Raw genomic sequence first — 72,089 nt, forward strand, 5'->3', positions numbered from 1 at the left:
TGAACATAAACAATAACAATAAACAAGACAAAAAATACGGAAGCGGGAAAAATAAATATCTGTCATATTGCCATATTGGTTCTGTTTTTGTTTATTAACATGAGAAAGAAAGAGATTAACCGTCCTTTCTACAGCTAAGAAGTGGTAGTTTGAGGAGGATTTTTATTCTACAAGGGTGGGGATAAAATTCGACTGGAAACGACCATTCTATTCATCGTGATACCAAATTTACGCTTGCAGGCGATAATCGACGGTTGCTAGGCAACGTGACGTCAGCATTCTACCATTCTACCGATCGTGATCCCACCGCAGAGGCCACTGACATAGCCACCTTTACTTTACAAGCCATGAAGAGAAAAAGGCAACGTCGCAATTGATGACGTCCGTAGTCTGACTTTCGGACTACCGCTTTCGAAACTACGATTTTAAAGTACAAATTCTGGTAAAATTTATAGTATTTTTTGAGTCAAACAAGAAAATATTATTAATTGGAAGTTTGTACAAAATAAAATTAAAAGTAATTCCTTGTAAGTAACGTTTATTATACAAAAAAAAACCAATAACAAGAATATAAACGGGATTCATTTTTTTTCGATTCCTAAGAAAACTAATAAGTATTTTTCTTCTTCTTCTTCTTTTTTGTTTTTGGTTTCGCTGCAAGGCGATTACCAGCACGATTTATTAGCGATCTTGACGTAGTCTGGTTCTAAGCCATACCAAAATCGCTGACTATGTTCTTGTAAGGAAGCTTTTGATGAGGTGTGATGATTATAATTAAATGAGATTAATTGGGTCATGTTAAGTATGATTAAAAATTAAAACATAAATTAAATGACAAATAGCAACATAATATAACACGGATACATATAAACAGTTGAGCCTTGCAATTTGTAAGCTTATTTTGTTAATTGCTAGAAAACGCATTGCAGTTTATAAGCTTATTTGGTTAATTGCAAGAAAACGCATAATTACATTGACTGATTCTTCCGTTAAGGAACTTAGAATATTGTATATAGAGAGCGGTGTTTTGAAGTTCATGGAAATAAATTTTGTGTATATATCAAAATTAGGAATCACATTAATCGGGCATTCAAAAAAGATGTGGTTTAGATCCTCGAGACGACCACATTCACAAAAAGGATTATCTTTTATATTCATTTTATACAGATGTTGTTTTGTTAAACAATGGCCTGTGCGCATTCTAATGATGGTGGTAGTGTGTCTTCTATTTCTATATGGAAAATTTGAATACCAAGGTTTTGTAGGAAAGAAGTCTTGAATTGTTTTGTATTGCGAAGTCTTCTTCTGGACTAAAGATTTCCATTTTTCTTGGTACTCTTTTGTAATTTTTCCTCTGATGACTGATAGGGCATCCTGGGAATTCAGTTGTACTTCCATGGGTACATTCAGGTCTCTTCCTATTTTTGCCAGTATATCAGCCTGGGTGATACCAAATATATTAGAGTGTCCAGGTATCCAGGAAAGGAGAATTTTGGTACCATTCTCATTGGCTGAAGATATAAGTTTCTTTGTTTTTAGGGCCCTTATATCTGCTGAAGCAGATATATTACATGTTTTAATATTGGTTATTGCATTGAGCGAATCAGAAAATATTATAGCTTTCTTTAGATGTTTTGTAGTTGCGACTTCCACCGCTTGATGTATTGCTATACTCTCTGCTTTGCTTATGCTTAGAGCTCCAGGAAGTCTTGAGGAGAAATTATATTCAATACTCGGGATGCATATCCCAAAACCTACCCTTTCTTTGTTTTTTGAGGCATCAGTATATATAAAGGTATGGTCTTTTCCATATTGTTCAGTAGTCATAAGGAATTTTTCTTTAATCATCGGGTCATATTTTTTGATATTACAATTTAGAATTGGAAGTGGATTCATTAGTGTATCATAGTCTAATTCATAGCATGGAAAATTTGGGCTTTTGTATATTTTTTTAAAATATGGAAAAAAATATTCTAATGCCGAAACCAAGTATGGTACATTATGCCTTGTATAAAAATTAGGTTTGTTTATAAGTCTTTTACGTATTTCAATTAGGAGTAATATTATGGGATGATTCTCAATAATGATGATTTTACTTAAAAATTTAGAGGCTAACAATAATCTTCTATGTTCTAGGTCCATTTGGGCAGACTCTGCCAAGATTGCCAAATTTGGTGTAGACTTCATGCACCCCAAACATATCTTAAGTCCCTCAAAAAATACTGCATTGAGTTTGTTGTTGCATTTTTGTGATATTGGGTTGAATAGGAAGGAACCATAATCGAGATGAGATCTGATCAAGGCATTAAAAACCATTAGGAGTGTTCGTGGGTCAGCTCCCCACCAGACTCTACATATTGCACGTAGGATGTTAATATTTTTCTTTGCCTTGAGTATAATATTGTCAACATGTAAGTCCCATGATAGATGCTTATGAAAAATTATGCCTAGAAATTTCACTTCATTTTTTAGAGGAATGGCTGTGTTGTTGATTTTGATTTCTGTTAGATTATCTCTTCGCCTACCCTTTGTGAACCATACAGCTTCACATTTGTCTTTGGATAAGGACAAGTCATGTTCTGCAAGCCAGTGTAATGTGTTTTCCAATTCTTTGTTTATTTTACTTACCATGCTTTGGATATCATATCCCTTAATATACAAAACCAAGTCGTCTGCATATCCACATATTTTAACTTCATTATTGCTAATACAAAACAATTCTGCTATATAAATATTAAACAAAATGGTACTTAAGGGAGAACCTTGAGGTAGCCCCTTAGTTGCCATGAAAGGTCCCAAAAAGTCACCATCATTAGATCTTGAATATAAAAGTCTGTTCTGTAAAATTTTGAACACAATATTATTTATTGCAGATGGAATATTTCGAAGTTTTAGTTTACTATAAAGTTTGTATATATTGACATTATCATATGCTGCTTTGATATCAAGAAAGATGGCCAAAACCGATTGGGAGGATTCAAAGGCTTCCACAATTGTGGAATGAAGGAGGGTCAAGTTGTCAGCAGTGCCTCTTCCTTTTCTAAAACCTGTCTGATGGTTGGTGAATGAACAGTTATGTTCTAAGGACCAATCTAGGCGATTCTTGATTAATATTTCTAATGTTTTAAGCACACAAGAGGATAAAACTATTGGTCTGAAACTACTGGCCAAGAGTGGATTTTTGTGTGGCTTTAAGATATTTATAACATTATGGTTTTTCCAATCTTCAGGAAGGTTGTCACCATTTAGACAATTATTGTAGATATTCAACAGAAAATGTTTAGCTTGTAGTGGTAGATGTTTTATCATAAGGTAAGGAATGTCGTCCATACCTGGTGCCGAATTTTTTTTATTATTTACAGCATTGTTAAGTTCCCAGATTGTAAAAGGGGAAACTTGCTCGTTTATATCGTCAAGCTCAAAATTTGGATCAATAAAAACTGTAGACATGTTCTGTAGAATTTCTGTTTTAATGTTATCTGCTGGGTTATGAAATGTCTGGCCGTAATTTTTGTTATTTGAGAATTTTTTAACTTTATTCCAGACATAGGTAGTGTTAGATTCCTTATTTAATGATTCACAGAAGTTTATGAATTTATTTCTTTTTTTAATTCTGAGGTTTCGTTTAGTTTGGGCGATTATACTTTTAGCGTTTATATAGTTCTCTAAGGAAACAGATTGTTTAAAGTTTTGAATTGCCTGTTTGCGGCTTTTAATCCAAAGTGAACATTCTTCATCCCACCACGGATTTGAAGGTTTACCCTGTGTTCTACAGTTTTTATAGGGAATTGAGTTATCTGCTACTTGATTAACTACCTCCAAAAACTCATTGTAATTAGAGTTTACCGGTAAATCAAGCATTCCTGTTATCATCCCAGTGTGGAATGTATACCAGTCTGCTCTTTTAATATTTCTCATTTTGTATGTTTGTGTATAGATGCTATCATTTTTGTTAAACTCACAGTTGTTTATTATGACAAAGGTGGGGAAATGGTTGCTATTTCCACAATCTTGTATGACACCCCAAGTAGAACATAGAGCCATATTATTACTTGCTATGGCTAGATCTACAGCGCTACGATTATTATTAGGAGGTTGAAACAATGTTGCTGACCCATCATTTAGGATAATTAATTCTTTATCAAAAATAAAATCATAAATATTTTTTCCTCCCTTATTGGTAGGACATTTATCCCATAGGGGATGGTGAGAGTTTAGATCACCTAGTATAATTAAGTTTTCTGTAGGTATGTTTTCTATTGTTGAGCTCAAGAAAGGAAGAGTTATGGCATTATTTGTATTGGAGTAAATGTTTATTATGTATAAGTTACCAATTTTTGTTGTTATGTATTGGATTTGGTCTGAGTTGTATTTCTGAATTGTAGAAAAAATAATAGATTTCTTGATACAAGTAGCTACTCCACCATATCCGTCATCTCTGTCCTGTCTGACAACATTATAATACTTCAAAGAAAAATTAAAATCTTGTTTAAGCCAAGTTTCATTAATAGCAATTATGTCAGGGTCTTCTTTGAAAATTAAGTTCGTTATGTTTTCCCTGTTTGATTTAATACTTCTAATATTCCACTGAATAATTTTTAATTTCTTTTTTGAATTCATGATTATGTGATTTGATATATGTTTAATTAATTAAAATCAGAATCAGATTTATCCTCTTGGTCCATATAGGACTCTACGTTTAATCGGGAAAATAAATGGTTTTTAAGTAAATTTAAGTTTTCTGATGATGTATTACTAATAAAATTTAGGCATGAGTTTAAAAAGTCATTTGAAGAAAAGGTATCAATATTTTGAAAGTTTTGCGATGCACTGGATTGCCAGGCTTGATTGGAGTTTTGTGATAAATTAGCTGAGGTTCTTGATTTGAAAGGTTCTGAACGAGAAAATGAGCTAGTGGGGGAAGAGGTTGGCTTTTCTGGTCTTAATTGCTGTGTATATATACTCTTTTCATTTGGTTGCTTATCTTGACGTTTTTGCACGACTCTCCGTTTGTTGTCGGAATTCAGAACCACCTGTTGAAAGGAACGTTTTACTGTAGATGATCTAAAATTGTTTGTTCTTCGTTGCGATGGTTCTATGGTGTTAGAATTATTTGTACTGGTACTTGGAGTATTTTCTAATGGCCTGCTGTTATTTTTAAAATTTGGAAAATCTCTCGGGTTATAAATAAATTTATTATTTGAGATGTATGATTTTGGAATAGCTTCACTTGCCTCAAAAAATGTCAAATTTTCATACGCCATCAGTTCTTTAATATTCTTTTGTCTTGTATATTCTGGGCAGCTCTTGTCAATAGATTTGTGAGAGTCCTTGCAGTAAAAACATTTTGTCATGCATACGTCTTCATGTTTGTTTTCCCCGCAATTAAAACATCTTTCTTTCCCTTTACAGTTTGTTTTTGTGTGGCCAAATCTAAGACAGTTATAGCACTGTGTCACTGGGGCAATATATGTGTCCACTAGTCTTGGTATGCCATAAAAAAACACAGTTTTGGGCATAAGAACGCCTCGAAATGTAAATAGTGTCGTACCTGTGGGTTCATAAGAAGTTACTCCATCTTTAATTACTCTTCTATTTAATCTTTTTATATGTAAAATTTCAATGTCATTTCCTGTATCGCAACACCGAAGAAGTTCTTTTTCATCAATATCTGTATCAATCTGTCTGACGATACCTTTGCAGGTTACGAAGTTAAAAGGTATATATATCTTGTATCCCTGATTTAGAAGTTGAGTGTTCTTAAGTAGCATGTTAGCCGAGTGAAAATTAGCAAATTCAACTGAAACTCTATTGAGCCCTTTACTATCTATTTTTTTAACGTCATTAAGTTTGAGGTTGAATATATCTCGAGCTATTTTAATTGTATTGAATGTGCCAATTTTTATATTCGGTATATTTGTAGATTCAAGATATACTACAAAAGGTCCATGATCTTTTTCGGAGTATGTATTAACCTTTTTTTCTTCCTGAGAATTATTGTCGGAAGTCTGATTTTGATTTTTTTCGGAATTATTAGTCATTGCAATTTTAGCCGGAGAAGAAGTATCAGGATAAGGGGGGACTGAGCCCCCCTTTTCCTCACTCATTGTAAGAAAAAACCAGTCAATGAAGTATTAATAACTAGAAAGCAAAAAGAAATAAAAAGAGCAAGCAAAATAGCATAAAAGAAAGCCGCTTGAAAAAAAAAATATAAGCAAAAATGCTCAACTTACCTATATGCAAACACTTAAGCAACAACACCGGCGGTTGTTAGCTAGGTTAAGACCCTAAACTAGTGGCAAACTTTAACTGTTGCAAAACAGAAACTGTTCACACCTCGCAAGCGTAATGTCTAGTTTAGAAATATTAAATTTTTGGAAAATATTTCTTAAATTTAAAATACGCGGTCTGACGTTTTGTATTTTATTTGACAATAATATAAGTATTTTTCAAAAATTTAAACGCAGAGTGAAAGATTACGTTAGGACCAAGGACCCAAAGTCCCTGAAAACTTCTATGTTTATTTTAATAAGTTACAGGGGTGAAAAACTAAGAAAATTTAGTGGGATTTTTAGTTTCAAATATGTCATCAAAAAAAAAAAAAAAAAAAAACTTTGTATTCATTCTAAGGGACTTTTGGCCCTCGGTAATAAAGTAATCTTTTATTCTGCGTTTAAATTTTTCAAAAATACTTATTAGTTTTCTCAGAATTCGAAAAAAAAAAAAAAAAATGATTAAATTTAAAATACAGGCGTCAAAATTTTTCATTTTGTTCCTTTCCCCTTAAAGTTTGTCGCACTTATTTAGAAACACCCTGAATTGATAAAGAACAAATCTAGTTATTAAACATAAGCGAATTAATAAAAAAAAACAGAATGTTGAGAAAACCGGAGTCTTTAGTTGGGTTTTAATTTCAGTATTTTATAAATGCCCGGTACACCATAAAAATTTAACTGTTTAGCAACAATATTATTACAGCGGTATTGTTAAAAAATTAGGCTATAACATATTATAAAAATCACTTAAATTTGCCAACAGGTTTAGGAAATGTGAGACATTAAAAATGACAAAATTTTTAAGTGGACGGATTTCTATATGCACGCAAGTTTATATAAAAATATATTATATTGAACTAAAATCATCTTAATAACATACCTTTTAATGTTCTTTATAATTTGGAGCAGGAAATATTGCAAAATATTTCAGTTTCTCTGTAAATACAGTGAAAAATATTTAAATACAAATGACAACTGTCAGAATTAATCGGTCTACCAATAGATGTTGCCAAGTTTCAACTTCATGGCTTGTTAAGTAAAGGTGGCTATGCCACTGGGTTTCGTGTTTCGTTTAGAGGTTAGTGAATGTCAATGTCAAAATGTCAAGTTTGTTTGTGAATTTGTGATTGTTGCAAAAACATAATTTTTTAGAAACAAATTCAAACTCAAATTCGGATAAGTTTTGTCCTTATGAAGGATAGATTTGAAGTAACTAAACGTTTGCTTGTAGTGGCTTTGTTTTTGCTTTTTATTTGGACGTGTCAGCAGCTTTTTGGAGAGTAATTTTTAGTTCTTATATATAAAGTTGTTTTAGTTGTTTTTTTTTTTATATTAAAACACCTTCAAACCATCATGTCTAAACAAAAAGTATCATATTTCTTTAATCCCGATGTAGGGAATTTTCATTATGGGACAGGTCATCCCATGAAACCTCATAGACTATCTGTTATCCACAGTTTAATAATGAATTATGGTCTTCATAAACGAATGCAAATTTATAGGCCTTATAAAGCTAGTGCACATGATATGTGTAGGTTTCATTCTGATGAATACATAGGTAAGACGTACAATTTGTTAAAATAACTAATTTTTATCAGTTTTGTTTTATTAGATTTCCTACAGAAGGTAACGCCACAAAATATTCAAGCATTCACCAAACATCTTAGCCATTATAACGTAGGAGATGATTGTCCTGTCTTTTATGGGTTATTTGATTTTTGTTCAATGTACACTGGGGCTTCTTTGGAAGGAGCTATGAAGTTAAATAACAATGAGTGTGATATTGCAATAAATTGGTCAGGTAAGTGTAAATAAAACATACTATGCAAACTCTCTCTCACTTCAGCCCTGACCCTCTGAGCAGGGCTGTCTTTCACCTATTACAGGACTTAAATAGAAAAATAATTTATTTTTATTCCTTTACAGTAACATCAGATCATAATGCATATAACTCAATACACTGCACTATTTAATACTCCTTTTCATAGGACTCAGTCTGCTCGTCATTTTCCCTTGTCAAGAATGCTCAGCTTTTGCAATGACATGCTACTGGATCCATTTTGTCCAAGCATTAATATCTTCAAAAGTCAACTTGGGAGTTTAATGATTTAAATATGTGATATTTTTCATCTGTGATTACCTACTTTACAAATTTTATTGTTTAATTGTCTTTTATATATTGATTTTTTGATGTTTTTTGTACATGATCTTTACTTTTACTATTTTTTTGTATTCTTTTACAACTGGTTCTACGGTTGAAATAAATAAATAGATATTATGTATTATGAATAGATAATTAAAATAATTAGCACAAAGTAATTAGCATCCATGATTAGTCCTCATGAGTACCTATCTTAGGCTCTTTAAAGAGGCACCCTTCTAGATTTGAGTTGAGAAAAATCGTTAATCACATCTTCAAAATCTATGTTCTCGAGCATATCACATTCTATCAACATTAGCGACAAACTGTTTAATCTTTCTTAAAGCATTGTAATTCTTAATTCGGTAAAGGAGAGGTCCTCACTGCAGTTTGTTAGCATCATGCTTAAAAAGATTCTCAGTGCCATTCCTACATTAGGAATGACATCTTCAATTTTGTTTTCCTTTAAAACAGTCTGTAAACTGTCATTTAGGTATTTATTTTATTCATTTGTCTTGTGTAAATTGTATGTAATTATTATTGAGTTCTGAAACTGTTAATATATGACTTATTTAATGATTGTAATTATTGTAATTGGTATAACCGTAAATAAACTATTTATTTATTTATTTAAAAGATGATATAGGTATCCAGCATGCCCAGGGCCTACCTGGCCTGTTTAGCAAAATAAATAATATATTTTCAGTTCCAGAATACAATTAGTTCCTTCATTTTTACTTTCATTAATTTTCAAGTATTCTGTTAAATCCAGATATTCCATTTCTAATTCTTTCTTGTTTACGTCTTCATAATAGACTTTAGCAAATTCTTTGCAACTCTGTCTCAATTCTTCGGAATTCAGAGTTTTCAAGTGTAAAATAATCTAAAGTGTTGACTAATGTTTTTATACGAACTTAATCGCTGTTTTAGATGAACGCCCAGGTTATCAATTAGGGGGATAAAGGTTTCGGTTCTGATTTTTTTTTCCATTCAGTTGGACTGATGGTGCAGCGTTATCAAAAAATGTCTGGCGTGAGCTTCTACGTCTGGTTCTTTGAGATAGGTCTTTATAGTCAGATTCCAGGTATTTTTGATGAATGTCATGAATATCAAAACTTCTATAATTGTGTGACATTAAATCGTTCAATGAGTTCAACTGAAGTGTCCCTCTTTGCAAGAGTAACGATTCTAATGCAATCAGATTATGACAAATTTTGATTTTCTTGCTACTGATGGTCTTTTTTTTTTATTAAAAATACTAAATAAACTTGAAAAACTCTTGAAGATTTAGCAAAACATATTCAAACTATTCATACCAAAACAAATTTTAACTGAAATGGAGAACTGCTAACGTGTCTTCAATTTACAGTAAAATCTGCCATATCCGGATCAATGTGGCAACAGACCGATCTGGATATGAAAAAATCCGGATATCAAGACCACTTCTTTTATAGTCTCTGAAACATTTTCTCCTTCATACATTCTATTTTATTTATTTATTTATTAGCGGGTCTTACCCACTTTTAGCACAATTTACAGTTTAAAAACCTCAATAGAATTAGTCAAGTAATAAAATCCTAACATAAAAACAGTTTAAATTTAGTCTAAAAAGTGCACAGAAAAATAAAGTTAAAGTTAAAATAATAAAACAATACAACATTGATATATGAAACCGACAGGTACAAAATCATTAGTTAGTTACACGTTATTACAATATTGCTACACCTTCACATTGAAAAATTTATATCACAATTTGCTTTAACAGGCTCACAAATTTACTAAAGCTTTCATTAAAAAAATTCAAACTATCAGCATAACAGTTAGCCATTCGTGACACTCTAGCTAGGTATATAAGAATTAAGGCCAACATTGGTTCTCCTAAATGGCTGATGAAATACGTTAACTGATCTGGTGTTTCTAGTTGGAACTGCTAACAACATTGTGGAAATCAGTGAAGGACAGTCAATCATGCTTAGTGATGTTAGAAGAGAATATTCTCAAGAGAATATTCTCGGCCAGAGAATTCTCTCGAGAATATTCTTGGCAAAAATTCCATATTTTCAAAAACAGAAACAAAAATAAAAACTAGATACGGGTCAAATTATTATAATTTAAAAAATATGTAGGTATATTGTCTTTGCCAATCCCATGAAACACTATTAAGGATGTTTACAGTGTCGATATTTATTGTTTTGGTGCAATATTAACGTGCAAATATTTAGAATGGTGTTCATTTAAACAGAGAAGAACAAGTTGAGGAAACTGAGTTTGTAGATAATTTAGCAACTTTAAAATATGGTCATGAGTCGGCTGAAATAATGGCAGATTTGGCACTTTATTGGTCGAAGGAGGGATTTTTTGGAAAACCATAAGTTGTAAAATCAATTGAAAAACTAGACTTAATCATATGGTGAAAAGGTACATGTTTCGGAACAAAATGAACTAAAATAGTAGTTGATATATTAAGCATGCCTTCATCCAGTGCAGCAACTGAAAGAAGTTTCAGTACTTATGGTTTTTTTATCCACTCCTCTAAAATAAACCGACTCACTGCTAAACGGGCTCGAAAGGTAACTTTTATTGCTCACAATTTAAAATTGTTAGACGTAGACCAATCCATTACTGAGCTGGCCACTCGTGAAAAACAAAATCCCACAACTCATCAGTACATTGAAATACAGATTGTAGATGACTAGGATGAGCTAATGATAGAAATAGATTCTGAATCTGAGGTCTCATCTTTTATCATACCACATCGATTATTTGCTGTTAAGAAGAAAATTTCATTTTTTATCAAGATTTCAGTAGATGCGGACGGCAGAACCGTCCAGATACGGGGAGGTCTGGATATGACAGGTCCGGGTGTGTTGTACTGTACAAAACAAAAGATAATAAGAACAGTATATATCGTATATAATAATTATTTATCAGCTAACATAATTTTAAAATTATGCGTTAATTTTGGTGGGCAGTGTATAAATAAATAATACTTAAATCAACAATTGCAATTACAATAATTGTTGATTTAAATCTGTATTTAAATAATTATTGTGGTACCATCTCGTGTCTTTTATATCTACTAAGATAGTAAGGAATTAAGTTGTTGCAACTTATGTAAAGAATATTTATTTTGCAGGGGGATTACACCATGCCAAAAAGTTTGAAGCATCTGGATTTTGTTATGTTAATGATATTGTTATAGCTATTTTAGAATTGCTCAAGCATCATCCTAGGGTTTTGTATATAGACATTGATGTTCATCATGGAGATGGTGTTCAGGAAGCATTTTACCTAACAGATAGGGTTATGACAGTGAGTTTTCATAAATATGGAAATTATTTCTTCCCCGGTAAGTATTTATGTATATGTTTTTTATTTATACATAATAAGAAGTATTTGATACAATATTTGTATCTTTTGTTAAAGCATTGCTATTACTACTGTCTGAGTGGACATAGAACAATATTGTATAAAACTTTGTATCTATTTGAAAGCTGTGATCTTTTTATTCGTTGTGAGTTTGGCCGGTAGCGCTCTCTCGCGGTTTAAAACTTAATTTTTTTCTGGTAAAGTTGGTGTAAGGAACATATTACAAAACGAGAACAATAGATATTTATCTAGAAAAAGACAAAATTATGAACTGAAATATTATTGTAAACTGATTACTGAATGAATACACAGAATTAATAGTAAAAGTAATTATGCTTTTTTATTTTATTCAGTATGATTATAATATTTAATATATAAGTTCCTGCGACTGGATGGCTGCTTACGCTAGAGGCCATTGAGAAAAAGAAGACGTTTATCTGAAATTTAAAGGTTACCTCTGTTTTCATTCGCTGTGAGTTTCGCTGGTAGCGCTCTCTCGCGGTTTGAAACTTGTACTTTTCTGCTCAAATTGTTCAAGTTAAATGCACAAAACTACCACTAACAGCGCTGTCAAAAACTATTTAATCCCCTCTACTCATTGGCTCACAGCGAATAGTAGACACTAAATTATGTCATTGATATATGGAAATTGCCATAGCTCTCTGGAAATAGGGAACTTACACATTTTTTTCTTATTACATAATAATGTTCAGTTTTGTATAAAAATGAGATTTCCAAAATTTCACGCTTCAAAACCTCATAATAACTTAGAAGTACAAATTTAAAGTCTTCGGTATTTTAAAGTAGTTTGAACGGCCCGTGACGTCACCTAGTTTTACATTAGTTATATATATATACAAGCTGTACGCTCCCGAGGAAGCTGAAGCTGTTTTCACTTGAAGATCCTTTTTGTGGGGGATCATCCCATTCTGACTTTGGTTTTACAATTGCTGGTGTGACTTCGCTGTTTCCACTACCTTTCTCCATTCTTCTCTCTCTGTCTGATTTTGCTTCCTATATTTCTAATTTCCATACTTCTTAAGTCTTCTTCCACTTGTTGTCTCCATCTGAGTTTAGGCCTGCCTCTGGTTCTTGTACCTGGTGGTATCCATTCGGTTATAACTCTTAACGGATTGTTCTTCTCTCTTCTCATTATGTGTCCATACCATCTAATTCTCTGTGCTTTTGTTGCTCTTACTATGTTCTCTTGACCCATCCATTCTTGTATTTCGTGGTTCATCCATTGCCTTGCATCCTCTTCGTTTTCCCTCTTTGGTCCCAGAATTTTTCTCATAATTTTTCTCTCAAAAAGTTTCAGCTGCTCTTCTTCTCTTGCTGTTAATGTGAATGTCTCCAAAGCATATAGCACTATTGGTCTTATGGTCGTTTTGTAGATTTTCATTTTTGTATTTCGGCTTATCTTCTTATCTTTGAAAATTTTTTTATTTCTGTAGAATGCTTTGTTTTCTGCTTGAATTCTTCTTTTCATATCTACACTTTCATTTCTTCTGTTGACTAATACTCCCAAATATTTGAATGTTTCAACCTCTTCGAACCTGTGTGCGTCTATTGTCATTTCTGTCAGTTGCGTCTTCTTTTTTTTACTTACATTCATGTATTTTGTTTTATTTTCATTTATTTCCAGTCCTCTTAGTTTGGATTCGTTTTCTATTTCTTGAAAGGTTTTCTTTAATGCCTTTTTATCTGTTGCTACTATGGTTATATCGTCCGCATATCCAATTATTTGTACTGTATTTTTATTTATAGTTCCTGCGTTTGACAACTTTTTTATTATCTTATCTAATGATAGAATAAATAGTACAGTTGAGAGCGCATCTCCTTGTCTTACTCCATTTTTAATTTTTATTATTTCTGTTCTCTCTCTTCCGGTGTCTATTGTTGCTTGGGAATCTCGCATTGTCATTTCTATCATTCTTATAATTTTATTTGGTATTTTGCTCTCTTGTAAGTCTTGGATCATTTTTCTTCTACTTAGTTTGTCAAAAGCCTGTTTAAAGTCTAGAAAAAGTATATGTGCTTCTCCGTCGTACTCGTATGTTTTCTCTATCGCTTGTTTTAGTGTATGGATAGCATCTATCGTGGATCTTCCTTTTCTGAAACCGTACTGGTAGTCTCCTATGCTTTGTTCTGTGTATATTGTTAGTCTGTCTCTAATTATACCAGTCAGTACTTTATATGTTACATTCATTAAATTAATTGCTCGGTAGTTTTTACATATCCTGTGGTCTCCTTGTTTTGGGATTGTCACAATAATTCCTTTCTTCCATTCTTCGGGCATTGTTTCCTTATTCCATATATTCTGTATTAGTTCATAAATCTTTCTGTATAGTGCTTCACCCCCGTATTTTATAAGTTCTGCACATATTCCGTCGTCTCCCGCTGTTTTCCCGTTTTTCAGTTTGCATATTGTATCTTTTACTTCTGTATAGGTCAATTCTTCTTCTTCACCTTGTTCCGGGTTCATTATTGTTTCTCTTTCTTCTACTACATCCGTTTCTTGATACATTTCTTCGAAATACTTCTGCCATGTTTCTGCTTCTATGGCTACATTAGCTGTCCGTTTTCTACTACCTAGCTTTAAGTATTGGTACAGTGGTTTTGAATTGTGTCTCTTATTTTCTGTTTCGATCTTGTTCATAATTTCGTCTACTTTTTTATTTTTCTTTGATTTAAACAATTTCTTTGTCTTTTTCCTTTGATCTTGGTATTTTTCTCGCTCCTCTTCTTTACCTGTGCTTAGCCATTTCAATCTTGTTTTATTCTTTTCGTCCACTGCTAGTTTGCACTCTTCGTCAAACCAATTGTTTCTTCTTTCTTTTTGCATTTTTCCAACTACTTTCTCTGCTGCAGTGTTTATTCCTTGTTTGATTTTTTTCCACTGCTCCTCCATTTCTTGTTCCTCCTTGAACTGCATCTCTACATTTACTTCTTTTACAAATCTTCTTTTTGCTCCTTTATCTTTCAATTTATCTACGTCCCATCTTCCCTGTGCTTTTCGTCTTTCATTCTTTGTTGTTTTTATTTTACATTTTGCAATCACTAGCATATATGGTCCGAATCGATGTTTGCCCCTCTGTGAGATCTCACGTCATTTATCGACTGTTTGTGTGACTTTTTAATAAGTACATGGTCTATTTGATTCCCCTCCAGACTGCCTGGTCTCATCCATGTTATCTTGTGTATGTTTTTGTGTTTATATCTCGTGCTACTTATGTCCATGTTTAATGCCGCTGCTAAATTACATAATCTTTCTCCATTATTGTTTGTTGTGCTATGTAATGAGTTTTCCCCTGCAACCTCCCTAAAGCATTTTTCTTTACCTATTTGTGCGTTGAAATCGCCTATAATAATTAATATATCTTCTCCCGGGATTTTTTCGGCATTTTCTTCTAGTGTTTCATAGAACTGTTGTTTTATTAAGTCATCACTGTTTTCTGTGGGTGCATAGACATTTATTATGGACAACTTGTTCGGTTTGCTGTTTACTCTTATGTATGATAATCTTTGACTTATGGGTTTAAATTCCATAACTTTATGCCTCATTTCTCCTAACACAATAAAATCAGTTCCTCCATATCCTTGTTTTTCTTCTCCAGCATACCATACTGTATAATTTTCTTTTTCGATTTTTCCATGTCCCCCCCACCTGGTTTCTTGAATTCCTGCAATATCTATATTGTATTGTTTCAACTGTGTCGCTAGCTCTTCCATTTTTCCCTCTTCTAGCAGTGTCCTGACGTTCCATGTTCCAATTTTTTTTGTCATTTTTTTAATTCTCTTCCTTTTTTTTGTATTTTTCTTATTATTTTGAATATACCGTGACTCATTTACCTCTTCGTTTGCATTGTCTGTTTCCTTTTCATCAATCCATTCTCTTTTGTCTAGTTTTTTGGGACATTTTCAATTTCTATAAGTTTATTTTCTCTTGCATTCCATTTTAGCACTTTGTCATTTATTTCTAATTTCTGGTATCTGATTTTTACTTTTGCTCCTTTGCTTCTCTGTTGTTTTGCTATGTCTCTGATTTCTTTTTGTATCTTTGCTTCCTTGAACGTCAGCGCTGCATCCATGTATATTTCTCTACAGTCTCTTGTGTATTTGAGTTTACCTTTTTCTTGCAGTATTTTCTGTTTGTCTTCCCAGCTCTTCGTTTCTATTATACATTTCTTGTATCCTATCTTAAACGCACTTTTAACTTCTATTTTCAGTTGCAGCTCTGTTTCCATCATTTTTTGTATGTTTTCTCTTAGTCTAACTTCATCTTCCAGATCTACCTGAATTCCTATTATGATTAATTTATTGCGTATTTTTTCTTTATCGATCTTCTCTAATCTATTCTCCATGAGTGTTAACGCTTTTTTGAGTTCTTCGTTTTCTTTCTCCCATTTTTGTTCTTTTTTTTCTACTTCTCTTTTTAAATTTTCTGTTTCTGCTTTGTTTTGCTTAAGCTTCTGCTTAATATCTTCCAGTTCGTTTTTCATATCCTTGATTTCATCTTTAATCTCTGTTTTGCTTTCCAGGATATCTTCTTTAATTTCTTGCCTCATCTGGCTCAGCAATATCTTAATCTCCTCCATGTCCGTTAATATTGTACTTACTTTTTTTATGCGCGTGTCTGGAGCTTTTTTGCTTTTATGTTGCTCTTCTTTGTCTTCTTCAATCGAGCTGTCGTGCTCCGGTTTGTGTCTTTTTCCTTCTTTTTTATTTTCTTCGTTGTTCATCTATTTGTCTTGTTGTTTGTTTTCTAGACTGAAAATCTTTATCAATATAATGCGAGAAAAATATATTTTTAGTTCACTTGAAGCTTATAATATACACAAAAAATAGGAAAATGTAACCTGTGTCTAATAGTAATTATTATTATTATTATCTTCTTATTTTTAATTACGTTTTGGTAAGGTCTCAGATATTTTGCACACGCCGGCAACGTCGCAGAATATTTGGCCGTACTTCTGTTTGCTAATTTATTTATGGCTTTCAGTAATTAAATATTCATTAATGTTTAATTATACACGTTTTTGTTATATTCAATGTTTGTTGTATTTGTAACTTAAAAAAATATTGTTCTGTATAATATTATTGCATATCTCCTCTCTTACGTGCATCAAATTAACAGAAAGATGACTTACAGTTGAAATGTTGAATTCACCACACACTTTGTGAAAATTTCACCAAAAACCAATGTTTACTTCCGTACTAAAACAACTTTTTTCACCAGAGAGCAAATCAACTTGTGTTCACACCAACTTTTAACACTCGACATTAGTTATTATTATGGTTATATTTCGCTGTGTCTAGGTAAACGCTAACGTGTACGCAAATAAAAAAGTTAGGTACATACACGCGAATTAAACTTCATCAAGCCAGTGACGTCATTATTTAACGTACGCAGTGACTGTATGTTTTGGTAAATACATGCTATTTTGATATGTTTAGTGTTTGTTTGATAGAAAAATATTTGTTAAGGGAAGGGAAGCAGAACTATTCACATGTTTCAAACTTAATTGTAATAAATCAATGTATATAATAAAAGTATATATTTAGGTTAGCAAAATAAATATATGTATTTAGTTGACATGACACATACAAAATATTGCTAAAATAATTTTTATATGTAAGTTAATTATTATAATCAACTATTCTAAATGGGAAATGAGCTACAATTTAACTAAAAAAAGATTTTATTAACGTTTCGACATCCAAATCGGATGTCATTGTCAAAATACAAAAATTAGTCAGATTAAATAAATTATTAGAAAAAATTTTTTACTAAGCAAGAACATTTTTGTTTAGTTTAATAATATTTTGTATTTTGACAACGACGTCCGATTTAGACGTTGAAACGTTAATAACATCATTTTTTTTAGTTAAATTGTGGCTTAGTTTCCATTTAGAATAGTTGATTACAAAAATGCCACAAGGAAATAGCTTCATAACAAGTTAATTATTATTGTGAAAGCTTTAGGTCTTCCTTTTATTTTAATTTTGGACGGTAATACTAAATATTGTATATACTAAATTGTAACATATTGTACTATCTTGTAATACTAAATACTGTATTTCACTTATAACTAAAAAAATATATATTAATTTATAGTCTCTTAACTTTTTCATACTGTTTTAAAATGTTGTTAAACTCATTAAAACAACTAAATAATTGTCCACACTGCATAGTTAATTTAAAAACAAACACTAAACAAATAAAAAATAAGAAATCTCTTTACTAATCAATATTTAAATTAAAGTATAAACACAACGCAATTAAACAAATTCCAACACTCTGACACTAACTTTTTTATTTGCGTACACGTTAGCGTGTACCTAGACAGCGTTATATTTAGGTATATTCTTCTTTTCCTTCTTTAGTTTATTGGCCTCCACATACTTGGGTATTTGGCCAGCTCGTCGTAGGGTAATAAAGGAAAAATATTTATATTCTAATGACATTTATCGTATGTCGTTGTAATAATTACCAGTTTGTTGAGATTGGAGTTTGATACAGTTTTTGAAGGAAAGAAAAGAAGGTTTATTATTAAAAATAAAACCATTTTGTAAAAGTAAAAATTTTCTATGAATAGTTCAAACGAACAAAAACACTTTTAATGTCACATAACTGTATTTTTTACTGACGTTTATAATGTCGTAATTAATTTTGTTTACTTTTTAATGTAAAATGTAAATGCAAAACCATATGACGTCACGACGCGTTTTTTGCTGGCTGGAATAATTTGAATTTTTAATCGTCTTTAGGGGAAAAACGAAAGACAAACAAAACTTTCTTATCATTGATACATGTTTTAAATTATGTTCTGTTCTGATTTATAACATTTTTTTCCAATTTTAAATTTTATGCAAGTTCCCTATAGGGCTTTTCATCGATGGTCATTTGTTTCGAGCTTCTGTCATGTGTCACATAATATTAATATATCTACGTCATACGTTTTTGGTTTGTATCATTGGTATATGCCAATAACGTATGACGTAGATATATGAATATTATGTGACACATGATAGAGGCTCGAAACAAATGACTGTGAATGAAAAGCCCTATTGCCATAGCTCAATGTAATTATCATATAATCATTTTGGTGGAAACTTGGTTAACTTGTGATTATAGCGATGCAGAATTATCACTTATTGGTTATAATGTGTTTAGAAATGATCGCAATCCTGCTTCTACAGGAAAACTAGGGGTGGAGGTGTGTTGATTGTTGTTAAAAATGACATAAGTGCGCAGAAAGTGATAATCCCTGATTGTGAAGTAGAACAAATTTTTGTATCACTGAAAATTAATAATAAGTGCATAGTTATGGGTGGAGTTTATATCCCTCCTGTATCCGACCTAAATGTATACATGTTACATTGCAGTTCAGTTGAATATGTTATGGAGAAGTGTGGAAACTTGGTACTGTGTGGTGATTATAATTTACCAAATGCTTCCTGGAGTAATGACAACTTTGGATTAAATGTTGAATGTCCTGATGACTCTCCTGCTGTGTATTTGGCAAATTCTTTTGGTTATTTTAACATGTTTCAAATAAACACTTTACCTAACAGTCGTAATGTCTTTCTAGATTTAGTATTTACAAATTTAAACAATGTTGATGTAGTTATTCCACTTGATTCGCTATTTGATAATAGTATCCATCATTCGCCTACAGTTGTAGAATTAACTGGTTTTGAAAAGCCTTATCAACTGAACTACGAGGAATTTTATTATGATTTTAAAAATGCAAATTATGTCGGATTAAATGATTACTTCGAAAGTATTAATTGGGACTTACTTTTTTCAGATGATGTGAATTACAGCTTAGCAGTATTTTATGATTTTATGTATACAGGTTTTGACTTATTTGTTCCGATCAAAAAATTTAAAACAAGTTCGTTTCCGATTTGGTTTAATGGTAAATTAAGGAAGTTGATATATTTAAAAAAGAAAATACATAAGCACAAATACATAAGTACAAATTATTTGGTAGAAGGGATGATTATTTAAGATTTTCTCAGTTAAGAAATGAATGTAAACAAGTCTCCTCTCAATGTTATAGTAACTATTTGAATAATATTAAGAATGGGATTTTATCTAATCCTCGACATTTTTGAAAGTATATCAATAATAAACGTAAAAGTTATAATCTGCCATCTAATATGTTCTACAGTGATAGTACAGGTGATAATGCTCAAGACGTAGTTAATTTATTTAGTAATTTTTTCCCAACTACATATTCTAATTCTAAAGTTAATCAGATCCCAATTTTTAACTATCAGCAGAGTGTAAATGTGAATAATTATAGTATTGAGCTCTCAGATATAATTGATAGTGTTTTAATGATGCCTTGGAAATTATTGCTTGGACCAGATTATTTACCAACTTATGTTCTCAAGCATTGCATTTTTACTCTCGTAAAACATATCTGCTACTTATTTAATTCCTCATTGAGTAATGGCATCTTTCCTGATTTTTGGAAAACTAGTTATTTAACACCAATTTTTAAGTCTGGTAATAAAAATGATGTTGAAAATTATCGAGCGGTTTGTAACCAATCTGTATTACCCAAACTTTTTGAGTGTCTTGTAAATAACTTTTTGACATGGAATTCTAAAGATATAATTGATGTTAGACAACATGGCTTTTGTAAAGGTAAGTCTACACGCACGAACTTAATATTGTATACTAATTTCATTGCTAATCCAGTTGAACAGAAGGGTCAGGTTGACGCTATCTACACAGACTTCTCTAAAGCCTTCGATAGAGTTAACCGTGATCTGCTTATTGCTAAATTAAAAGGCTATGGATTTGGAGGTAAAGTAATTGAGTGGATAGGTAGTTATATATCTGGCAGATGTCAGTATGTTAAATATGGAAATTGCTTATCTCAACAAGTATCTGTAACCTCAGGAGTTCCTCAGGGGTCTCATATTGGGCCTCTCTTATTTAATATATTTGTTAATGATATATCCTCAGTGATTAAAAGTAGTAAATTTCTAATGTTTGCTGGTGACCTTAAAATATTTCGAATAGTAAATAACCTAGTTGACGCCTCTTTGTTACAGAATGATATTAAAAGTTTAGCTAGTTGGTGTGAGGTAAACATGCTATACTTAAATATAAAAAAATGTTTTAAAATTACTTTTGGAAGATCAAGAGAGTTTGTAAATTATGATTATTGTATAAATAATGTACCATTAGAGGCACGCCATAATATTATTAAGGATTTAGGTATAAATTTTGATTCTAAATTAACTTTTAAATATCGCATTAACGAAACTTCAGCTAAAGCTTTAAAAATGTTGGGTTTATTCTAAGAAACTGTAATCAGTTTTCAGTACAAACTTTAAAAATGTTATACTTTAGTTTAGTCCGATCAGTTTTGGAGTATGGTTCTCTCATTTGGTCTCCTTCATATAACAGTGACATCTACAGTATAGAGAGAGTTCAGAATAAATTCTTGAGGGTTTGTGCTTACAAGATTGGTTTTATTAGACAGCAATACAGTAGAACGTCGATAATCCGGACGTCAAAAATCCGGACCGTCAATACTCCGGATTTGTATCTAGCAAAAATATCTGATTCTTTTAAAATAAATTAAGAACTTGCTGCGAAAAACGAATCTCTACCGCAGTTCAAAAATATTTTACACATTTTTTAAAAGCCCAAATAGTGTCTGATGTTTTTACTGTACACATGCTGCTATTATAAATTAATTACAATACAGTGTTTAAACATAAAAAATGTTTTGATTAATTTCACCTCTAGACACTTTACTGTACAAGAGAAAACATAAAATTTTAAAACGTTTGTTGTACTTTAATGTGTATACTGGCCTTTTTTGAGGTAATTTCGATAATCCGGATAATTTGATAATCCGGATGAGGTCCGGTCCCAATTAATCCGGATTACTGACGTTCTACTGTACACATATGATGATATACTGTCAATACTAAATATCTCACCACTACATCATAGAAGGTGTCAAGCGGATTTGTTTCCTTTTTAAGATTATAAATGGATATGTTCAAGATTCAGAGTTACTAAGTTTAATAAGTTTTAATGTTAATACTAGAAGAACTCGTAACACTGAGATTTTCAACATTCCATTCCACACTACAAATTATGGTCAAAATGAACCCATTACAAGAATTTTACGAACTGCCAATGAGCACAGCAATAGTTTAGAGTTATTTAGAATATCTATAGCAACATTTAAGAAATCAGTTGAGAGCTTTTGAGCATTATTTAATAACTTAAGCTACTACTTTTATTGAATGTTGTTTAATTTTAATTTTTGGTTTGTTTTTTTAACGCAACCTATTGAACCTATGCTTTGTAAAGGTTGATGTCGTATTTTTGTAACAATGGTATATTCGTAAAATAAATAAATAAAAAATGATATAATTATTAAGCGACTATTACAATTTCTTATTCATTTTTAGGAACAGGAGACATGTATGAAATAGGAGCAGAAAGCGGAAGATATTACTCTGTTAATGTACCTTTAAAAGAAGGAATTGATGATGCCAGTTATTGGCAGGTATTTAAGCCAGTCGTGTCTGCTGTTATGGATTTCTATCAACCGTCCGCAATAGTATTACAATGTGGAGCTGATTCTTTAGCTATGGATAGGTATAATTAATATAATTACTTGTAGTCTAAGATCCGAATCTATGTAGGTCGACATTCACCCATCTGCTTTCAGGATGAAACATTTTTTTATTAAATTTCGTACATAGACAAATATGACTTACATGGGTTGTCTATCAAAATCTTGTCATAGGTATCCTTAAAGAGGAGGCTTAGGGTGTGGAATCAACATTTCAAACACATTTTTGTGAATTTTTTTTGCAAGTATGGTAGAATTATTTCATTTTTAAATTAAAACCTTCCGCAACTAACATAGGTTTTCTGAACATTAAAGCTAACATCGAGTCTCAGAGACCGACATAAAAAAATGTTTCCATTGACACACTTTCAAGTGTAGGATTGTGTTTACTCCTTGAATGAGTAAAATTAAACATAAATGATACCTATTTTTAAATTATTAAACCTCTTTAACATTAGCAAAGTACCAAAGAAAATAAAACAATCACATAACATCTGATTTGTCAAAAACAACCTCAATATTTCCATTGCTGTTTTCTTGTACCTAGGTTCACTTTTTACTCCTGGCAATTGGGTTACTAAATTATCAGCACTTGTTTTCACGGTCTTTCGTTAATCTAAATATTTTTTTCATCGAGTAGATCATGAGTCCAACATGGGTCTCTGAGACAAGATTTGCCGATAATTGCATAATTAGTTGACACTGAAGACTCAAACTTCAATACTAAAAACAGGCAGCTTCTGATGGCGGCGAAGATTCATAACGAACGATTTGGATATAATCGTAAAAACTGTAAGTGGTCCGTCTCACAGACCCAATGTTAGTCGCGGAAGGTTAAATAAGAATATTCAGTACAATTCGTAGAATATCCAGAAAAAATTCAATGAAAAATATTGAGAAATAAGCCAACAGTGGCAAATTTTTAAAGGCACCTCAAAAAACAGTGGATTTTGCGATGGACATCAGAACTCATCATTGGATCATGTAAAACAAATAATTCAAAAAGGTTTTATTAGCTTATGAGCTTCTCAAGGTAACGCTGTCGAGTTTTTTAGTCTTATCGATTTTTGACTTTTCGCTATCACTCAGAAGTCACAACAACGATTTTTTTTGCAAAAAAGTGTGAAAATCAACATATTTCTTATTGTTAAACAAAAAATATCTCGACAGCGTTACCTCACAAAATGTCTAAAGAAAATATATACAAAATTCCAGGTGGATAGGTCAAGTAGTTTTTGAGTTACCTACAATGTCTACAGTCTACAGCCTTTGAAAAAAGCAGTTTTGAGAAAAACGCGTTTAAAGTTTTGTAAACATTTATTTTCAATTTCTTTTTTGTTTTTCAAATCGTAAAATGATGCACACCGGAATATGTTTTTGAATCGAGGAGTAATTTACAAAAGAGAATGGAAACAGATGTTGACCATTGCTCACAACATTCAAGCACACTGGCGCGAACCTGCTGCAAAGTGAGTTGAAGTTGAAGGTAGGGATATTCAACATGCTTTATTTTCGGTAATTTTTTCAATGAATTTGAAATTTTCAGAGAGTGTTCTTACGGTTATGTACTTTCATATAAAATAATAAAAGAAATCGAAAATTTTTAAATTTTCAAAGCCCCCTTAATTAAAGAAAATACTTTGTTTAGTAAGTTTCACCCATTTGTTTACTAATCAAATTTTATTGAAACTAAAAGTTTGAAACACATCAAATAGGCCTATGATGTATTGCCTACGTGTTCACGTTCATGGCTATCGGGCAAGCAGTGTAAACAGTTAAGCAAATGTAGGTGATTGCACCCATCTGTTTACCGATCAAAATATATATCAAAATAAAGATTGTTTTCAGTTTTCATTGTTTCAGTTTCAGTTTTCATTGTTTTCAGTCTGGTGGGATGTAGAGTAACATTATGTTGTTTTATATGCCATTAGATTGAAAACTTAGTCTTTTGCTAGCAGGGACTGCACGCTGGGGTTTGTTTTGGTTGGATCAGGGAGAGCAGCATATATGCCTCCTGATGAGAGACTAATAAGTTTCGAAACCGGTAGGGGTGCTTGCAGCACTCTCTGATTGGACTGGAATATGATGCGACTGTATTTTCGTTTTGCAACGAAATTGAAAATGGTTATTCATTTTTGATTTACATGTTTACTCTGATTGGAGTACGAATGGAACCATTCTCGTTGGAACTTTACCGCGCTGAGCAGATGGGACGTGAATTATAAATTGTAAAATTCCCTCATCTTCCTTAGTCTCAGCATCCGTTATGGCTTGCAAATTGTAGAAGCCTCGGAGGTGTAACCAGAGAAGGTTCCCATTGTTTTCAGTCTGGTAGGATGTAGAGTAACATTGTTTTATATGCCATTAGATTGAAAACTTAGTATTTTGCTAGCAGTTGCCCCTAGGGCATCTATGCCATTTTGTTCGTTGCAATCCGTGGCTGCACGCCGGGGTTTGTTTTGGTTGGATCAGAGAGAGCAGCATATGTGCCTCCTGATGAGAGACTAATAAGTTACGAAACCGGTAGAGGTGCTTGCTGCAGTCTCTGATTGGACTAGAATATGGTGCGGCTGTATTTTCGTTTTGCAACGAAATTGAAAATGGTTATTCATTTTTGATTTACATGTTTACTCTGATTGGAGTACGAAGGGAACCATTCTCGTTGGAACTTTACCGCGCTGAGCAGATGGGACGTGAATTATAAATTGTACAATTGCCTCATCTTCCTTAGTCTCAGCATCCGTTATGGCTTGCAAATTGTAGAAGCCTCGGAAGTATAACCAGAGAAGGTTCCCATTGTTTTCAGTCTGGTGGGATGTAGAGTAACATTATGTTGTTTTATATGCCATTAGATTGAAAACTTAGTCTTTTGCTGGCAGTTGCCGCTAGGGCATCTATGCCATTTCGTTCGTTGCAATCCGTGACTGCACGCCGGGGTTTGTTTTGGTTGAATCAGAGAGAGCAGCATATGTGCCTCCTGATGAGAGACTAATAAGTTTCGAAACCGGTAGAGGTGCTTGCTGCACTCTCTGATTGGACTAGAATATGGTGCGGCTGCACTTTCGTTTTGCAACGAAATTGAAAATGGTTATTCATTTTTGATAAAGATTATTATTGAAGACTCTTAAATGATATTAAATAATTAAATTTTAATATCAAAGGCGTTGGTATAGTGTTGAATATCCCTATCTTCAACTTGCTTTGCAGTAGGTTCGCGCTTGAGCGTAGTGAGAAATTTGCCACACGACATATTTTTCCTAAAAGTTTTTTTTTGAATATTCTATGAATTGTACCGAATAGGCTTATTTAATTAAAAATAAAATAATTCTATCATACTTTCAAAAAATATTCACAAAAATGTGCTTCAATCATTCCTCCCCTCCATAAACCAAATGGTGAATGGACTCGTTCCAACAAACAAAAAGCGGACGTCTTTGCTGAACATCTTACGAGTGTATTTCAAACCGAGCCACCAGACCCTGATGAAGAAGTGCAAGAACTAATTAGCGCAGCATGTCAAATGTCCCAATCAAAAGTTTTACTCCTATAGAAGTCAAGAAAGAAATAAACAAACTCAACTCACGAAAGGCTCCAGGTTATGACTTAATCTCGGCACAAGTACTAAAACAACTTCCTCGTAAGGCCATTATTATGCTAACAGTAATATTTAATAGCATGCTAAGTTTATCATACTTTCCAAAAATATGGAAATTTGCAGAAATCATAATGATCCTTAAGCCAGGCAAAGCGCCCAATGAAGTAACATCGACCCATCAGCCTACTCCCAATCGTTAGCAAAGTTTTTGAAAGATTGCTGCTACAAAGAATATACGCAGATCATGAATTCCTTCTGGAAGTAGAACATCAGTTTGGTTTTCGGGAAAACCACTCTACTACACAACAAGTCCATCGAATATTAAATGAAATATCAAAAACTCTCGAAGAAAAGAAATACTGCAACGCTGTATTCCTAGATATCTCACAAGCGTTTGACAAAGTTTGGCACAGAGGTCTGCTTTACAAAGTAAAATTAGCACTATCTAGTAACTATTTCCTCCTAATCAAATCCTACTTATCAAATAGATATTTCAGTAAAATTCAAAGACCAACAATCCAACATCTGTCCTATTAACTCCGGAGTTCCGCAAAGTAGTGTTCTCGGGCCGCTGCTTTTTTCACTCTATATAGCCGATATACCAGAGTCTCATAATACTACGATCGCTTCCCTTGTTGATGACGTAGCAATACTCGCTGTAAATGAAGATCACATACAAGCCTCACAAGACCTGCAACACCATTTGGACATACTCAGTGAGTGGTACACAAAATGGCGAACAAAAGTAAATAAAACAAAATCATCTCAAATAATGTTTACAAACCGTCACAACACATGCCCACCTGTAAGAATGGAAAATGTACGAATACCAACAGTAACAGACGCTAAATACCTTGGCCTCCATCTTGACCAACGTCTTACTTGGAAAAAACATATACAGACGAAAAGAAGACAACTAGACTTGAAATTTCGGCAAATGTATTGGCTCCTTGGACGCAGATCAAAACTCAACATCCAAAACAAAATTCTTCTGTACAAAACAATACTCAAACCTATTTGGTACTACGGACTACACCTCTGGGGCTGTGCAAAGTCAACATCACTCAATATCATCCAAATATTTCAGTCTAAAGTTCTAAGATCAATAGTGGATGCACCATGGTATGTAACTAATCAAACACTTCACGAAGACTTAAATATACCTTTCATCAGAGAAGAAATCCATCGAGCATCTGAATCACAGAACGAGCGTACTATTCACCATGACATGAGTTAGTAAGGGAATTATTCCATAATGGCCCTGCCACAAGGAGACTAGATCGAACCTGGCCTCAGGACCTATTTTAAAACTTAAACATAAATACTCGTAGAATAAGATGAGACATCATTGGAAGTCTCTTCTTCATGCCCAAAAACATGGAACAAATTTACTTAATACTCTTTTATTGATGTAGATTGTAAATACATAAACATAATTACATAAAAAAAACAAAAATGTGCTTGAAATGTTGATTTCGAACCTTACGCCCCCTTAAGGATAGCTATGACAAGATTTTGATAGGCAACCCATGCAAGTCATATTTTTCTATGTACGAATTGTAATAAAAAAAAATGTTTCATCGGGAAAGCAGATGGGTGAAGGTCGACATAGATTCGGATCCCATACTTTAATGTGATATCACAAAGAAAATCGGCACAAAATGATAAACTGTGTCATATATTTATCTATGTTTTAGATTAGGTTGTTTTTCTTTAAGTACAAAGGGCCATGGGGAATGTGTCAAATTTGTTAAAAATTTGAATGTGCCCACTTTGGTTGTGGGGGGAGGAGGTTATACATTAAGAAACGTAGCTCGTTGCTGGACTTACGAAACATCGTTATTGGTTGACGAACAAATATCAAATGAATTACCTTTTACTGAATATTTGGAATTTTTCGCTCCTGATTTTACATTGCATCCCGAAGTAGTGACCAGGCAAGATAATGCAAATAGCAAGCATTATTTAGAAGCAATTACAAAGTAAGCAATTTTGATTTTATTTATCAAACTTATTCGCTCCGTGCATGACTGACGCGACACCTAGCGTCGTCACCTGGCATTTTTGGAGACAACAATTTGAAGTTAAGCATATGATAAATACATATTGTGAAGTTGAAAATTATTAATAATAAGTCTTTAAACGATATTTTTCCAATTTATGTATATAAAATGGATGTAGTATTAAGAATTGGGTTTCTAAAAATTCATTACAATTTATCTTTTCAACCCCAAAGGGAATAAAAGGGAAACAGCTGTCCTCGTTTTTAAACTACGAGAAGTAATTCAATTTTACCGCGCTATAATGCTTGTTTGTAATTGGTCCAACCGCTAAATTACTCCACTAAATTTACTTTGTTCCAACTGCTAAATTACTCCACTAAATTATAAAATTTTGATATTATTAACATTTACGAAATTTTGACACTATTGACTTTTAAATTTCTTAGGTACTACTACTACTATCGGTTTACAGCGTTCTCCGACGCCTTCCGACTCCTAACCGCCATTCTTCTCTGTTTAACCATAGACCTGGAGGGATTTCTCTTTCCTCTAGTTCTTTTTCAATTCCCTCCCTCCAGCTTCTTCTCGGCCTTCCTCTTTTCTTCTCCCTTGTGGTGTCCGTGCCAAAATCTGTTTAGGGATCCTGTCATCTGGCATTCTCTGTACATGGCCGTACCATACCAGTTGTTTTGTTTTTATGTCATCAATTATTGTATGTGTTACTTTCATCATTTCTCGTATTCTCTCGTTCGGTATCCGATCTCTTCTTGATTTGCCTGCTGCTCTTCTCCAGAAGTCCATTTCTGTTACTAGTAACATTTTCTGCGCTCTTTGTTTCAGTGGCCAAACTTCACTGCCATATGTGATTATACTTTTAAGTATGCTATTGTATATGAGCTGTTTGTTCGCTTTAGATATTGTCTGGTCCCACAGAATGCCGTTCATCATGGATATGGCTTTTCTACCCTGCATGTTTCTGTCTTTTATAGCAGCATCGAGTGTTCCATCTTGAGTTATCTTCATGCCCAGGTACTTGTATTCATCGCAGTGTTTAATTTCTACCCCATCGTCTAATGTAATGGACTGCTTTGTTCCTCCAATACACATGGCTTCAGTTTTCTTAATGTTGACTTCGAGACCCCATTTGTTATATTCTTCTATTAGCTTCCGCGTCATGTAATTTAAGTCGTCATGATCTTGAGCAATCAGAATTTGATCATCAGCGAAACATAAAGTGTATAGTGTTGTGTCGTCATTGAGAGGTATTCCCATGCCATTACATTTTCTTTTCCACAGCTTGAGTGCTTGTTCCAGATAAATTTTAAAAAGGGTAGGCGAAATACAACAACCCTGCTTCAATCCTTTCGTGACCTTAAATCCCTCAGACATCCTTGATCCAGTTTTAATTTTTGCAGTCGTTCCATTATACAGACTTTGGACTGCTTTGATAAGACCATGTTTAATGTTGGTTTGATGTAGGGTTGACCGACCATAGTTTGCTGAGGGGCACACTGTCATATGCTTTTTGTAAGTCTACGTATACCAGGTGAACTTCTTTATTGACGGCTGTTTTTCTCAATAACTTGCGTAATAGAGTACAGGTGGTCTACTGTGGACCACCCAGCTCTAAAGCCAGCTTGCTCCTCTGCTTCGTAATCTCTATAGTCATTTTCTATTTTGTTCTTAATAAGTTTCCCATACATCGTACTTATTGTGCTCTTTACCGCAATTCCTCTGTAATTTTCACATTGATCCTTGCTGCCCTTTTTGTGGATTGTTGACATGATAGATAATTTCCATTCTTTTGGTAATTCGGCACCGTTTAAGCAATCTTGCAAAAGTTTTCTTAGTAACTCTCTGTACTTCTTCTACCTCCTATGTAGTGTTGATTTTTTGGCAGTTCTTTTCCCATGATTCGTTCTTTTTTTGAGTTATCTTCTTTCTTATTTTGGCTTGGGCTTCTTTGTAAATTATTTTATCGTTGTCTGTTTTTGTTGATAGGAACGTTGGGTATTTCCGACGTTTATCTGTAATTTCCTTTTCTACTTCTTCATCCCACCAGTACGGTTTTATTCCTTTATGGCTTTCGTCACATTTCCCCAGTGCTTCTTCTGCTGCCAAATGAATGGACTTTTTGATGTGTTCGTAGTGTTCTTCGGTATTTTCAAAACTACCACTTTCTAATTTTTCATATAAACGTTTTTTATACAATAGCTTTACACTCTCATGGTTTAGACTGTATAGATTGTACCGTACTTGTTTTATTAACTGATTTGACTCGATGTGCTCTTTTTCTTTTTCATATCTGTTTGGGAATACCGCTTTAACTTTTAGCAGATGATGATCGGTGCCACATGATGGCCCTCTGGCTGATCGCACATCTTGTATTTTAATTGTAGTTCTCTGTCTTACAACGCTATAATCTATTATAGATTTCAGATTTCTGGTCTGTTGTATCCAGGTGTACTTATGATTATCACGGTGTGGATAAAATCCATTTAATATTTTTAAGTTATTTTGTGTGCATGTTGATATTAATTTGGTTCCATTATCGTTTCTGGTATTTTCACCGTGTGCTCCTACCACTTTGTTGTTAAATTTCCGTCCAACTCTGCTATTGAAGTCTCCTAGAAGTATGATCTCTCTAGATGTTCCTACTTTTATAATTTCATCGTTCAGTTGTTCGAAGAATGCATCTTTATTGTTGATCAATGCGTCCTCATTAATGCCATATACTCCTAGTATGGCTATTCTGCTTCCTTTTATCGTGATGTTCATTTTTATAAACCTCTGATTAATTGCTTCCCAAGAGGTAATATATCTTCTTACTTAAAGTTTTGCGAATAACAATAGCAACTACTTGTTGTGCTCTTTGTAATGTGCTCTTTGTTGTGCTCTTTTTTAAAATTTTTGTGCTCTTTGGTCTTTAGTTACTCCACTATAGAACATGTCATAGTGACCCCGCTTTTCGGAACCACTACGCTTCTTTTTAGTTTCCGTAAGCACCGCGATATCTATCTCTGCATTTTTGAGTTCTGACATGACTTCTGTTGTTTTTCGGGAGATACCTTGCACATTCCATGTACAAAAATTCATTAACCGTTTTCTTTGCAGTTTTCGTCTACTGTGTTTCCAATCTTGTGCTCCGAGGCTTTGGTTAGGCTTTTTAACATTGTACGTGTTTTCTAAGTACCGAGGAGTTAGCTCGGTGCCTTAACCCCCAACCTGGAGGGCCAGGGATTTTACATCGGAGTATCCTTCTCCTATGCGAGTTGCTTCCACTACAGCTAGAGAGTCCCACCTACCCTGATCTTATACTATCCCTAAAATCAAGGGTTGCCAGCTCCGCCACACCAAAAAGTAGTCTTCGTCGCCTTGGATGCCGTTCTGGACTTCATCCGTAACCCTGGACAAGGGACCCTTAGCAGGTGCTAGCTTCTCGGGTCAAGAAGCTCCTGGAATCTGCGGACGGCAGGGATTGATTCACTTTCCCTGATAGGACTATCCAATAGAATCCAAAGGACTCTAAAGGAGTTCCTACCCGCTACCAAATTTCTTAGGTTAATTATATAAATTCTTTGTGATTTATGAGTTATTTTTTTAATGTTCAGATTTTTAATCTGCATTTATATAAAAAAACTGTTGTTTTTAAAACTCCTTAGCAAATTGTTATTAGTCTTATAAGTTGTCGGATACAGATTACTGGATTACCGTCTACATTGTCAAACAAAAAAGAAGATGAATCAGGTGATTTTTATAGTGACATTATTTGGTGTGAATCTGTCTTTTGAATTTGTTCATCCTATTTTAAAATTTTCTCTAGTTTATTTGTCATTATTGGAGATCTATAGAAATTATGCTTACTGTTTTGTGCATTATTAGCTTATTTAAATACTTACGCAACATTTATTTACCATTTTTGATAAAATCGCCAAAATTGTCATATTTCGCCGCTACGGACGTTGACATCGTTTTGTGTATCCCCACCATGGTAATGCACGGAGCGAATAGTGGCTATTGGTTAACCAATAAATCTAAACAACAATTAAATAAACCAAGAACAATCTAAACAAACTAAAAAAAAAAAAAATCGAAAACATTGCTGAAAGATAATGGACCTTGATCAACAATAATTGTATTTTTAGGTTGCAGTTATTTTTTTGTTAAAATTTAAATGTATGTAATATGTTGATTGATGGAGTAGATTTTCATAATAACATTCAATTTACTTATGCATTAGAAGAAAACGAAAGATTACTTTTCTATATTTAAGTTACCAACTGATAACTACTAACGGCCGGTTTCACAAAGTAAAGTTAACTTGTGGTTAAGAGATAACCAGAGGTTCCCCCATTATAATATATTGGAGTTACCTCTGGTTATCTCTTAACTTTACTTTGTGAAACCGGCCGTAACTGGTTTAAGAAAGATGTTTGGTCCGGAAGATAGCTAAATTTTAATACCAACGCACTCATAACAAACACGTGTTGTATTCAGTCTTACTGACTCATGACTGAGCAATTAAGCTATTATTTGATTTGATTCTTTTGATCTATCTCTGTATCGAAGATTTTTTGATATACAGGGTAGGGTGTAACAAAAAAGACAAATAAATTAAATCACATATTCTGGGACCAAAAATACTTTGATTAAACCTAACTTACCTTTGTACAAATATACACATAAAAAAGTTACAGCCCTTTGAAGTTACAAAATGAAAATCTATTTTTTTTTTCAATATATCGAAAACTATTAGAAATTTTGTGTTGAAAATGGACATGTGGCATTCTTATGACAAGAACATCTTAAAAAAATTATAGTGAAATTTGTGCACCCCATTAACTATTTTATGGAGATTTTGTTCCCTTAAATCCCCCGGCCTAACTGTTGTGTACGTTCCAATTAAATTATTATTGTGGTACCATTAGTTAAACACAATGTTTTTAAAACTTTTTTGCCAGTATTTTTTCGATAAGCGAGTTTTTATCGAGATGCGACTTCTTTTTTAATATGTTTACATAAAAATTTTATAGGGGTTTTATTGAGATGTGGCTTCTTTTTTAATATGTTTCAAAATATACCTAAAAATATAAATTATAAATAAATTTTCATATTATTACCAGGTCTCTATAATCGTACTTTTTACAATGTACCGTCTAATACAATTTTGCCAAGAGCAGAACTTGATTATTACAAACACATTTTTCAAGCTAAAAAACAGACGACTCTATACATGGCGATTGCCCGCAGATACATCGGAGAAAGTAGTTAGGAACCAGATAGACTATATTATGATAAATGAACGATACCGTAATGCTGTTAAAGCTGTGAAAGCATATTCCGGAGCAGACGTGGCCTCAGACCATAACCCACTTATCGCCAGGATTACATTCACACTTAAAAACATTAAAAGACAACAAAGAACTCCTATAATAGACACAAGCAAGCTTAAACAACAAAATATAAAAGAATGCCTCCAACATGAACTGCATATGAACTGTAGCAAACTGAACATAGACACCAATGATGTTGACGAGCACTGGGATCGACTAAAACATTGCCTACTAGAACCGTGCAAAGAAATACTGAAGACTTCTACAAAAAGAAATGAAGAATGGGTGAACGACGAGATACTCAATATGATGGAACAACGGAGACAACATAAGAACAAAGATACCAATAAATACAGGGAGATTAACCACCAGATAAGAAGGATGATAAAGCAGGCAAAAGAAAAACACTTTGAAGAGAAATGCAAAGAGATCGAGGACCTTCAAAAAAGATACGATCTATTTAATCTACACAAGAAAGTAAAAGAAATGGCAGGGCTAAGAAAACAAAATCTCACTGGTGCACTTCTGGATAGACACGGGAATAATATAACACAGACGGATGAGAAAATACAACGCTGGGCAGAATACATAGATGAACTGTTCGATGATGAAAGAGGATACCTGGAAAACATAGAACTTACTTCAGAAGAAATAGGTCCAGATATCACAAAAGAAGAAATAGCACACGCGTTAAAAACAATGAAGAACGGAAAAAGCCCTGGGCCTGACATGCTTCCTACCGAATTAATAAAAATTATAGATGAACAGCACATTGATGTTCTAGTTATACTTTTAAACCAAATTTATAGCTCAGGCGTATTACCCAAAGAATGGTTAACGTCGATTTTAGTTTGTCTCCCAAAAAAGAAAAACGCAAGAGAATGCGCCGATTACCGCACCATCAGCTTGATGTCCCATGTGCTGAAGTTGCTACTGAAAGTCATCCATAACCGAATATATCATAAACTGGACATAGATATTAATGATACACAATTTGGGTTTGGCAAAGGCCTAGGAACGCGTGAAGCTCTTTTCTCACTTAATATCCTAATACAAAACTGCCTAGACGTCAATCAAGATATATATGTCTGTTTTATTGACTATAATAAAGCTTTCGATAAAGTACGACATGAACAATTAATGAATGTCCTGAAACTAAAGAAGATAGACTACAATGACCTCAGGATCATATCTAATTTATACTATAAGCACCGAGCAAAAGTACGTGTTAACGAACAGTTGTCAGAGGTAATTGAAATTAGACGTGGGGTGAGACAGGGATGCGTATTGTCGCCAGTTCTCTTTAATGCCTACTCGGAAGAGATCCTAAAACAAGCTCTTGAGGGCGAAACAGCTGGAATAAAGGTGAACGGAGTTCCCATTAACAACATTAGATATGCGGATGACACTGTCGTCTTAGCCGAAAATATTGAAGATCTTCAGAGTCACGTATAGATAGGGTCATTATACAAATAAAAATATATACTTAAATAGTTTTAAATCGCACAACAAATAATTGCTAATTCAACATTAACAGCATAAATATAATTTATTGTCCTTTAACCATCCAGACGACTAAAAATTTACTAACAAATCGATTCAAATTACAAAATTTTAATACCGAAATATAATACCTACATACTTAAATCTTGTCCGAACCTGAATGAGCTGCCGACGACGTTAGTCCAGAGAAATAAGATTTTTCTCGTGACACATCCCCCTCCAGGCCGAAACCAAAATTTTTGAGTAGTATATTAATAACCTTTATGTTTCCTGCAGCCGATTTTGATGATATACATTGTTATAAACAAATGAAGATCAAAAAACGGTAAATTTTCGCTTTTTTTGTGTATAAACAGAAAGTTAAGCATTTTAAACAAATTTGAGACTAAGAAACTCATAAATCGTCTAAAAAATTTCAATATGGCGTTCGCTGAATATGTTTATCCTTATTGGTTGCTTAGAAAATTGCAAAATAAATCATAAATTTTCAGTTTATATAAATATTCATAACTTATGTAAAAATTAACTTAGAACCTTCTTATTACACGAATTGCCGAGACTTCTGGTGCTTAAATTATATTTTAAATTTCAAAGTAATTGGTCAAATAGTTAAAAGTTATTTAATTTGTTTATCCCAAATTCATTTTTTTTGCAACACTACAAGTCAGAAAATTATGAGGTTACAGTAAGACTTCTGACAGTTTATGGAAGAAGAACATTTATACTATTGACATAATTAAAATAAAATGACAAAAAGTAATTTTAAACAGTGTAAAATTATTTTGCAAAAACACGTCGATTTTTTGCTTACTTATAAACAATTAGAATAACTTTTTAACCTTTACCCGTAGAAAAATTATTTTTTAATATTTGGAAAGAGTGAATTTTTATACTTATTTAGAAAGAAAAACAATTGTCCTAGGACAATTAGGGACGAAGTTAGCCGCCCCTTTTTTTTAAATCGCATGTTTTTGCAAAATAATTTTGCAGTATTTAGAATTATTTTTTGTCATTTTTTTTTAATTAAATTAATAGTATAAATTTTCTTCTTTCACAAACTATCCAAAGTATTAGTGTAACTTCATCATTTTCTGACTTATAGCGTTGCAAAAAAAATAATTTGGAATAAACAAATTAAATACCTTTTAAACTATTTGACCAATTGTTTTGAGATTTAGGGTATGATTTAAGCACCAGAAGTCTCAGCATTCCGTGTAATAAGAACGTTATAAGTTAATTTTTACATAAGTTATGAATATTTATAAATACTCACAATTTATGATTTATTTTGCAATTTTCTAAGCAACCAATAAGGATAGACATATTCAGCGAACGCCATATTTATTGAAGTTTTTTATACGATTTATGAGTTTCTTACTCTCAAATTTGTTTAAAATGCTTAACTTTTTGGTAATAGACGAAAAAAGCGAAAATATACCGTTTTTTTGATCTTCATTTGTTTAGAACTATGTATATCATCAAAATCGGCTGCAGGAAACATATGGTTATTATTATAGATGTCCATGCTACTCAAAAAATTTGGTTTCGGCCTGGAAAGGGTTGTGTCACCAACAGGATATTTTTTTTCTTATTTCTCTGAACTACGTCGGCAGTAACGAAATAAAGATGGACATTTCGGTTAGTTTTTAAATATTCTGGAAGAACTGTTACTGGCATATGCATAAAATATTCATTAATTTTATAAATCTGATAATTTTTTCACTTTACACATTTACTTACTATATATTCAGTGATAATAATAATTTATTTACGATGCAATAAACACTAATAGTTGAGAAAAGAAAAAAATTAATAAAGTGTCATAATTATACTGTTACTTATCGGAACGAGTAGACTCATTTGGAACATCTTTAACAATTATCTGTTAAATTTATCGTTGTTTATATGCCCTGCATCGCTTATTGAATTATACTGTAATATTTTGTTTAGGTACACAATTGACAACTTAAAAATGTGTCAAAATTCTCCTAGTGTGCAAATGCATGACGTTCCTGGTCCGGCGATAACCGAGGACGAAAAAATAAAGGAAGAAGAGGATCCCGATGTTAGAATAAGTCAACAATTGGAAGATAAAATCGTAGAACCGAAAAACGAATTTTATGATGGTGATAAAGATAATGATAGAGAACAATGATTTTAGAACTTAACTTAGCTGTAAGAATTTTTATTAGATTTTTGTACAAAACGTAGTTTTAATTTTTTTACTTTTTACGATTTGTCCGGTTGTATACGAGTGGCGTACTATCGAAGGCATCTAGAATATATTATTATATATTATTGTGTATTATTATTGTGTTTACTCCACACCGGAGGGCAATAAGTCCGAAGGAAAAAAATCGAACAAGATCAAAAACACTTGAGACAAATTAGGAAGGCCTGTGTGTATCAGTGGACACTACAGGCTGTGTGATGATGGTCAGAAATAGTATAGAATTGAAAAGAAAACAGCTATAACTTGTATATCATGGGTCTTGACCGTCTTCAAGATGTTCCTTGATTCCAACTTCATGTGTACTTTGTGTTTTCACTTAGTTATATTCAGAGTCTTCAGGTAGTGTGCCATATATCTGAGTCTGGATTAGAGATGCGCGATGTTCATCGTAAAATTGATTTTAAATGAAAACACAATACAGACAAACAATAAATAGAATTATATAAAATAAAATTTCACAAAATGTTTAATACGTCAGAAATATTCAAACTGAAATAACTTTTTCCACCTACCTCTACCGAAAGTATATTTTTCCGGACCTGATTTTAGGGAGCAAAGTTGTACTTTTCCTCCCTAGGGAGAAAAAGTAAAAGTGACGTCATGGTATTTCATTCATGAAATATAACTTATTGACGCCCTGTACAATATCTATTTTCTGTTACGTAAGTATCTATACATTTTAACTTTTATTTATAAAACACCCTGTGTTTTGCAGGATGGTAAAAAACAGTAAATTGTTATTTTGATTTAACAATGTTTACATTAATAATTTGACTTATATTTGACAGTTGACACTTATATTGTACCTACTTGTTAGTTTTAGTTCTAATAAATTTTGTTGGTTAGTTATATAAATAAATTAACTAAAAATGAAAAAATTACTTGTTATTTGAGGAAGGTGGAAAAACCATATGTATAACATGGGAGTAAAGTGCCTTTCCCCCCGCTACGCGTCGGGCAGTAAACTTCATTCTCGGGAGGAAAAGTAGCACTTTCCTCCTTTGTTATACAAATAGCTATTGCTATGGTTGAGACAGCTTGCCCACTAAGTAAAATAATACATGTAATTTGAGATTTTTTTTATAAAAGCATGTTAATTATTAGGAGTTTTCTAGGACATTGTGGGTAAATTAGTAAACATGATGCGAAAAAATTACATTTTGTATTTTTTTTTAAATTTCTAGTAAGTATATCTAAAAGAAACTGTTCCAAAAGAAAGAACGGGAACAAATAAGTTTCCAAAACCGTAGCTAGGTAATTAATTGCCCTTAATAATGCTCTACAAATAGTTGCAATATTTACTTTTCTCAAGATATGTGCAAAAAAGAAAATCCAGTGAAGACGGATTTATTCGATATACCCCTAAATACGCAGTATATAATATAAGGTATTTAGTATCGATCAAGAAAAAATCCTGGCTGATTACATTATTAAATGCTCGCAGATGTTTTATGAATTACCTCTTAGTGATTGCAGAAAACTGGCCTACGAATTGGTATTCACAAACAATTTGAAGAAGCCTTTGCAATGGTCCCTTAATAAAATTGCAGGAGAGGAATGGATGAGAAATTTTATAAGAAGAAACCAAAATATTACTTTGAGAACTCCCAAAGGATGTGGTCTACCACGGGCTATATGCTTTAATAAGTGCAACGTACACAGGATTGCTGGTGCTCTACCTGGTACTTTAGGACTTGCGTCTCCGTCTGGGTGGATGAATGCTGAGCTATTTTTGAAAGTAATGGAACGCTTCATTCTACCCACCTCCAGTTCAAAGCAAAATCTGAAATATAAGACGTCTTTTGATTTGGTTTTACGGCGAATTATTTTCTATTAGTTTTACTCCTAACTCACGGTGTTCATGAGAAAATCTAAATAAAAATTGATCGAGTACCCTATTTTTTTTGCTTTTATGCTTGCAGTATCTCTTAAAGACAAGAAATACGTCAAAATTAAAATCGGCTACGGGCACTTTTTTGCGCATGCGTAAAAGAAGATTTTTTCTATTTATTTTTCTTTTTTTATTTTTATTTATCTCTAATCGGATTTTCATATATTTTATGTGTGAGTATTCGCGGTGTGCAAGTACTTGGAAAGGGAAACGAGAAACGACCGTGCGCGAGTCGCGGAGAAATATTGCAACTATCTTAAATAATTCATATTGTCAATTGAAATTGTCAAATTGACGTATATTTCATACCTTCTGTCATTGACTTAGAAAAATTATATATTGCTCCACAATATTGATATGATATGCAATTATTATATAAAGGTAAATTTAATTAATTGTATTTTGCTTGCAATACTGCATTTTAATAACGGATTTTATTTACTACATACAATTGTTTACGTTTGCTAAACATAACCTGCATCTTATTTTTTTCTTCTTATTATTTTTTTGGACTATGGTCTTGACAATTATCCAGCAACCAGGACTAATATAATTGGCCAATATAATTAAAAGTGCGAATAAAAGTACAGAGCGTAGAAATAGAGGTCGCTTTGCCGAACTTGCACGGTCCCAATATATTATATAAGTATATATATAAGTATATGATATGTATGTATACACACTCACACATACACACAGACGGATATACACATACACACAAATATACCGGGCGTTGAATCGTCAAACGTGCCATAGGAAACCCAATGGGAAATTCTAAAATGTTGAATATCTGCTTCTCTAATTATTTTGCATAAAAAAGTTTTAAGAAACTATTTGTAGAGGACTACAATCTGTATTAAAAACAAATGTTTAAATTGTTCCATGAATTAAACACATTTTAATTGCATTTCCAAAATTTTGCAAAAATGTAAAACAATGGACGGCCGGAGTGATGACGTAGAAGTGTCAATTTTTATTGACATATGTCATGTCAGATCTTTCCAAACAAACGTTGTTTAGTGTGGCAAATTTGTATTTTTTATTATTTTTTCAGTTTTTACAGAGAATATTTCCGTTTTTTGCAATATGTAAGTATTGTTATAGTTACTACAACAATTTTACAAGGTTGTGTAAATAAAAAATGATGTTTTATATAAATAGCAATAAAATTTATGTATGGGTGAAGTAAGGTTAGAATTTATTTGATTTTTAGAAATTTTAGATTTTATATTTTATTTTATTTTTTTTAGATTTTATACTAGTTAAAAAGTCTTGAGATTCGGTAAAACCTTACTTTCCAACTTGTTTACAATCTTTGTTTGGAAAGTGATCATCATAACACTGAATATAGCCGCAGTTGGCCGTGACGTCACACTCCGGCCCTCTATTGCCAGAGTATTATTAGTCCAACCGACTTCTAAAAAGCATACGAAAAAGCTGAATTTTACTGAGAATCTCAATTTTGGGACCCTGAAAAAAAAAACAAAAAAGTTTGCCACTCCTACCCCCGCGCTTCCCTGTAAAACCACACCTCGTAGAGGGGAGACCAAAAACTTCGTATTACCAAGAATATGTTTATGTCGTATAAAAAAATGTTTTAAACAAGAAATGTAGCTGAGATTTTGAACAAAAATGTTTCTAAACATTTTTTGTGAAGAATGAACCGTTCTTACAGAAACAACGCTTGAAGCGACCGGCGATTTTGAATGTCAGTTACGGGCGTGAAATCAAATTTTTATCAATTCGACGGTAAAAATTCGATATTTTTTTATCAGAGTGTTCTATTGACAAATATCAAAATGCGTTTTAAAGATAAAAATGTGCAGCTTTGGTATACAATTTTTGCATTTTGTAGCAAATGAAGTCAGCTTCTACATAGCTGTTAAATAAATAAACGTTAGGCGATTTTTCAATTTTTTACGATTCTCATGAGATAAATAAAATTTATTATTTTCATTGACTGGCCGCTATGGAATTTCATGAAAACTTATAACATGATATATGTATTTCGGTTTTAAGTTTTGGCAAAAAATACGAGGCATTTGAAATATGCCTAAAACACGCTAAATTTAAACTATCACATTACAAATGATCTCACGTCACGGGAAATGCTTTCACGAAGAAAGCATTGAGTGGAATTTGTAGCTAAAGTTGTTAAATTACGAAAAATTTACTTGTGCTATCGAAAAGAAGCAGTTTTCAACGTATTAGATCGTTTGAAAGGCGAAAGTTTAAATTCAGAGTGTTTTAGACATATTTCAAATGCCCCATATTTGTTTCCAAAACTCAAAATCGAAATATGTTATAAGTTTTAACGATTATGCTCTAATAATTGAAACTCCATAGCGATTAGTCAATGGAAATAATAAATTATATTTATTCTAATGTTCTCCAGTGTGCACTCTCAAATGAATTTTCAGATAAGATGATTGACTAAACTGCTTTAAACAAACTTTACACTTATGCTTTTTCCCAGTATGTATCCTCAAATGCCTTTTCAAAATTTCACCTCGACTAAATTGTTTAGAACAAATTTCACATTTGAGGGGTGTAAAATCAAAGGCGGCAATCTCCACTTTTTCATGTTTTGGGTTAGGAACGCCATTTGTTGTGTTTTTTTATTATCTGTTAGATAAAACTATTTGTAAAAACCAAAAGCGGTCTTAACTGTAAACAAATCGCAGTGAAAAATTCATGTTAGGATCAAAAGCGGCAATATCCATAGCTGAGTGCGTACCAAACAAGGCAATCTCCGCCGCGGGCCAATAAGAACCACGTTGCGCTCGCACGTGATCAACTGTGAATGACGTGAATTTGGTCGAAACCTGTGAATATAAACCCGAACTTCCGGATATTTTGGTTTACGTGATATGCATTTAAATTGCTTTTACATTATTGTTGAATATCAAAATATATTTTTCTTCACTAAGTAACCGGCACAATGATGTTTAATTAGTTTCAAAACTGGTAATATCCTTATAGATCATTTTCATATCAGTCAATCTACTAGCGTTGCAAACAAAAGCGGCAATCTCCAAACAAAAATATTTAAACAAAGGAAAATAAATAATTTCTTAAGCTGCTCCTTCTGGACATCCGATCACAAACCAAATTTTATATGATTGAACCAAATGAACCAAATGTTCGGGTAAACTGCTTGAGACAAATATTACACTTGTAGGTAAGGGTTTTCCCCAGTATGTATCTTCAGATGATTTTTCAAAGTGTGATCTCGACTAAATTGCTTATAGGGGAGTGCAATTAGAACGAAAACATGCATTGTTTCGGAAAAATTCAAACAAGCTTATATTTTTCTAAAACTTTTTTTGTTAGTTTATATACATGTTAAAGTAAAAAGTTCTACTCGCGGATTTTGCCGCTAATTGTTTAATTATTGTTTAAACAATAACGATTGTTTTGTATTAATAATTTTAAAAATATCGTTAAATTCATCATTTTACTTTGATCAAATATGTTTCTATTTTGTTTTTGATTATACTGAATCCGAATATGGCATTGCAATTTGAAAATTCTTATACAGAAGCTCTTATACAGTATGTCTGCGTAGCTAGGAACCACATGGAAAACTTTTTTATGATCAATTTTACGAAAAAAAGTTATTCTTCATAAAATGCTCCGGATAGTCAAAAATCTAAAACTCAACCATCAGATATCAAATTTTATCAATTTTATACGAGTTATGTCAAAAATATGAATTTCGTTAAAGAATAAAGTACCTTTATATTTCAGAATATCAAAAAATGCTATTATGAAAAGTTGTTTGAAATTAAAAACTATGTTTAAATATACAATTACATTATTCAAATCGAAATTTTTTTTAAAATTTTTTCTCAAATTACGGATACTCATCATCATTTTAATATAATTGTGATAACTATTTTATTATCACTTTTACGAAAAAAAGTTATTCTTCATAAAATGCTCTCCCTGGTCTAAATTCTAAGATACAACCATCAGATATTAAACTTTTTGAATTTTATACGAGGTTGTAAAAAATATGAATTTTTCTTAAGAGTTAAGTGCCTTTATTATTCACAATATTTTAATTAGAAGAATGTAATTGAACACAAAACAAATTTTTTAATTCCAAACAACTTTTCTTAATACAATTTTCGATATTGTGAAATTTAACGATACTTTACTCTTGAGTTCATATTTTTTGACATACCTCGTATAAGAGCTAAAGTATAAGAGCTAAAAAAATTTTTTTTTGCTGAACCTTTATTATTGTTGAAGTTTATTATTAAATGTATTTTAGGTAAGTTTTACGGAAAAAAGTTTTGATCACTTTATATAAACATTTTTTTAGATGGTAATTTTCGGTTTTTGTATTACATTTTTGTTATCTTTCTTAATTTTCTCAAAAAGAAATAATCTATTTCATTTCTAAAGTAAAATAGTTTAGTACATTTTAAAGATTACATCCTAAGCTTTTAAACAGCACTTATAAAACTGTAATAGATCTGTTCAAACTTGAGTAATACCGTCTTAAAGTGGTGGTAATTTTATAAAACTACGAAGATTTTAAAAATTACATTTTTTAAGACGTCATATCATTCTAATTAAATTTTTGAGATTTTTTTGAATTAAACATCATTTAGTACGATGCTTGAAAGGTAAGTTGTGCAAAATTGACGGTTTTATAAGAAAAATTGTATTAGTTACACATTTTTAAACAAAATTCATGTAAGGCTCATTTTCCGCCCCCGCCGTACTTATGAACATACATTTTATTTCTTTTTATTATAACCATAAGATAGCCTAATTATTCTTCTTTTAGGTTCAATTTGTAAAATTTCATTTGATCCATTAGTTAAAGAATTACATTAAAATAACTCAACCGTGCACTTAACCTACGCTAGTTTACAGTGCGCCAATGATTGTGAGAAGGGTGACTTTAGCGTTATAAATAAAAAATTATAGAAGATACAGATTTATTTTTAGAAAATTCTTTATATAAGGTTTTTTTTGTAAAATTTTCTGAATTTTTCAATGGCCAAATCAGTTTTGTTCTAAAATTTATATTTTCGGAGTTATTTAAAAAAACATCAAACTTCGTAGTTCATTTGTTTAATAAAAAATTAAGCACCCACTTCTCGAGTAGAACTTTTTGATATGTTGTTTATTAAACATTTCTTAATGAAATTACAAAAAGTTCTATCTTGTTTGATTTTTTCCGAAGTGAAAATCTATATGCACTCCCCTATTAGAACAAATTTCACACTTGTAATTGGCTTTTCGCCAGTGTGAATTTTCAATGTTCCTTTCAAGTAAATGTTCGGGGAAACTGCTTAAGACAAATATTACACTTGTAAGACTTTTCTCCAGTATGTATCCTCAAATGATTTTTCAAAGTTTGATCTCGACTAAATTGCTTAGAACAAATTTCACACTTGTGAGGCTTTTCGCCAGTGTGCACTCTCAAATGACTTTTCAGATAAGACGTTTGATTAAATTGCTTTAAGCAAACTTTACACTTGTAAGGCTTTCCCTAGTATGTATCCGCAAATGCTTTTTCAAATTTTCATCTCGAGTAAATTGTTTGGAACAAATTTCACATAATGTTTTTTCTTCAGTAGGTCGACTCATATTATGTTGTTCCTTATTATATGAATGTACACAACACGCTTTTATAAATTACAATGTGTCCTCTGCTTGCAGAAAACCTAAAATAAAAACCGACATACACATTGTTTACGGTAAGAAAAAATTTAATAACTCAACCATACAACAGAAAATTTTCAAAATTGGTTTTATAGCCTGAAGTTTATTTAATTTGATTGATCTTTAACAATGGTAAAAACTATTTTCCATTCAGTTCAATATTATTACATTATAATAATCATTTATCTACAATTTCCATTTACTCTTACAATTATTGTTTTATAACACAAAATAAGGAGTAACTCTAAAACTAAACGATTTGTAATAGGGAACTTGCATGAAATTTTAAATTCGAAATAAATGCTATAAATCACAACAGAACATAATTTAAAAGATATATCAAAGAAAAAAGTTTTTTAGACCTTAATAATTATTACAATTTATGAATTAACATATGTAATCAGCTGTTTGTTTATTTTATTATTTGTCTGTCATAATAAATATAATATAATGGTCTAAGAGCTAGCAACGTTTTCGAGAAACTATTTTAAGACAGATGATTCTTTCATATATTATTCCCTATGCTTCCTCGAACACCGTACCGGCCATCTTTCTGCTGACACAGGTTGCGTTCATTACTGCGCAGCACACCTGTACAGGTAAATACAAAATCAGGGTGACTGATTAGGGTGATAAAGCTTAGTAGATTCGCTATAGTAATAGATAGCAATAAAAGTTAATAACAAAACTTGTAGTCAACTTTGAGCTTCACATTACCAGAGCTGAAAGTATCTTTAGTAAAAAGATAAAAAAAGTATCTAAGATACTAAAAGTATCTTAGATACTTTTATTTAAGATACTTTTTGGTTCATTTAAAAGTTACTTTTACTTTAGATACTTCTTAAAAGTATCTAGTATCTTTTATCTTTAAAAGTATCTTTAGATACTAAAAGTATTGTTTAGGCAATACGTAAAGTATCCTTAACAATAGTAACCTATACTTATTGTACGGTTATAGAGTATATTCCCATAGGTAAGCTGGTTAAGAGTAGATAACGATTTTTCATATGTAATTTAAAGTATTATCTGCATAAATGGCACAAAGAATATTTGCTACGAGAGGTATATGGTTCAAAATGCATACAGTATCACGACTAATAAGTTATGTTCACATACATGTAGAGTACTTACAGTTTTATTCCTTGATGACGTGTCACATCAGAGCTCTGATTGAATTCCATAATCCATTTGGTTCATTTGTAAGGCACTCACTAATACGCTAAATAAATCATCGTCGATAATACTGAGCAGATTGAATTATCTGAGCGGTATAAAACGATAGCAAAAAAAGCCGGTAAAATGCGGCCTTTTTACGAATAGCGGGAGCGTCGATAGATTAGAGATGATTCTCGTTAGGAAGCTTTTGACGATCTGCCCCGGCGAGGGGTTCAAATGCGAGTCTCAACAATAACCTGGAGTTTCCAGAAAGGTTACATAAATACTACTTGAATTTTAAGTAATCAGTAGTACAGGGGCGTAACTAATTATTTTAGTGAGCCGTGTATAATATATTTATTGTACATATTGCCGGGGGCGACAGGCGAGAGAGATGGCCTATATCACCTCGAAGAGAGGGGATTGGCAAAGATGTGCACAACGATAAGAAATGTTTGAAGAAATTAGAGTTTATATACACAAGGGGTAACAACGATAAAATGGAGGAAAACGATAAGTTTTCCCCCTAGGGATAGATTTTAATCTTCCAGGGGAATCACAGCGATTTTCGTAATACCACGAAGAAAATCACCGTGAGTAGTGTGAATCTTGACAGTACGAACTAGACCATCCTTACCAGGCAATACATCTATTACCCTGGCAGTTGGCCATAAGAGTGGAGGAGTACCATCCTCCTTCAACAGAACCAAATCCCCGATCTTGACAGGGTCAGTAGGGTCGGTCCATTTATTTCTTTGCTGCAGGAGGCAAAGATAGTCTTTTTTCCACAATTTCCAAAATTGCTGTTGAATTTTACTAATACGCTGAAAAAGATTCAACCTATTTTCAGGTATCTCTGAAACACTTGGTTCAGGGGGCGCGGTTAAACTTCTTTGAACTAAGAAGTGAGTTGGAGATAGGAAAGCGAAGTCATTGGCGTCAGACGACATCCTAGTGATGGGTCTCGAATTTAGAATAGCCTCGATTTGGCATAATACTGTGTTAAACACTTCAAAGGTGAAGTGGGAATTTCCTATAATTCGATAGAGGTGATACTTCACACTCTTTATTCCTACCTCATGGAGGCCGAATTGATGGGGGTTGCGGGGAACACCCATCTTGAAAGTTATGGAGTTTTGAGTACAGAATTCCTTAATCTGTTCCGAATTATTTTGATTTAAGAAAAAATCATAGAATTCGCGCATTTCATTTTTTGCCCCATGGAAATTTGTGGCATTGTCGCTCCAAATAATACTGGGCGTGGATCTTCTGGCAATAAACCTTTTCAGAGTAAGAATATAGGCTTCTGCGCTTAATCCTGTGACGAGTTCGATATGAACACATTTAGTGCTCATGCAAATGAAATAGGCTACGTATGCTTTGTAAAGCGGTGCCTTCCTCAAATGTGAGGACTTAATTAAGAAGAACCCCCCATAGTCCACTGAGACGACTTGGAAGGGTCTAGTGGGGAGTACACGATCGGGATGCATATCTGCCATCTGTTGAACAGAATTGGGTGTCATGAATCGGAAACAGTTTACACACTTACGAATTAAGCGTTTAATCTGTCTTAATCCGTCAATTGGCCAGTACTTCATTTTGACATACGAAAGTACTGTTTGCGCGCCTGAATGTAATAACTTATGATGAGCTTGAGTCAAGATTAGTTCTACAACTCGACATTTAGAAGGAAGTAGAATGGGGTGTTTTTGATTATACGATATGGGGGCGTGTCGGAGACGTCCTCCCACACGAATCAGCCCATCATTATGTTGTAGGAAGGGGTTGAGTTTACGAATGGCTTTATTGGTCACGAGTTTAGCATTTTTCAATTCAAGAATCTCTTTTTTAAAGTAGATACTTTGGATATACCTGATGATCGCGTGATCAGCGATCTCCATTTCGGGTGGCGTCAATATATCCGTATCTCGTGGAGAGTTATTTATTTTCTTTTTAATATTACTGATGAATCTAAAAAGATAAGCGACAATTCTTTGAATTTTACGAAAAGAAGAAGATTTAGCGAATAGATTTTCAAAGGTGTCGTTGAGTTCGTGATTTGTTGCTATGTTTGAGACAACTAACTTCCTTAATTCAGGAAGATCATCCTGAAAATGAGGAATTTGATGAAGAGAAAAATCGATGGGATTGTCTCTAATAAAGCTAGGTCCGCATAACCAGTCTTCGGTGGTCTGGGGATTATCAAAGACATTTATCCCTCTGGAAGCGGGGTCAGCGATGTTTTCGTGACTTCTGACGAAATGGAAATCACAAGGAAAAGTTTCCAACAAGGAATTGACCTTTTGAATTCTGTTTTGTACAAAAATGTTCCAAATGTGTTTTTTAGAAAGTATCCAAGACAAGGCAATTGTAGAGTCAGCAAAGAGATGAGATGAAGATATACTCAAATTTTTCTTGAAGATGTGAAAAAGTCTATGAGCCAGAGTGACTCCCAACACTATTCCACAAAGTTCCAATTTGGGGATGGTGAGTTTATTTTTTAGCGGAGAAATTTTGTTTTTAGAAGCGATAAGCCGCGACGATACAGAAAAGTCTGAGTATGTCGCTTTGAGATACACACAAGTGCTGTATATTTTTTCCGATGCGTCGGTGAAAATAATTAATTGAACATCAACAACTTTCTTTTGTAAAAGTAAGCATCGAGGTACCTTGACCTCTTCTATAGTTTTGAATGTCGATAAGAGGTTTTGCCAATTTTTCATAATGATGGGTGAGTCAATGGGTTGATCCCAGTCCAATTTCTGGGACCATATTTCCTGTATCAAGAGCTTAGCGTTCACAAGGACAGGGGATAACCATCCTAGCGGGTCATACAAAGTAGCAATGTAGGAGAGAATAGTACGTTTAGTAACAACATTAGCCAATTTGAAGATAGGAGTTTTAAACGAAAAGTGGTCGCGTTCTGAATCCCAGAATATGCCTAAGACTTTATCAGATCCCGTGAAGTTAAGACTGACTTCAGAGACGGGATTTAAATTGTGTTGAGACAGAAATTCTGAAGAACTGCAGTTCCACTTGTGGAGGAGGAAACCATGGGTTTCTAGCAAAGAAGTTAATTGTTCGAAAAGACAACTTAATTCATGAAGACTGTCAGCACCGCTGATCAGGTCATCCATATAGATAGATTCTTGCAGAACACTAGTAGCAAGTTCGTGGGTATGTTTGTTGTTGTCAGCGATGTGCTTGATAACTCTTTGAGCGATAAATGGGCTACTTGGGAGCCCGAAGGGTAATCTTTGAAATTGATAGCACCGTAAAGGCTGCTGAATATTGTCCCTAAAGAGAAAATTTAACAGAAATGTTTCAGTGGGACAAATGGCGATTTGTAGGAACATAGCCTTGATGTCGCCTACTAGTGCGAATTTAAACTGACGAAACTTAGCGAGAATGTCAAAAAGTTCATGTTGGACGACATAACCTTTGTCTATGACGTCACTGAGGGAGATTCCCGTAGACGATTTATTGTTTGGATCGAAAACTATACGAGTGGAAGTAGTAGAGTTGGATTTGAAAACGGGAAAGTGAGGGAGAAAGTAATTAGGTTTACCTGAGTCATTTAGCATTTTTAACGGCACTTGAATTATTTGTCCGTTATTGAGATATTCCGATATAATGTCCTGATATTTTTCCAATAAATCAGGGTTGAGTTGAAAACGTTTCTCGAGACTGAGAAAACGTCTTTTTGCCGAGAGAAACGAATTTCCCATGTCTATATCTTCGATAGGGAGTTTGAGATTGAGTGTGGACTCATATCGTCCATTGGGGAGAACATTAACATGTTTTACAAAATTAATTTCAGCGGGGTGATCATTAATGAGATCGGTGTTCTGAGGAGCGGCTTCTTCCAGCTCCCAGAATTTTTGTAAATGATCGGATAGTTCCTCGTTGGACACTACCGGCTCATTTACGGCGGAAGGAGTGTTATGAGAACAACAAGTAACGAGAGAGTTTGAATAAAATTCCAAAGCCTTTTTAGTATTTTTCGACTTAAGAGCAAAGTCTGGAACTGACCCTGATATCGTGTACCCGAGTAGAGTGCGTTGAAGAACGGGAAGACCTTTTCCCAAACGAATTATTTCAGGTTGAATGATATCGTTATACAGGTCTGCACCGAGCAGGATACCAATTGGGGATGTTACATGGAACATCGGATCACCTAATGGTATCTCTGAGGGTATGTTTAGTTTGCTCGCCGAAATAGAAATTTGAGGAAGCGGATTTGTTATCTTTGGGAGTACAGAGCACGAGATGTCAAAAGGAACGTCGTTAGCGACAGCGAAAATTGTTGTATCTACAATAGATTGAGACGAGGATGAGGTGGAGTTAATTCCATTGATCCGTAATTTTCCATCTCTAGTGGTGAGTGACAGTTCCTTTACGAGGTCAGCACTAATAAATGAAACCTGTGAGGCCGAGTCTAAAAGTGCCTTTGCGAAGACCCTCTTGCCGCTAGGAGCGACAAGATAGACCTGGAGTGTGCTTAATAACACCAAATGATTATCAAGCGAGGCTGCAGATAGAGCCATTGAATGTGGAGTCGAATTTTGAAGATTAACTTCCGTTTCAGGAGCTCTAACATGTGAGGGCCCCTGTTGTGAATTACCCTGTGTATGGGAGTTATTTGAGATAGCGGTTTTATTATGATTATTTGAGTTGTGTTGGCCAACAGCCGCGGAAGGGTTACTATGACCCGTTTTGTCGAAATGGAGCAACGTGTGATGACGAGATTTACAAACTATGCAAGAGAATTTGGATTTACACTGATCGAGCATGTGAGACCCAAGACAATTAATACAAAATTTATTTTGTTTGACAAAACTAAAACGTTCTTTAGAATTCAACTGCTTGAACTGAGGACAAGAGTAGATCGAGTGAGAGTCGTTGCAATAGGAACATTTCTTAGGACCTAAGCGAGGCGAAAGGTTACTGGTAGAAGTGTCTGAGGCTAGGTGTAAAGAGTGTCTGGAAGTAGTAGTCGATTTTGGTTTTGATTGAGATTGAATATTCTCAAGATGAACAACGCGTGTCTCGATTTCCCCTAGAAAATGGACAAAATCAGGGGTAGCTTGGCTACCACCGGATTGGAACTCAAGAGCCCTAATGGTAGGTGCGTCGAGTTTCTGAGTAGCGATATGTATGAGAAGTAAATGCAAGAGATCTGAAGGGGGCCTATTCAAGTTCAATAGGGCCTTGAAATTATTTGACATGACCGTATGAAAATTTCTTAATTGTGAGTGATTTGCGTTTCCAGAAATAGGAGGCGCATCAAGAATTTGAGAGATGAGAGTTTTGATAAGCGATTTAGAGTTGGCGTACCTTTGTGTCAGGTTATCCCGGGCTATTTTGTAATTGTCACCTGTGAGTGGGATATGCTCGAGAAGCGTCAAAGGCTCGGAAGTTAGAAAACTTTTGAGGTAAATGAGTTTTTCCAGATCACTTAATGTAGTATCAGATCCTATTATTGTATCAAAGGTCTCAATGAATGAATTGTATTCAGTAACTAAGCCACTAAATGGTTTTAACTGAATACGAGGGAGGTTTACTGTTCGTTGCCTAGCCATAGACTGTGAGGTTAGAGAAGAATTAGGGTCAAATTGGAGGGAGGGGGTAGCAGTCACATTAGAACTTTCAATGACCTCTAACCTTTCTTCCAATAGAGAAATTGTATCCAAATATTTATCAAAAACCACAGAGGAATCAGTAGAGGGGGTAGGTTCCTCGGGGATCGTCTCCAGCACATTTTGAGCATCGCGGAAAAGTCCGTAAGAATGTTTGAGTTGTGAAATTATTTCACGAATTTTATATTTGTTTAGAGAATTAAGAGTTGTGGGAACCGAATCAGCCAACTTGGTTATATCAAGTTTTGCGGTGAGCCTCTGTCGGTTATATTTTGATCGGTCAGCCATGTTGCGAGAATGTGAGATTAGATAGATTATTTGCAAATGTCTAAACCTATAAATCGATGCGAAAATGAGAGAATATGTACAATATATTATATATTACACGTTTAATAGTGTGAGATTGGCTTAATAGTATCACCCTGTATGAGCGCAGATTAGTATATGAAATGCAAAACTATAAAATTTCAAAATATATGCAATTTTCCAAAATGGGTATTTTTCAGCAAGTGTGAGACACCCTTAACAAGTATTTAAATTAATTAAATTGAAGGAAAAAACAATTATTTATTTTCTATAGTTTTCTAGAAGTGTAAAATGAGCTTAAGCGAAGCTAAATGTAGCAAAAACTTACAATTTATGCAAGAAAACAAAATTATTTTTAATAATTTTTGTAACCTGTGAACCAGGCTTAATCGGATTCAAAATTATAAATTTAATTTAAATCAAAAGGTTGAACAAACAATGTTAAAATTATAACACCCGTACTATCAGCCAAGAAATGAGTACACTTTTTGTATACTATAAACAGAAAAATATATTTACGAAAATAAAATAATGTAATATATGCAAATATTTTTTCATACAAACAAAACGACTCCTTTATTTGAACAAAGCAAGTAGTTTCTGAAATTGCACGTGTAGACCGGGCTTAACAACCTACCAGCTATTGTAGAGACGTGCTGGGTTAAATACTGAGAATTTGAGTGCAGAAAGAGAGGAATATTTTATTTTTGTGCCGGGGCGGCGTGGCTTGGAAATTTCCAAATGCAACAGAAAGACACTATAAATGAAAAACCGTTATTCTCAGAATAGAGATTATCAAAATATGCAAATACGAAGGACCTTGAGGATTTAATTAATAAATAATTAATATGATACGGCTCGATGGAACAGAAATGTTTAGGCAATACGTAAAGTATCCTTAACAATAGTAACCTATACTTATTGTACGGTTATAGAGTATATTCCCATAGGTAAGCTGGTTAAGAGTAGATAACGATTTTTCATATGTAATTTAAAGTATTATCTGCATAAATGGCACAAAGAATATTTGCTACGAGAGGTATATGGTTCAAAATGCATACAGTATCACGACTAATAAGTTATGTTCACATACATGTAGAGTACTTACAGTTTTATTCCTTGATGACGTGTCACATCAGAGCTCTGATTGAATTCCATAATCCATTTGGTTCATTTGTAAGGCACTCACTAATACGCTAAATAAATCATCGTCGATAATACTGAGCAGATTGAATTATCTGAGCGGTATAAAACGATAGCAAAAAAAGCCGGTAAAATGCGGCCTTTTTACGAATAGCGGGAGCGTCGATAGATTAGAGATGATTCTCGTTAGGAAGCTTTTGACGATCTGCCCCGGCGAGGGGTTCAAATGCGAGTCTCAACAATAACCTGGAGTTTCCAGAAAGGTTACATAAATACTACTTGAATTTTAAGTAATCAGTAGTACAGGGGCGTAACTAATTATTTTAGTGAGCCGTGTATAATATATTTATTGTACAAGTATCTTAGATACAAAAAAGTATCTTAGATACAAAAAAGTATCTTAGATACTTACTTAGGACCTGAGAAATAGATACTTTTCATGATCCGACAAGCTTCGACCTGTCGCGCCGGCCGTAGCGGGAGAGACGATGTGTATTGTTCTTTGCATCCCGCCCGCCGGCCTGCAGCATTATCCGTTTATCCTTTACAGCGTTAAGTTAGTTTGCCTTTGCCGTTCGTACTCGCTAAAGAAAAAAATATTAGTGCACTAGAAAAGGTAAGTTCATTTCTTTGCTTTTTATAACCTATTTTAAATTTAAATAAAATGTTTATTTGTTTAAATTTAAAAAATGAAGTGATTCAATAAATTATGATCCCTGATTCATGCAATGTAGAGTAGAATACCTAAAATCCTATGGTCAAAGAAATCAAAATAAAATTATAAAATTAACATTACGGTTTTATCTACAGGGTGCAGGGCGCAAAAATATATATCCACTGATATATATCCTGATCTGATATATATCTTGATACTTATCTATAATAAATATCAAGATATATATCAATATTCTATTTCCTTTCCTACATTTCAAAATTATAAAGTTTGACGGGAATTAATGTTTTTAAGTTATTTTATAATATTATTGTTTTTCTGTTTTTATTTTGATTTATATTGAAGACTTAAGAGTGTATTAATTTATTAATTATTTAAGAAGGAATTTATGGTTTTGTTTCAAAGGCATCAAAGGTTATATTTTTGTTAATTTTGTTTCTTATTTTTATCTTTTATGTATCTATTAGCATTATTTGTTTTTTCGCTTTAGCGTAATATCATTTCACATTTTACTAGCATACTTAATTTTTTATTTAGTTTTACATGTTTTTTTTTATATTTACTTTTGAATAAACTTATTATTTCTGCTTTTTTTCCATTTTGTAACTTTTTTCGAAAATATATAAATATCACATTTGGATATAATATATCCGATATATTATATCAAATATATCCGATATTTTGATATTTATATTTATATAAACTATCATGATATTTTTGCGCTCTGACAGGGTGTCCCAATTCCCAATGGTGCAGTAAAGTTCGATATATCTGATACTGTACAAAAAAAAACCTATTTATAAAAATTGTGGACAACTTTAAATTTCACGTTTTAAAATTATTTACTTTTATACAGGCAGGGTGTTTCATATTTCCAGGATTAAATAATTAATATTTTTTTAAATGGAACGCCCTGCCCCTGATGTATATTTTCATCTTTTTGGATTCTTTGCATTAAGCCGATTCAAACAATCTCTAATACTTGGGGTCTACAATTAGAAGTTTAAGAGATACAGGGTGTTAAAAATCTTATTTTTTGAAGTTTAAGTAGTTATTGCAGCGTGGTCCTTGTAAAATCATTCAAAAAATAATTATAGTAGTGCTAACAAAATTAGGGTCGGGACCACATAAAACTTGACAATTTTGTTTCAGATGGATATATATGAGAATTGTCATGATAAAGAACTAAATGTCGATGTTGACATTTACTGAACCTGAATCACCTGAACCTGACCCTTTTACAACAAGTGAAGATGAAAAAGACCCTACATATGTTCCTGAAAGTCCTGAAACAACAACAAAAAAGAACTTCAGAAAATTTTTTGGCGGTGCCTCCTCTTCAAAATCTTCGGAAAAAACCTATGAAAATCAGGATTCAGATTCAGACAACTTGGCTGCTACTAGTGCTACTGCTGCTAGTAGTTTTACTAATTCTGTTTCTGTAACTAATAGTCAATCCTCACATCATAATGCAGCAACCTCAAATCTCTTTGATGGGAAATATTTTGAAATTACGCAACAAATGTTAGAAAAACTTGACGGGACAAGAGACATTATAGCTAAGTGTAGAATGTGTTTACCTAATAATAAATATTTAAAGGGAAATTCAGGTTCTACTAGTAACTTCTTAAAACATTTTAAAACGAAACATTCAACATTTTATAAGGATTATTTAAGTTCTAAACTTACGAAAAAACTGGAAATTAAAAATATCAATGATAGGCAAATGAACATTAGACAAATGATTACAAAGACCGAAAATGTTACACAGGATAAATTTAACAGAAGACTTCTTCAGTTTATTGTAGATACCATGTCACCTGTGTCGTTGTTACAAAATCGTAGCTTTTTAAATTTATTTAAGGGAATTACTCCTTTAAAAATCATATCCAGGCCTACAGCTGTAAAAAAAATTTCCTCTATGGTGTCTGAGAACAAAGAAAACTTAAAATTAACATTACATGATATCCGTTACGTCTGCACGACGGCTGACATTTGGTCATGCAAAACCCGAAGTTTTCTTGGTGTTACATGTCATTGGATTGACGACAAACTTCTACGAAAGTCAGCACCGCTAGCATGTAGAAGATTTTCTGGAGCGCATACACACGACCGTATAGCTGAACTATTAGAAGACATACATACTGCTTATAATCTACATCCAAATAAAGTGTTAGCAACAATTACTGACAACGGCTCAAATTTTGTCAAAGCATTTGGTGTTTTTGGTATCAATAATGTTTTACACTACACTGGTGACGACGGTGAACATCAAAAACAAGTGCCAAAAGATGATATTGACATCATTGAGGAAGATCAGGAAGATATTTTGGAGGATGAAGAGGATATTCCTGACATATTTGAAAACGAAAATTATCTCCTTCCAAATAATTTAAGTGACAATAATTTGATCATGATCATACCTACTTTATCTGAACACATACGTTGTGCAAGTCATACACTTGCCCTAATAACAACTACTGATATTATGAAAATAATTAATTCAACCAGTTCTCTTAGATCAAAACATGAACAAGCAATAGCTAGGTGTAATCATATATGGAAAAAAGCAGGTCGTCCTAAATCAGCTGAAGTGATAAAAAAAGTATTAGAACACACTTTAAGTTAGCCGGGTGTGACTCGTTGGAATTCCATGTTCGATGCTCTGAACCAGATTCTTAAGTCTAAAGAAAAACTGGAATCTCAATACGAAAAATTTAATTTTGCAAAACAAGATCGGCTCAGAGATACTGATCTAAATTATTTAGCAGAATTATGCCAAATACTAAAACCGTTTGCTTTGGCACTTGACATTCTTCAAGGCGAACAAAATATGTACTACGGTTTCCTTCTACCATCAATCGTAAGCTTGTTTGTTAAAATTGAAAAGCTTAAAACCTATTTTGAACGCTCTGACAGTATCTTTAAACTCCAGATTTGAAAAACTTCTTAAGTTGACTAACCCATCTGCAATAATTGCTGCAGTTACTAATCCTTTATTTAAAACACGTTGGCTTACTGCATTTCGAGGAATCAGGAATATCGAAAATGACCTTAGTGAAATTAAGGATTTGGTAATTACAGAAGCTATAAAAATTATGAAGGAAAATGAGGAACAATTAAAACAATTTGATGTAAGTACAAATAACATTACTACTGTAATGAAAAGTAACAAAATGCAAAACGACTTCTTTGAATTTGATATTAACTCCGATCTTCAAACGCAAAACGAAAACACTGGCTATACTGATTTAGATTATAAACGACAAGCTGAGCTGCAACTATTACAATATTTGGCCGATTCTGAAACCAACATACAAATGTTAAAAAAATATAATATTATAGAACAATTATTTAAAAAGTTCAACACGCCATTACCTTCTTCTGCAGCTGTTGAAATAATGTTTTCTTTTGCAACTTTTATTAATTCACCCCGACGTCATGCCTTGTCTGATCATACTTTTGAAAATTTAGTTTTACTAAAAGCTAGTGGTTATACTAACTAGTTATTAGCTACCAAAATGTTACTATTTTTTATATCCTATCCTATTGTGTTTAAAAATTTAATTATGTTGAATGTTCTGTTTTTAATGCATAATGCATCTTATGCTGTTTTTAACACACGAATTTATGTTTATTTTATATTGTTTTGAAAATTTAATGTTTGGTTTTTGTTTTCAATACATAGTTATTAGTTTGTAATAACTTAACGTCTTTTATTTCTTATCTACCCCAAAGCCCAAAGTATACCATTTCAAAGTACCTGCTGGCTTAAACTAAAATTGTATGATAATTTAAAGGGTTAAAATGATGTTTTTAAAACAAGAGTATCGACAATCTACTGTAGAGTAGTAGAGTACCAGTACCGAGTACCTTTATATTATACCCTAAAAGTATCTTAGTTACTACAAAAGTATCTAAGTATCTTAGATACTAGAAAAGCATCTAAGTATCTTTGATACATAAAAGTATCTTACATACTTAAAAGTATCTTAGGCACTTAAAAGTATCTTAGATACTCAAAAGTATCTTAGATACTTGAAAGTATCTAAGATATTTTTACTCTAAATATTTTTCCGGTATTTTGTATCTTTAGATACTTTCACAAAAAAGTATCTTAGATACTTAGTATCTTAAGATACTTTTTGCCTCAAGTATCTTAAAAGTATCTAGATACTTTTAAAAAGTATCTTTTACAGCTCTGCACATTACAAAATTAGTTAGAATGTTACAGGGTGTTCGATATCATAGTGGCAGACCAAACTTATGTTTTTTTAAATGGAACACCCTATATTTTATTTTATTTTCGAAATCCTGTTAACTTCTCCATCACAAAAATATAAAGGTTTGTTATGTTATGCAGGGTATTTACAAAGCTATAACCAATGTTCTACGAAAATCGTAATAAGTTCAGCTCCCTGTATAAATAAAAATAAGCACAACAGCAATGGTTTATTGGTGCAATATTTTTTGTTGATTGTCAAAATTTATAAAAATGGTTGATATTGCTAATTTTCTTTATATCGAATACAGGATGAGTCAAAACGCAAGTACATTATTTTCTCAGTAATTTTAAATAGAACACCTTAATTATTAATAACTTGCTCCGAAAAATGAAAATATCTCGAATGCTAACAAATTTAGGCATAGAGAATATTATACAAAAATTAAAGTATGGTAATGATACTTTTCGATGGTGATATAAAATACAAGGTGTTCCATTTAAAATTTCTGAGAAAAGAATGTACTTGCGTTTTGACTCACCCTGTATTCGATATAAGGAAAATTAGCAATATCAACCATTTTTATAAATTTTGACAATCAACAAAAAAAATATAGCACCAATAAACCATTGCTGTTGTGCTTATTTTTATTTATACAGGGAGTTGAACTTGTTAAGTTTTTCATAAAAAAATTGGTTATAACTTTGTAAACTATAATATAACATAACAAACCTTTATATTTTTGTGATGGGAAAGTTAAGAGAATTTCGAATATAAACTAAAATATAGGGTGTTCCATTTAAAAAAACATAAGTTTGGTTTGCCACTATGTTATCGCCATACCCTGTAACATTCTATATAATTTCGTAATGTAAAGCTGAAATTTGGGTACAATTTTTGTTATCAACTTTTATTGCTATCTATTCTATAGCAGATCTACTGAGCTTTATCACACTCATCAATCACCCTGTATATTGAATTTAAATTATTTTAGGACGAAACATTTTTTTGTCATTACTCTTTAAACCACAAAAATGTCTGGCAATTATAGTTCATATTTCTAATAATGTTAAAAAGTAATGACAAAATAATTTTTCGTCTTACAATAATTTTAAATTCGATATTTTTACCTGTACAAATGTGCTGCGCAGTAATGAACGCAAGCTGTATCAGCAGCCCGATGGCCGGTACGGTGTTCGAGGAAGCATAGGGAATAATATATTAAAGAACCAGTTACCTTAAAATAATTTTTTTACGACGCTAGCTCTTGGTCCATAATGTCAGACAAATAAAAATTTGATTGGTCGGTATTTAATACACTGCTCAAAATAATCAAATCTTACTAAGAGTCGTATAAGTTTTTTTAGGAACCAGCTGTCCCTTAAAATGCCCTTTCTTTAGTGTGCACTCTCAAATGCTTTTTCAAAGAATATGCAAAAGAAAATTGCTTAGAACAAATTTCACATTTGTAAGGTGTTTCCCCAGTGTGTAGTCTCAAATGAACTTTCATAGAACATGATTGACTAAACTGCTTAAAACAAATTTCACACTTTTAAGGCTTTTCCCCAGTATGTATTCTAAAATGCTTTTTCAAATTTTCATCTCGACTAAATTGTTTAGAACAAATTTTACACTTGTAAGGTTTTTCGCCAGTATGAATTTTCATGTGTTCATTTAAAGAAAATTTTCGTAAAAACTCCTTAAGACATATATTACACTTGTAAGGCTTTTCCCCATATGTATCCTCATATGATTTTTCAAACTATCATCTCTACTAATTTGTTTAGAACAAATTTTACACTTGTAGTAAGGCGGCTCCCCAGTGTGCATTCTCAAATGAATTTTCAGACGGGATGATTGACTAAACTGCTTAAAACAAACTGCACACTTATGAAGCATTTCCCCAGTATGTCTCCTCAAATGATTTTTCAAAGTTTGATCTCGACTAAATTGTTTAGAACAAATTTCACACTTGTATGGCTTTTCGCCAGTGTGAATTTTCATGTGTTCCTTTAAAGTAAATGCTCGGGCAAACTGCTTAACACAAATATTACACTTGTAAGGCTTTTCCCCAGTATGTATTATCATATGATCTTTCAAATATTCATCTCTACTAAATCGTTTAGAACAAATCTCACACTTATAAGGCTTCTCTCCAGTGTGAATTTTCATATGTCGTTTCAAAGAAACTGCATGAGAAAACTGCTTTAAACAAACTTCACATTTTATTATTTTTCCTTCAGTAGGCCGACTCCTACGTTGTTCCTTATGATATGAATGTACATTGCGCGTTTCCCCAATTTCCAATGTGTCCTCCTCTGGTAGAAAAGCTAAAATAAAAACCGAAATACACATTTTATACTGTAAGGAAAAATTTAACGAATCAATCATACAACAGAAAATTTTCAAAATTTGGTTTTGTGGCTTGAAGTTTACTTAATTTGATTGATCTTTAACAATAATAGTAAAAAATATTTCCCATTAAATTCAATATTATTAAAATAATTTGCTGTAAAACGAAATCAAGCGACGTCTTATATTTCAGTTCGTTCAGAGAGCGTCATAAACGCCTTTACGTACGTTTCACTCTCATTAGAAGGTGTATATTAGGGTGGAGCGCTGTTATATGGAGAAAAATGAAATAACAATTTTTACAGACGCGGGGTGCGGAATCGACGCTACTGTGGGAAAGGATTGGAAAAGTTAATTATCATTTTTTTATATTTTGACTCGTAACATCTGCCCCAACGTGATTCAAATTTTGAAACTTGAAAAAATTGTTTTTTGCATTTTTACCTACGCGGGGTGCGGTATCAATTCGCTTCTAGGATATGAATCGAAAACTTCAATAACACTTATTTCTATTTTTATCAGAATAACTGCCCCAGCGCTACTTAAATTGATATATTTTGAATTTTGCGCCAACCCCCGAGCTCTATAACGCTGCAACCAAAGAGTTATAACCTGTCACAGGACTCGACCTTCACTCTCCCACTCAATGTCAATTATAAGTTAGTAGAACACAAAACAATATTGGCTAGAATTATTATAGTTTTCCACGATAAGTATATAACATTATTGAAACTTTATGAAGGCAGGAAGGACGAAGACGGTTACAAAGAGAAGTTATTAAAGTTAGGTGAGGATAGCAAGAAATTGTTTGATATTGCAACTCGCAAATGTTTAGAGTTCAGAGATTGCAACTGTCCTAGAAACCGAAAGATTCCAATACCAGAACGAAATTTCTTAATCGACCAACGAACTGACCATAAAATAATGATTAATAGTTTAGATCGTGAAGCGACCAAAAAATTGAGATGGATTTACATAGATTACACCCAGTAGCGTACTGATAGATCCGCGGGCCCTGGTTCTAGTTATGATGCGGGCCCCCGGCCAATAATGCGCCCTCAAGTATGCTTGCCCCTGCCCAATAAAAACACACATTGTATATTAAAAGTTATTAATAAACATTAAATATAAATCATCATATATTTTTTATAAAAACTCATAACTACTTTATTTATTTCAGTTATCAAGAATTATTACTTAAAAGTAAAAGCTAAAGAATGGTGATGCTATAAATACAAACAAAAGAAACATCTTTCGTCGAGTTTATTTGTCTTGGGATTAGGCATTTTTATAACCCTGCCAAAAGTATAAAACTTGCAATGACTGTGTCAATTTGCAAAATTTTACAACTTTCTAGTTTACAACTAATCCATGAAACGTGCAGATATAAATATAAGTTTTTGAGTAAAAAGGTACCTACAGGCGGTAATTCTTTACATGTGTTGAAACCAGAACTTGCGTTTTAATCACTTTCTTTTAGAAGGTAAAACAAGTATAGAACCTTCCAAAAGTTAGTTTTCCTTGTGTCTATTATTAAATTTGTTTTCAAATTTTTTGATAAATAGGTATTATTCGTTTGTATTTATACATAACTACACAAAAATAAAAATTTATTAAGAAGTTACATTTTCTATTGTATTTTCTATTGTGTACTTGTGTAGTGCAAAATGTCCCTATCAAATTAGAAAAAAAAACCGCGCTAGAGCGGGCCCCTGCGGGGCCGGGCCCTGGTTCCGCGGAACCATGCTCAGTACGCCACTGATTACAATAACAAGAGCAACGTGAATAACAAAGAGTCTTGCAAATGGGGATGGAATCTATTCCTAGTACTTCTAGCTTACCTTCAACTTCAAAGATACGACCGAATGTTCAACAGCCAGATACATTAAACAAAAGCGGTGAAATTGAGGACTTCCAATCGCAATCAATTATCTCCACTTCTTCACTCACAATGATTGATGTCACATTTCCGGTTGTTACCAGAACATTAGATCGTTATGACGTTATGGGGTTTCAGATCGTGCTGGAGTAGAAATCATTTCTGCAGCTTTCCACGACATTGGTCTCATTACTGAAAACGATTCATCACGGGTTATACAGTACGTCCATAAAGTAACGCATAAATTCATTATTTCGTAAACCGGCGATATTAAGGAAAAATCCCGAAACAGGTCGATTTTTATTTTTAAATTCAGATTTTTCGGTATATATATATCATACTAGTGACGTCATCCATCTGAGCATGATGCCGTAATCGATGTTTTTTTAAATGAGAATAGGGGTCATGTGATAGCTCATTTGAAAGGGTATTCAATTCTCTATTCACTAATATAAACATTAACATATTTATTTATACAAGGTGTTCAAAAAACATTTTTTTTAATTAAAATAATTGAGACAAAAAGAAGAATGTATGTAATTTATTTAATTCAAAATACGTTTTACTGTTGTCAGAAAACAGGAAATAAATTTTTATTTGACAAATAAATTCAATGTTAAATGTTACGCTGTACAATGTTTCGCTTAAATTCAATGTTAAAGCTGCCACCCACCTGTCCCTTGGCAGTTTGAACATTTCGTTTAAACGAAAATCAATGTTTATTTGTCAAATAAAATTTTTTTCTCTTTACTGACAGTAGTAAAATGCATTTTGAATTAAAATAAATTACATAATATATTCTTCTTTTTGTCTCACTTATTTTAATTAAAAAATGTTTTTTGAACACCCTGTATAAATAATTATGTTAATGTTTATATTATTGGATAGAGAATTAAATACCCTTTCAAATGAGCTGTCACATGACCCCTGCTCCCATTTAAAAAATCATCGATTACGTCATCACGCCCAGATGCATGACGTCACTAGCATGATATATATGCCAAAAAATCGTAATTTAAAAATAAAAATCGACCTGTTTCGGGATTTTTCCTTAAAGTCGCCGGTTTACGAAATAACGAATTTATGCGTTACTTTATGTACGCATTGTAGACAGAAATAGAGTTCGACGAGCCCGTTGTAAAGCTAGAACTACTTTGTAACTCTATTCTGACATTTCTTTCCTCGAACTCTATCGATGTAACTCAAATAATGGCTGTTAGTTGTGATGGGACTGTCGTTAACCAAGGAAACCAAGGTGGCGTTATTCGTTTATTGGAAATCAAGTTTCCACCTCCACTCCGATGGATCATATGCCAACTACACGCCAATGAACTGACATTGCGTCATCTTTTTCAACATCTAGATGGCACTAGAAGTGGACCAAAAGGTTTCACAGGCCCCATTGGCAAGGCAGTTACTAACTGTGAAGTATTACCCATTGTTTCGTTTGATGCAATTAAATGTACGTTGCCCGATATTACCAAATCTACACAGAAATTAAGCACTGATATTAACTATATCTACTACAAATATGTGGTATACAAATAGTGGTCATTGTGATGAAAATTTTGTGAAAAAAATCCTGGTAAACTAGTTCACCCTAGATGGTTGAGAATGGCTAATCGGATGTTGAGATTATATGTATGTCTCAAGCCAAACTCCGTCAGAAAACCTAATTATAATAAGCACATTTATTTTAACGGTCAGGATCAAGACTAGGCCAATTTGTATTTTTGGTGTCAAACATTTATATGATACGATAAAACTGTCGCGCTATTTGCCAAACCACTTGAAGAATGTTATTGTCCCAGTCATACAGAGAAATGCATTCTTTGAACATTCAGAGAATCTACTACTAAAAATGTTAGCCGACAACAGACAGTACGTCAGAGAAGTTGCACTCGCAGAATATTGAAGATCAGAGAGATATCATACATAGGAGCCTTACATATTTTCCAAGTACCTATTTTAAATATGGATGCTGATGATTACATCGATATTATATATTGGAAAACCAAGACGGAACCTCCACTTACGAAGAATTTAAATACCGAAAGGATATCTCAGGCCATCATAGGCCATGACGGAAAAATTCCGTGTCACACACAATCCTCTGAAAGGTGTGTCAAATTAGTTACAGAAGGAAGTGCTGCCCTCTGTGGGTCACAGAGGAGAGACGGATTCATTAAGGATAAGCTCAAATCATGCCTTGTGATGCCTACATTTGATACTAAGAAAGACTATCGTGCACAATGTTATATTGAATATTTTTCTTTTTTTTTTTCTTCATATTATAGTCCTAATAGCTTAAATAAATGAATAAAACATTATCGCTGACTCTATCGAATTTTTTTTAGAAACATTTTTTTTACAAAATTCCAAAATTTCAGTCACCTTCATATTCACCTTTCAATTCAGACTGAAAATACGAAAAAGTGTCATCTAAGTTTTTCATTCGAAAATGAAAGACGCATCAATTCCGCACCCCGCGAAAATGAAATTCGAAAAAATAAATTTGCGCTCCACCCTAGTGTATATATGACATTAGAAATCCCCAAAATAACGCTTAGCTTTCGAGATATTGACCATGGGTGGTGAATGGCTAATTTTGGTATTACTTTATGTTTTTGACGGTGTTGAAAACGAAAACGAAAGGTTAAGATAGGCAAAATGCCCTCACTCTCAGAATTCAATTTTTTTAATTTTTTTACGTTTTGTGCAATTAAAAAATGAGATAACGCGGATTTTTAGCTCGCCACCCCCTTACCCCTCCCCCACAGCCAAAAACGTAGATTTTTAGATTTAATTTTTTTTAGTTGGGTTGCAATTGATTTAAAAATTTCAAAAAATTCACACGTGTAGCTGAGGCTTTTACAAAACATGTCCATTTTTTATGGACCCTTAGGTCGAGTGTACATAACCTCAAATTTTTTTTAACTCTCTTAAAATCTATAACTTTTTTTTGGAGGAGGCTGCAGGTCCAATTTTTTTTGCATTTTGTGTATTTTATCAAAAGCTATCTCTCTGATTTTTTTCAGATTTTTCTGTCAGGTGCGTCATCTTGAAAAATCCCGAAAACTGTTTTTTTAGGGGGTTTTTAGGGATTTTCTCCATTTTATAGACTACAACATAGATCAATTCAAGGTTTTGTTAATAGATTATGTATAATTTGAAATAAATGAGTATTTAAGGATTATCAAAAATTGGGCATAACACCTTTAAACCCCCCAAAAAAACATGTTTTTTTTTAAGTTATGTAAGGGTTTTTGCGGGCTTAATGATATTTTTTGAGATCGATACAGCCTGAATATTTTTTTTTCATTTTTTTACGTTATATGGGATTAAAACATAAGACTAATCGCATTTTTAGCCCACCACCCCCTCCCCCTGTCCCCACAAAAAACGTCAATTTTTTTTTGTTTAAAGTGGCAATTAATTTAAAATTTTTATGAGGCTTCTACAAAACATATATATTTTTTATAGACCCGTGTAGGTCGAGTGTACAATACATCTAACCTCAAAATTCGTTTTTTATTTTTTTAAAACGTATTTTTGACTTCCAATCGATATTTTTTTAAAACGTCCAATGAATATTGTACATCTCTCTCTCGCGGACGGCCGCTTCAATACATGCTTAGCGCTCATTTTTAATTATTAAAAATAATAGTTAGTAATAAAATGACAAAAATTTCTTTAGACTATGGCAGGGGGGGCTTTAAACTTTGAGTTGGTCACTTTATGACTTTCATAATAATAATTTTTAATCGAGTTATTAAGCCTTGAAAATGGCCATTTTCGCGTTTTTCAAATTTAAAATTGCATGTAACTCGACAACAGTCAATTTTATAGAAAAATTACAAGATACCTTTTTTGCTCAGCTTGATCCAGAGAATCTAAAACAAATTTGTCCGAAGTGAAAAAATTGATTTTTTGAATTCGTTTAAAAAATTTTCCTACCGCGGTATTGCCTGGCACCTTGTGGATTTGTTAAAGGACCTGTTTTTGAGTAAGTTTGTACAAAAAAATTAATCGGAATAATTTACCTAACGGGACAAGCATACAGTGGGGACTATTTGCATTATGAGCCAAACGTAGATAGTTTGTAAAATACACAAAACACAAAAAAATTAGCAGCCATCGCCAAAAAAAGTTATACGTACCTATTAGAAAACAAAAAAATGAGGTTATACTATGTACACTCGACCTTCGGGTCCATAAAAATAGATGTTCTCTAAAAGCCTCCGCTGTGCGTGTGAATTTTTTATAATTTATAATTTAATAATTACTAACTATTCTAAATGCGAAATAAGCCACAATTTAACTAAAAAATGATTTAATTAACGTTTCGATGTCCGCCACGGACATCGTTGTCAAAATACAAAATATTAATAAATTAAACAAAAATGTTGTTTGGTAAAAAAATCTTCTAATTTAATTTAATCTGACTTATTTATATAGATCGTCCCAAACCATTTTTCAGTGCGTCACAGATTATCGAGTTCTCTCTATCGCATTACAGATGGAAAATAAAATCATTTTTTAGTTAAATTGTGGCTTATTTCCCATTTAGATTAGTTAATTACAAAAATGCCACAAAGAAATAGCTTCAGAACAACATTTATAATTTAATTGCAAACCAACTTAAAAAAAAAATAAAATCGAAAAATTGACATTTTTGGCTGTGGGGGAGGGGGAATAGGGGAAGTGAGCTAAAATTGCGTTGAGTCCTAATTTTTTAAAATCATATAGAACGTAAAAAAATTAAAAAAATATTCAGGCTGTATCGACCTCAAAAACAAAATAATTAGACCCTCAAAAATCCTTACAAAACTTTAAACAAACATGGTTTTTGGGGGGTTTAAAAGTGTTTCGCCCAATTTTTGGATATCCTAATATATCAGTTATTTCAAATTATACATAATCTATTAACAAAACCTTGAGTTGATCTATGTTGCAGTCTATAAAATGGAGAAAATCCCAAAAAACCCCCTAAAAAAACAGTTTTCCGGATTTTTCAAGATGGCGCACCTGACGGAAAAATCTGAAAAAAATCAGAGAGATAGCTTTTGATAAAGTACACAAAATTCAAAAAAAATTGGACCTGCAGCCCCCTCCAAAAAAAAGTTATAGGTTTTAAAAAAGTTAAAAAAAATTTAAGGTTATGTACACTCGACCTAAGGGTCCATAAAAAATGGACATGTTTTGTAAAAGCCTCAGCTACACGCGTAAATTTTTTGAAATTTTTAAATTAATTGCAACTCGACTAAAAAAAATTAAATCTAAAAATCTACGTTTTTGGCTCTGGGGGAGGGGTAAGGGGGGTGGCGAGCTAAAAATCCGCGTTATCTCATTTTTTAATTGCACAGAACGTAAAAAAATTTAAAAAATTGAATTCTGAGAGTGAGGGCATTTTGCCTATCTTAACGGGGGGTACCCTTTATTTTAAATTATAGGGGGAGGGGGGAGGGATATTGTCAAAATCGCAATTTTACCCTAAAAATAAAAAAAAAAAGAAATCACGATTTTTTTTGCGTTTAGTTCGCTACAACTCTGGTCCATTTTAATATTTTTTTCTACAGTTTGTACAGTATATTATTATATTGCTAACTTTTCTAAAGACAATGGTATGTATCTGTTTCAAGCTTTTATTCTTATTCTAACAAAAGTTATGAATTTTTTAAAGTACAAGGTGCAGATTCGTGAATTGCAAAGTTCAATCGCAAAAGTTGAGTGACGAAATTTATCTTATTAATCACGTTTGTGTTAAAACATAGAGTACAAAGAAGTTTTCTTGAAAGTTTTAGATACAAATCTTGTATAGAAAAAAAGTGGTGCAACTTTTAATTTTAATATAGACATTTTACATCCCCAAAACATCGCGTATTTTTCGAGATACTGACCATGGGCGGTGAATGGCTAATTTTGGTCTTACTTTATGTTTTGGATGGTGCTGAAAATGAGATTTATTTTGAATTTTATGTGAGGGAACATTGTTAAAATCGCAACTTTAACCTAAAAATGAAATCACGTTTTTTACGATTAACTCGCTACAAACCTGTTCCATTTTAATATTTTTTCCGAAATTTTTACAGTATATTTATATTCCTCACCTTTTTGAAGACTATGAAAACTGTTGTAGGCATTCAGTCTTTTTCTCATAAAAGTTATGCATTTTTTAAAATAAAATGTGCAGATTCGTGAATTGCAAATTTAAATCGCAAAAATTAAGTGACAAAATTTAAATTTATCTATTTGATCACGTTTATTTTAAACTAGAGAGTTCAAAGAAGTCTTATGGGGAGTTTTAGATCTAGATGTGTTATAGAAAAATAATGGTGCAACTTTTAATTTTAAGAAAAACGTGATTTGATTTTTTTTTAAATTTTAATGGTATAATTGCGATTTTGACAATGTTTCCCCGCCTAACATTCAAAATAAACTTCATTTTCGTTTTCAGCACCATCAAAAACATAAAGTAAGGCCAAAATTAGCCATTCACCACTCATGGTCAGTATCTCGAAAAATAAGCGATGTTTTGGGGATGTTAAACGTCTATATTAAAAGTTGCACTATTTCTTTTTCTATACAACATTAGTATCTAAAACTTTCCAAAAAACTTCTCAAAACGTGGCAATGCACAAATCTGCACCTTTTACTTTAAAAAATTCATAACTTTTATTATGATAAGACTAAAAACTTGGAAACAGGTACGTACCATTGTCTTTAGAAAGGTGAGCAACATATACTGTACAATGTTTAGAAAAAATTAAGTATTTTCTATGGGAAATAAGCCACAATTTTACTAAAAAATGAATTTATTAACGGTTCGAAGCCCAAATCGGGTTTCGTTGTCAAAATACAAAATACTATTAAAATAAACAAAAATGTTGTTGCTAAGTAAAAAAATTCTTCTAATTTATTTAATCTGACTCATTTATATTGGCAATTCAGACGTATATTATACATTTTAAAGTAGAAGACTTTAAAATGATATCGCCAATATTTATGAGTTGCGTTCCTGGGACGACTTTACTAAAAGATAGTTCATTCGATTACATGAAATCAATCCCAACTCAAGAATATCCGTCGCAAAAAAATCATAGCATGTGATCTGTCTTTAAAAAGACAACCAAATGCAACGATGACAGTAGAATTCTCGCGTTAGAGATTCCACAGTAATATTATATATTCCATAGAAAAAAATATTAAAACAGAGTTGTGAAGAGCTAAACGTAAAAAAACGTGACTTCATTTATTTTTATTTTTAGGGTAAAATTGTGATTTTGACAATATTCCCCCATCTAAAATTTAAAATAAATTTCATTTTCGTTTTCAACACCTTCAAAAACACAATGTAAGGCCAAAATTAGCCATTCACCACTCATGGTCAGTATCTCGAAAAAATAAGCGATGTTTTGGGTCTATATTAGAAGTTGCACCATTTTTTTTCTATACAACATTTGAATCTAAAACTTTCCAGAAAACTTCTCTGTACTCTATATTTTAACGTAAACGTTTTTAACATAACAAATTTCAAATATTGAATGGGTCAACAAATGGAATAACAAATTTCGTCACTCAACTTTTGAGATTCAACGTTGCAATGCACAAATCTGCACCTTTTACTTTAAAAAATTCATAACTTTTATTATGATAAGACTAAAAACTTGAAACAGGTACTTAAGAAATGTTAGAACTATATACATACTGTGAAAATTTCAGAAAAAATATTAAAATGGAACAGAGTTGTAGTGAGGGTAAACGCAAAAAACGTGATTTCATTTTTTTTATTTTTAGGGTAACATTGCAATTTTGACAATAAACTTCAAAATAAACCTCATTTTCGTCTTCAGCACCATTAAAAACATAAAGTATGACTAAAATTGGCCATTCACCTCTCCGTGGCCCGTATCTAGAGAAAAGGGCGTTTTTTGAAGTTATACTTCTTTACGCGCGATATGAGGGTGAATATTTATATGTTAAAACCTACGATCCCGGCGCATGCGCATTATAACTTTGTTCTGATTGGATGTTCAAATGACATGTCAAAAATGATCCAATATGGCAGCTGTAGCGCAGCTGTGGTTTGGACGGTTGACGGTTTGGTTATGTATGGTTGTTGCGTTTTAAAATTTGTGGGAAGAGAAACAACAAAGGTTAGTTAATAGTTATACTGCCTTTTTAAATAGTTTTCATATTATATTTTTGAAGTTTTACTTCAAAATGTTTTAATTTTTGTATGTATCAGTCCAGAAAAGGTGTGGAAAGAATATATTAGTGTTTTTAAATATATTTTTCTACAAACGTGTTAAAAATGCAATTTTTAGGACTTCATAGGAGCGTTAAAAATGCTACTTTAAGGCACTAATGCTTTCAAATTTTTAAGGCACTGCAGTTAAAAGTGAATTGTCAAATTGTGAAACGTCAAAATATTTATATTTCATTTATTAACATTAATATTAATAATACAACTTGCGCAATTTGAAAAAGGTGGTTTAAAAGGTTTTTTATTATAATTTTGTGTCTTTGGATTTGTCTTCCTTGGGCGTAAAATAATAAAATATCTATTTTTATATTTCACTTGTCACCGTGATGTATAATTATGTATATCTAAAAGTTAACTAGCATGCGGCTTGATGGCCTTGTTGGTAGAGCATTGGACCAGAGATCAAAAAATCGCGAGATTGCGGGTTCAAATCCCGGACGATTCATATTTTTTCTTTTTTTTAATATTTGCCATTGTTAAGTTTTGGTTCATTTTTGGTAATTATTGTTAATTTTTTGTATTGTAACTGTTAAGTAGGTATATTTATTTCGTTGAAATTATATTATAATAGAAGTATAACTTCTTACGTGCGTACAAAGTACACACACATTCTTTTTTTGGGGTGTGCCGCTCGTCTAATATATTTCGGTGAATTGTGCTTTCGGTAAACTGAGTTTCGGTGATTTTCCGTCTACGAGCATATTCAACATATAGTGTATATCGGACCTAGTGTCCGATGGAATATAGCGTATTGCCGTTATAGATCTAACATAAGTCTCAAAATTGTTTGTGAAATGTTTAAGTTTACAATGTACCTACAGGTTACTACAATACGTTGCTGAATATGAGATTATGGAGGAGAAGGGCACAACCAGGGCCGCGTTTAGGACAATTGACGTTCTAGGCAATTCTCTAGTAGCCGCCTTTCAAACATTTGCCATTTTTTGTACAGTATTTTTGCCGCCCTAGGCATTGTCTATATTGTCTAATGGATAAAGTGGCCCTGGGCACAAGAGAGATCTTAATGGAAGGACAAAAGCCAGGTTATGATCATCATCATTTGGCTCTACAACTCTATGTGAGTCCTGGCTGCGTTTACTATTTCCCTCTATTGTTGTCGGTCCTGAGCAGCTATTTCCCATTGCTGTACTCCCATTTTGCGTAGATCACTGGCTACTGCGTCCTTCCATCTCTTTCTTGAGCTGCACTGCGACCAACTAACCTTCTACCATCGGGCCTTTCCCAGAATGTGGTGTTCAGAAGTCTTTCGTCACTCGATCTTAGCACGTGAGCTGCCATTCTTATTCGGTTTGATGTAGCGTACTATGTTTTCATCTTCATATATTGGGTGCGTTCGGACGACCACAGCGGCTGGACAGCTGAGCTAGCAGTAGCTGTCAGACGTCACCGCTGGAAGTCAGCCGCTGAGAGATTTACTAAGCTTTCCCTATCACGGCTGGATACAACCACTCAGCCGATTTCTGCTGACAGCCAGCCGCTATGGTCGTCCGAACGCACCCATTGTCTTCCATGAGTTCATCATTGTGTCTTCTCCATTCTCCTGTTGTCTCTTCTGTGCAAGGCCCATAGATAGTCCGCAGTTTCTTTCTTTCAAGTATGTACCAGTAATTTTGTTGTTTCCCGCTGGTTCAGAGTCCATGTCTCGCTTCCATACGTTATTGTGGGACGAATTATTGTCTTATATACTCTTATTTTTGCCGGTCTTGAGAGTATTTTTGATTGAAGTACGGTCATTAATGAGTAATATCCAGGTTATGATGCCAAAAGAAAAAGAATGTATTTG

General features: G+C 32.8%; 1 protein-coding gene across 1 annotated transcript; it reads left to right on the forward strand.

Moving 5' to 3' along the window:
• Positions 1–7,363: 7,363 nt before the first annotated feature.
• LOC126888864 (histone deacetylase 3) lies at positions 7,364–38,229 on the forward strand. Its single transcript, XM_050657292.1, has 6 exons — positions 7,364–7,833; positions 7,888–8,076; positions 11,552–11,764; positions 22,240–22,429; positions 27,699–27,983; positions 36,791–38,229. Exons 1-6 carry the CDS (start codon positions 7,629–7,631, stop codon positions 36,993–36,995), a joined length of 1,287 nt encoding a protein of 428 aa, XP_050513249.1. The 5' UTR covers positions 7,364–7,628; the 3' UTR covers positions 36,996–38,229.
• Positions 38,230–72,089: the final 33,860 nt, after the last annotated feature.

Source organism: Diabrotica virgifera, chromosome 7, assembly GCF_917563875.1.
Source record: "Diabrotica virgifera virgifera chromosome 7, PGI_DIABVI_V3a".
Lineage (NCBI taxonomy): Eukaryota > Metazoa > Arthropoda > Insecta > Coleoptera > Chrysomelidae > Diabrotica > Diabrotica virgifera.

Excerpts from the sequence above, each read along its gene's own strand:
- LOC126888864 (XM_050657292.1), top strand. The coding sequence starts at position 7,629 with ATGTCTAAACAAAAAGTATCATATTTCTTTAATCCCGATGTAGGGAAT. Across the intron at positions 7,834-7,887 it reads TCATTCTGATGAATACATAG|ATTTCCTACAGAAGGTAACG; the intron begins GTAAGACGTACA and ends TTGTTTTATTAG. Across the intron at positions 8,077-11,551 it reads TATTGCAATAAATTGGTCAG|GGGGATTACACCATGCCAAA; the intron begins GTAAGTGTAAAT and ends TTTATTTTGCAG.